Source organism: Kogia breviceps, chromosome 6, assembly GCF_026419965.1.
Source record: "Kogia breviceps isolate mKogBre1 chromosome 6, mKogBre1 haplotype 1, whole genome shotgun sequence".
NCBI lineage: Eukaryota > Metazoa > Chordata > Mammalia > Artiodactyla > Physeteridae > Kogia > Kogia breviceps.
This window is the reverse complement of record NC_081315.1, coordinates 128,489,101-128,561,189: the sequence shown is the minus strand read 5'-3', so window position 1 is coordinate 128,561,189 and position 72,089 is coordinate 128,489,101. Positions and strand designations below refer to the sequence as shown.

At 35.9% G+C, this 72,089-nt stretch overlaps 1 protein-coding gene across 1 annotated transcript; it reads right to left on the bottom strand.

The window, feature by feature from the left end:
• Positions 1-21,341: 21,341 nt before the first annotated feature.
• ADAD1 (adenosine deaminase domain containing 1) lies at positions 21,342-63,158 on the bottom strand. The gene is made up of 11 exons (XM_059066140.2): positions 62,987-63,158; positions 62,053-62,241; positions 59,728-59,895; positions 57,500-57,535; positions 54,526-54,651; positions 47,634-47,757; positions 45,360-45,530; positions 43,930-44,159; positions 35,754-35,991; positions 31,311-31,443; positions 21,342-21,455 (listed from the first exon to the last, which is right to left on the bottom strand). The coding sequence occupies exons 1-11, from the start codon at positions 63,156-63,158 to the stop codon at positions 21,342-21,344; spliced, it is 1,701 nt and encodes a 566-aa protein (XP_058922123.2).
• Between the last annotated feature and the right edge of the window lie 8,931 nt (positions 63,159-72,089).

Here is a 72,089-nt window from a genome sequence, read left to right as displayed (position 1 = left end):
TTGATTCTAATATTTAAATTTTTAAAAAAGATATAAAAGTAATCATTTTAATAAACATATTTCCACTACTTGTTAAAAAAACCCAACTATACACTGCTGTTTATAAAAAAAAACTTTAAAAGACAAAAAAGGTTAAATGTATAAGGATGAAAAGAAATTACAATGTAAACACTAATCAAAAACAAACAAAAAAATCCCCTAAAATACAGAGGTAGCTTTATTAATTTTAAAACGGGGACATTAAAGCAAGAGTTATAATCAGAGATAAAGAAGGGAATTTCATAATGATAAAAGAGTTCATTCCACAAGAAGATGTAACAGTTCTAAATTTGATTCATCTAATAATTCCATAGCTTCAAAGATATATAGAAGACTTCTGCTTCCAGCCTTGACAGTATAACTGGTACCAGACTAACCCTTCTCTTATAAATAACCATTAAAGTGGGGCATTAAAGAACAAGCAGCAGAAAATGTGACACCTAAGGAACTGGCCATAAAAAAAGGTAAGCCCTACACAGAGCAGAGCAACCTCACAGAGCTAAAGAATCAGAGTTTCAAGGTTACTGAAGTAAATGAAATTTGTGGCACAACATACTGGAAATAAGACAGAGGTACAGAGAAGGAGCTACAGAAATATGTAGAGAAAATTCACTCACTCATTCATTCATTCATTCTTTTGCTGAATACTAAGCTGTGCCTATTTTAGGGGTGAGAGTCCACAAGACTAGACAAAGAGCTACTAAACAGGAAAGAAATGTACACTGAAAAACTGTTACCTAAACAATCACTGAAACTTACATAGGATTAGAAGCAGCTCAAATTCCAACAACCCAGAGTCCAGAAACCTTGTTGAAAAGCTTAGAAGCCCTAGAAAGTGCCTCAGAAGTTGGACTAATCTAGCCCTAGTGTAAAGGCTACTTCTAAACTTGTCCTAATAAAGATTAAAAGCAAGCCTTGAAAGACTCAAGATTATCCACAAATAAATTAATTCCATTCTAGAACAAAATTCAACACTGTCTAAAATAAGCCAACAAAACACAAACTCAACAATGAAGCATCAATAATGTCCAGCACAAACCAAAACTGACCAGGCATGTGAAAAAGTAGGAAAAGGTGACCTATAACCAAGAGAAAAAATAGCTCAATAGAAACAGAAAAAACATGACAGAAGCAATGCAATTTGCTATTATAAATATGTTTAAGACTTAAATGACAAGCTGAACACAATGGGGGGACATATAGGGAATACAACAGAGAAATGGAAACTATAAAATTGAAAACTAAAACTGTTAAAAAACACTATAAAAATGAACCCAAGTCCTAGAACAGAAATTCTATTAACTGAAAAATATATGAAATTAAAAATTCACCAGATGGGCTTAACAAGAGATTAGGCACTGAAGAAGATCAACGAACTTAAACATACTATCCTAGAGAAACTACTAAACTAGAGAATAAAGAAAAAAGTAAACAAACTCAATTTTTGTTGGAGAATATCAAGTGGTTTAACATATATGTAAACAGGAATATGAGAAAAAGAGGGCAGAAAAAAATTTCAAAGAAATAGTGAGCTAAAATATTGGAAATTGAATCTATAATTTAAAACATTCCTATGGGGGAGACCTTCAAGATGGCAGAGGATTTGAGGACATCACCTTCCTCCCCATAAATACATCAGAAATACATCTACATGTGGAACAACTCCTACAGAACACCTACTGAACGCTGGCAGAAGACCTCAGACTTCCCAGACGTCAAGAAACTCCCCACCTACCTGGGTACGGCAAAAGAAAAAAAAAAACAGAGACAAAAGAATAGGGAGGGGACCTGCACCTCTGGGAGGGAGCTGTGAAGGAGGAAAAGTTTCCACACATTAGGAAGCCCCTTCACTGGTGGGGACAGGGGTGGCAGGGGAGAAGCTTCGGAGCCACTGAGGAGAGCACAGCAACAGGTGGAGAGATTCCCGCACAGAGTATCGGTGCTGACCAGCACTCACCAGCCCGAGAGGCTTGTCTGCTCACCCGTCGGGACAGGCGGGGGCTGGGAGCTGAGGCTCCGGCTTCGGAGGTCAGACCCCAGGGAGAGGGCTGGGGTTGGCTGTGTGAACACAGCCTAAAGGGGGCAAGTGTGCCACAGCTGGCCAGGAGGGAGTCTGGGAAAAAGTCTGGACCTGCCTAAGAGGCAAGGAACCATTGTTTCAGGGTGCGCGAGGAGAGGGGATTCGGAGCACCGCCTAAACAAGCTCCAGAGACAGGCATGAGCCTTGGCTATCAGTGCAGACACCAGAGACGGGCATGAAATGCTAAGGCTGCTGCTGCAGCCACCAAGAGGCCTGTGTGCAAGGATAGGTCACTATCCATACCTCCCCTCTTGGGAGTCTGCACAGCCCGCCACTGCCAGGGTCCCGTGATCCAGGGACAACTTCGCCTGGAGAACACACGGCGTGCCTCAGGCTGTTGCCACTTCACATTGGCCTCTGACGCCGCAGGCTCGCCCTACATCTGTACCCCTCCCTCCCCCCCGCCTGAGCGAGCCAGAGCCCCTGAATCAGCTGCTCCTTTAACCCCGTCCTGTCTGAGCAAAGAACAGATGCCCCCAGGCGACCTACACGCAGAGGCGGGGCCAAATCCAAAGCTGAACCCCAGGAGCTGTGCGAACAAAGAAGAGAAAGGGAAATCTCTCCCAGCAGCCTCAGGAGCAGCGAATTAAATCTCCGCAATCAACTTGATGTACCCTGCATCTCTGGAATACCTGAATAGACAATGAATCATCCGAAAATTGAGGCGGTGGACTTTGGGAGCAATTATATATATATATATATATATATATATATATTTTCTTTTTCTCTTTTTCTGAGTGTGTACATGTATGCTTTTTTTTTTTTTTTTTTTTTTTTTTGTGGTACGGGGGCCTCTCACTGTTGTGGCCTCTTCCATTGCAGAACACAGGCTCTGGATGCGCAGGCTCAGCGGTCATGGCTCACGGGCCCAGCCGCTCCGTGGCATGTGGGATCTTCCCAGACCGGGGCACGAATCCGTGTCCCCTGCATTGGCAGGCAGATTCTCAACCATTGTGCCACCAGGGAAGCCCATGTATGCTTCTTTGTGTGATTTTGTCTGTATAGCTTTGCTTTTACCATTTGTCCTAGGGTACTGTCTGCTTTTTTTTTTTTTTTTGTAGTGTTTGTTATCATTGGTGGATTTGTTTTTTGGTTTGGTTGCTCTCTTCTTTCTTTCCTTTTTAAAAAAAATTTCAATAATTATTTTTTACTATATATTTTAATAACTTTATTTTATTTTTCTTTCTTTTTTTTCTCTCTTTTCTTCTGAGCCATGTGGCTGACAGGGTCTTGGTGCTCCGGCCAGGTGTCAGGCCTGTGCCTCTGAGGTGGGAGAGCTGAGTTCTGGACACTGGTCCACCAGAGATCTCCTGGATCCATGTATTATTAAACACTGAAAGCTCTCCCAGAGATCTCCATCTCAAAGCTAAGACCCAGATCCACTCAACGACCAGCAAGCTACAGTGCTGGACACCCTATGCCAAACAAATGGCAAGACAGGCTGCCTAAAATCATAATAAGGTCACAGACTCCCCAAAACACACCACTGGAGGCAGCATTGCCCACCAGAAAAACAAGATCCAGCCTCATCCGCCAGAACACAGGCACTAGTCCCCTCCACCAGGAAGCCTACACAAGCCACTGAACCAACCTTAGCCACTGGGGGCAGACACCAAAAAAGGGAACTAGGAACCTGCAGCCTGCGAAAAGGAGACCCCAAACACAGTAAGTTAAGCAAAATGAGAAGACAGAGAAACACAGCAGATGAAGGAGCAAGGTAAAAATCCACCAAACCAAACAAATGAAGAGGAAACAGGCAGTCTACCTGAAAAAGAATTCAGAGTACTGATAGTAAAGATGATCCAAACTCTTGGAAATAGAATGGAGAAAATACAAGAAACATTTAACAAGGACCTAGAAGAACTAAAGAGCAAACAATGAGGAACAACACAATAAATGAAATTTAAAATTCTCTAGAAGGAATCAATAGCAGAATAACTGAGGCAGAAGAACGAATAAGTGACCTGGAAGACAAAATAGTGGATATAACTACTGCAGAGCAGAATAAAGAAAAAAGAATGAAAAGAATTGAGGACAGTCTCAGAGACCACTGGGTCAACATTAAACACACCAACATTCGAATTAGAGGGCTTCCAGAAGAGAAGAGAAAAAGAAAGGGACTGAGAAAATATTTGAAGAGATTATAGTTGAAAACTTCCCTAATATGGGAAAGGAAATAGTTAATCAAGTCCAGGAAGCACAGACAATTCCATACAGGATAAATCCAAGAAGAAATATGCCAAGACACATATTATATCAAACTATCAAAAATTAAATACAAAGAAAAAATATTAAAAGCAGCAAGGGAAAAATAACACACAAGGGAATCCCCATAAGGTTAACAGCTGACCATTCAGCAGAAGCTCTGCAAGCCAGAAGGGAGACGCAGGACATTATTTAAAGTGATGAAAGGGAAGAAACTACAACCAAGATTACTCTACCCAGCAAGGATCTCATTCAGGTTCAACAGAGAAATTAAAACCTTTACAGACAAGCAAAAGCTAAGAGAATTCAGCACCACCAAACCAGCTTTACAACAAAGGCTAAAGGAACTTCTCTAGGCAGGAAACACAAGAGAAGGAAAAGACCTACAATAACCAACCCAAAACAATTAAAAAAATGGTAATAGGAACACACATATCGATAATTACCTTAAAGGTAAATGGATTAAATGCTCTAACCAAAAGACACAGAGTGGCTGAACGGATAAAAAAATAAGACCCATAGATATGCTGTCTACAAGAGACCCACTTCAGACCTAGGGACACATAGGGACTGAAAGTGAGGGGACAGAAAAAGATATTCCATGCAAATGGATATCAAAAGAAAGCTGAAGTAGCAATTCTCATATCAGACAAAATAGACTTTAAAACAAAGACTGTTACAAGAGACAAAGAAGGACACTACATAATGATCAAGAAATCAATCTAAGAAGATATAACAATTTTAAATATTTATGCACCCAACATAGGAGCACCTCAATACATAAGACAAATACTAACAGCCATAAAAGGGGAAATTGACAGTAACACAAACATATTAGGGGACTTTAACACCCCACTTTCACCAATGGACAGATCATTCAAAATGAAAATAAATAAGAAAACACAAGCTTTAAATGACACACTAAACAAGATGGACTTAACTGACATTTATAGGACATTCCATCCAAAAACAACAGAATACACTTTCTTCTCAAGTGCTCATGGAACATTCTCCAAGATAGATCATATCTTGGGTCACAAATCAAGCCTTGGTAAATTTAATAAAATTGAAATCGTATCAAGTATCTTTTCTGACTACAACGCTATGAGACTAGATATCAATTATAGGAAAACATCTGTAAAAATACAAATACATGGAGGCTAAACAATACGCTACTTAATAACCAAGAGATCACTGAAGAAATCAAAGAGGAAATCAGAAAATACCTGGAAACAAATGACAATGAAAACATGAAAACCCCAAACCTACGGGAAGCAGCAAAAGCACTTCTAAGAGGGAAGTTTAGAGCAATACAATCCTACCTCAAGAAACAGGAAACATCTCAAATAAACAACCTAACCTTACACCTAAAGCAATTAGAGAAACAAGAACAAAAGAACCCCAAAGTTAGCAGAAGGAAAGAAATCATAAAGATCAGATAAGAAATAAATGAAAAAGAAATGAAGGAAACAATAGCAAAGATCAATAAAACTAAAAGCTGGTTCTTTTTGAAGATAAACAAAATTGGGAAACCATTAGCCAGACTCATCAAGAAAAAAAAGGGAGAAGACTCAAATCAATAGAATTAGAAATGAAAAAGGAGAAGTAACAACTAACACTGAGCAAATAGAAAGTATCATGAGAGATTACCAGAAGCAACTCTATGCCAATAAAATGGACAACCTGGAAGAAATGGACAAATTCTTAGATATGCACAACCTTCTGAGATTGAATCAGGAGGAAATAGAATAGATAAACAGACCAGTCACAAGCACTGAAATTGAAACTGTGATTAAAAATCTTCCAACAAACAAAAGCCCAGGAGCAGATGGCTTCACAGGGAAATTCTATCAAACATTTAGAGAAGAGCTCACACCTATCCTTCTCAAACTCTTCCAAACTACAGCAGAGGGAAGAATACTCCCAAACGCATTCTACGAGGCCACCATCACCGTTACTAAAACCAGACAAAGATGTCACAAAGAAAGAAAACTACAGGCCAGTATCACTGATGAATATAGATGCAAAAATCCTCAACAAAATACTAGCAAACAGAATCCAACAGCACATTAAAAGGATCATACACCATGATCAAGTGGGGTTTATCCCGGGAATGCAAGGATTCTTCAGTATATGCAAATCAATCAATGTGATACACCATATTAACAAACTGAAGGATAAAAAACATATGATCATCTCAATGGATGCAGAAAAAGCTTTCAATAAAATTAAACATCCATTTATGATAGAAACCCTCCAGAAAACAGGCATAGAGGGAACTTACCTCAACATAATAAAGGCCATATATGACAAAACCCACTGCCAATATTGTTCTCAATGGTGAAAAACTGAAACCATTTCCTCTAAGATCAGAAACAAGACAAGGTTGCCCACTCTCACTACTATTATTCAACATAGTTTTGGAGGTTTTAGCCACAGCATTCAGAGAATAAAAAGAAATAAAAGAATCCAAATCGGAAGAGAAGAAGTAAAGCTGTCACTGTTTGCAGATGACATGATACTATACATAGAGAATCCTAAAGATGCTACCAGATAACTACTAGAGCTAATCAATGAATCTCGTAAAGTAGCAGGATACAAAATGAATGCACAGAAATCTCTTTCATTCCTATACATTAATGATGAAAAATCTGAAACAGAAATTAAGGAAACATTCCCATTTACCACTGCAACAAAAAGAATAAAATACCTAGGAATAAACCTACCTAAGTAGACAAAAGACCTGTATGCAGAAAACTATAAGACACTGATGAAAGAAATTAAAGATGATACCAACAGATGGAGAGATATACCATGTTCTTGGATTGGAAGAATCAATATTGTGAAAAAGACTGTACTACCCAAAGCAATCTACAGATTCAATGCACTCCCTATCAAATTACCAATGGCATTTTTTACGGAACTAGAACAAATCGTCTTAAAATTTGTATGGAGACACAAAAGACCCCGAATAGCCAAAGCCGTCTTGAGGGAAAAAAACGGAGCTGGAGGAATCAGACTCCCTGACTTCAGACTATACTACAAAGCTACAGTCATCAAGACAACATGGTACTGGCACAGAAACAGAATAGATCAATGGAACAAGATAGAAATCCCAGAGATAAACACACACACATATGGTCACCTTATCTTTGGTAAAGGAGGCAAGAATATACAGTGGAGAAAAGACAGCCTATTCAATAAGTGTTGCTGGGAACACTGTACAGCTACATGTAAAAGAATGAAATTAAAATCACCATACACAAAAATAAACTCAAAATGGATTAAAGACTTAAATGTAAGGCCAGAAACCATAAAACTCTTAGAGGAAAACATAGGCAGAACACTCTATGACATAAGTCACAGCAAGATCCTTTTTGACCCACCTCCTAGTGAAATGGAAATAAAAACAAAAATAAACAAATGGGACCTAATGAAACTTAAAAGCTTTTGCACAGCAAAGGAAAGCATAAACAAGACCAAAAGACAACCCTCAGAATGGGATAAAATCTTTTCCAATGAATCAACTGACAAAGGTCTAATTTCCAAAATTTACAAGCAGCTCATGCAGCTCAATATCAAAAAAGCAAACAACCCAATCCAAAAATGGGCAGAAGACCTAAACAGACATTTCTCCAAAGAAGATATACAGATTGCCAACAAACACATGAACGGATGATCAACATCACTAATCATTAGAGAAATGCAAATAAAAACTACAATGAGGTACGACCTCCCACCAGTCAGAATGGCCATCATCAAAATATCTACAAGCAATAAATGCTGGAGAGGGTGTGGAGAAAAGGGAACTCTCTTGCACTGTTGGTGGGAATGTAAATTGGTACACCACTATGGAGAACAGCATGGAGGTTTCTTAAAAAAGTAAAAATAGAACTACCATATGAGCAAACAATCCCACCTCTGGGCATATACCCTGAGAAAACCATATTCAAAAAGAGTCATGTACCACAATGTTCACTGCAGCTCTATTTACAATAACCAGGACATGGAAACAACCTAAGTGTCCATCGACCGATGAATAGATAAAAAATATGTGGCACATATATACAATGGGATATTACTCAGCCATAAAAAGAAACGAAATTGAGTTATCTGTAGTGAGGTGGATGGACCTAGAGTGTTTTATACAGAGTGAAGTAAGTCAGAAAGAGAAAAACAAATACTGTATGCTAACATATATATGGAATCTAAAAAAAAAAAAGGTTATGAAGAACCTAGGAGCAGGACAGGAATAATGACGCAGATATAGAGAATGGACTTGAGGATACGGGGACGGGGAAGGGCAAGCTGGGACGAAGTGAGAGAGTGGCATGAACTAATATATACGCTATCAGTGGCATGGACTAATATACACGCTATCTATGTAAAATATTAGCTAGTGGGAAGCAGCCACATAGCACAGGGAGTTCAGCTCGATGCTTTGTGACCACATAGAGGTGTAGGATAGGGAGGGTGGGAGGGAGAAGCAAGAGGGAGGAGATATGGGGATATATGTATATGTATAACTGATTCACTTTGTTATAAAGCAGAAACTAACACACCATTGTAAAGCAATTATACTTCAACAAGGATGTTTAAAAAAAATTCCTATAAAGATGGTCCAAAATAATGGAAAATGAATCTATAATTTAAAACATTCCCATAAAGGAAACTCCAGGCCTAAATTGCCTTTTTGTTATAGTCTTCCAAATATTAAAAAAAGAAATACTAGCAATCTTACACAAGCAATTTGAAAGAGTAGAAAAAGGGACACTTCAAAAATCACTCTTGTTAGGCCAGCATAACGTTGACACCAAACTAACATTATAAGAAAGAGGAAATATAGGCCAATAACTCTGATAAACATAAATGCAAAAAACAGAACTTCAGCAAATAAAAACCAATGTTATATATGAAAGGTAATATATGTGACCAAATTGGATTTATTCCAGGAATGTAAAATGGGCTTGATGTTTTTTAAAAATGTAATTAATTCATCATATACAGAGAAAAAACCAAATTGATACAGACTACATGAATCAACTCAATTGGTATATAACAATCAATTAAACTTAAGAATTAACGGTGCTCAGAAAACTAAGAATAGAAAGGAATTTCTTTAATCTGAGTATCTTTGGCACAAAACCACAGCCAATATGTTAATGATGAAATGTGGGACACCTTTCTCCTAAGTTTGGGACTAAGACAAGGGTGTTCATTACCATTTTCTAGTCATTGGTATAGTGGAGGTTCTAACAAATGTAATAAGACATGGAAAAGAAGTAAAAGATTAGAAAGGAAGAAGTAAAATTACTTTTCACAGATGTGATTGTACAAATAGAATGTCCAAAAGGATCCACAACTACAAGCTATTAGAATTAATGGGTGAACATAGTAAGATTAAACACAAGATTAATATACAAAAATGTCAAGTGTGTTTTATATGCCAGAATCAAACAGAGAATATTTTATAACAATACCATTTGCAATAGCACCAAAATACATCAAATAACTGGGAATAAATGTCATGAAATATATATACCTCTTTCTTGAAAAGAAACATTACTGAGAGAAATTAAGACCTAGATAAATGAAAGGATTTACCATGTTCGTGAATTTAAGACTCAGTATAAGATGTTAATTCTCCCTAATTTGATCTACAGAGTTAACTCAATCTATTCAAAATTCCGGAAGATTTTAAACGTATATATGTTTGTGGTGGAGGGGTGGTATGAAACCAAAAAAGTGAAGCTTAAATTTATACAGAAATACAAAGAATATAAACTAGCCAAGACATCCCTGAAGAAAAATAAAGTTGCAGGGCTCCTATTGCCAACTATCAAGACTAGTAAAAAGCTCATAATAAATAAGCATGGTTGACATAGGACAGAGCAGAGGAAAAGAAAAAGTCTCACATATATAAGGTTACATCAAATGTACAACTTAATTCAGTGGGAAAAGAACAGTCTTTTCAATAAATGCTTCCAGGTTAACTAGATAGATTAAAAAAAAAATCCTTGAGCATTATGTCTGAATAAAGGGAATATAAGTGTTGATAGAATGAGGAGAAACTGATACCTCTGTGCACTGCTTGTGGGAATGCAGACTGAGACAGCCATACTGGAAAACATGGTAGTTCCTCAAAAAATTAAACAGAGAATTACCATATGATCTAACAATTCCACTTCTAGGTATATGTCCGAAAGAGTTGAAAGCAGGGACTCAAACGTACTTGTACTCTCATGTTCAGAGCAGCATGAATTACAATAGCCCAAAGGTAGAAATAAGCCAAATATCTATCAACACGTGAGAGGATAAACAACAACATCAAAAAATGCAGTATACCAATGGAATAATATTCGGCCTAAAAAGGTAACTCTGATATATGCTACAGCTTGAATGAACTTGAAAACACTATGCTAAGTGAAATAAACTGGACAAAACAGTACAAATATTTATGATTCCACTTATATGAGGTACCTAGAATAGGCAAAATCATACAGACAGAAAATAGATGCGTGCTTACCTGGGGGTTGGGGGAAGGAGGGAATGGGGAGTTACTCTTTAATGGGTATAGAGTTTCTGTTTAGAATGACACAAAAGTTCTGGAATAGATAATGGTGATGGCTGCAAAACACTGTGAATGTACTTAATACCACTGAATTGTACACTGAAAATTGGTTAAAACAGCAAATTTTGTTATATATTTTACCACAATAAAAAATGCATTAATGTTCTCTGAATTTATAATAGCCAAAATTGGAAACAACCCAAATGGGTTCACCTTAATGGGTGAAGGGATAAACAAACAGTGGTAATATATAAAATGAAATATTATTCAGCAATAAAAAAAGAACTATTGATACCCACAACAACCTGGACTGATCTCAAGGTCACTCTAATGAGTGAAAAAAGCCATTTTCCAAATATTATACTATATGATTTCATTAATATAACATTTCAAAATAAAAAATTATATACAGAGAGAGAACAGACTGCCAGATGTTGGAGGAGAAGGTCTGACTATAAAGCCTGAGGGAGTTCCTTTGTGGTGGTAGTTATATTAATGTATACATATGAAAATATTTCATAAAACTGGAGTTTTATATGGAGTACATATAAAAACTGGAGAAATCTGAGTAAGTTCTGTGGTCTAGTTAATTATATTGTGCTTATGTGTCTGGTTTTCATAATGTTCTATAATTATGTAAATGTACCACTGAAGGAAGGTGGGTGATGGGTACAAAGGACCTCTCTGTACTGTTTCTGCAACTTCTTATGAGTGTATAATTATTTCGAAAACGGTTTCTAAAATTCTGAGAGAAAATAATTCCTTTTAAGTGTTTTTAGTTAAAAAAAAAGAACAATACAGTAAACTTGGTGTTGTATACCTTCTTAAATCAGAAAGTCCTTGGCTTTTAAAAGTAGAAGTCATTTTAGTAAGTGAAGTTATACAGGAAGTGTAGTCATTAAAATTCCAGCAGTAAATGATCAAATAAGATAATTCATCTATAACAACATACATCTAAGGGACTCAGAGATGCCCCCAATTTCTGAAGTAGTACATTTAGTTGTCTCCAGATATGTCTACACATATCTGCATCTTTCATTCTTGGGAAAAAATATAAAAACTTAGTAAGTTTTCAATAAGTAAATATTTATTAACTAATTACTTAAAGTCACTGCCCAGGAGGCTATAAGGAATAAATGAACAAATTTACAATTTAGTAACAGTGATAAGAAGTAAAAATAAATGTGTGAAGAGAGGGATGGATATATGGGAGTTCAGAGATAGGAAGGATATTTAAAACTAGGAGGTTTCAGAGCAAATTTAATGGGAAAGTTACATTGGAGCTGCCCTTAAAATAGGAAGAATTTGGACATTCAAGACAGCAATGTAGGAAGTTCCTGAACTCACCTCCTCCCTTGGACACACCTAATCTACAGCTATATATGGAATAATTTCCTCTGGAAACAAAACTAAAAACCAGCAAAACTAGTTTGCCCCTTCACATTGGGCAAATTAGAGGGATATCACATCAAAGTGGATAGGAAAGGTTAAGACACAGTCTCACCATAAATCCCATCTACTGTGAGGTGACCCACAACCAGGAGGGAACTCAAAACCTGGAGCTTCTCACTAAGCAGCAGAGGGCTCATAATACTGCACACTGGACACTCCAACTTTTAAGGCCAGCACCTGAGAAACAGTCCTCCAAACACCTGGCTTTGAAGACCAATGAGGCTTGCACCCATGAGACTTGGAAAGCTGTGGCAAACTGAGGGCTTGTATACAGACTCACCTGACCCAGGGCCCGATGTAGAAGCAGTCCTTTGAAAAGTACCCAGAGTTTATGTAAAGGAGATTCATTTCCTAATTTTAAAGCCCTGGTCTGAGGGGCAGGGGCCTGTTGGTATACTCTCCAGGAACAGAGGCTGGTGGGCACCATCTTCCTGCTTTCATTCTGCTTTGCTAAAGCCAGAGGGCACCATCTTCCCACTCACACTCTCTGTCGTGCTTCAGAACACCAGTATCTCCTGGAGGGGAGATTCTACCCACACCTGCTGCCCTGGCTTTTTTTTTTTTTTTTTTTTTTTTTAAACATCTTTATTGGAGTATAATTGCTTTACAATGGTGTGTTAGTTTCTGCTTTACAACAAAGTGAATCAGTTATACATATACATATGTTCCCATATCTCTTCCCTCTTGCGTCTCCCTCCCTCCCACCCTCCCTATCCCACCCCTCTAGGTGGTCACAAAGCACCGAGCTGATCTTCCTGTACTATGCGACTGCTTCCCACTAGCTATTTTACATTTGGTAGTATATATGAGTCGTATATATTAGTCCATGCCACTCTCTCACTTTGCTCACCCTGGTTTTTTTTATATCTGGTGACCCAGTTTTTGTGGCTGCCACCCAGGGGATACCCCGTGATCACCTGTCTCTAGAGATCAGGGGCCTGTATTCCTGTGTCTTACAGGACTGTAACAATCAGAGAGAGTTCTTGGAAGTCTACCACTCTCAGGGCACTGCACACGTAGCAGACTGAAACACACCCCCGGTCTTTCTGAGAAAGAGGCCTATTTCCTTGTCCATGAGCTTTAGTCTGAGGGTCAGGCTTCTGGTTTGACACACTTATAGGGACCTACAGAGGTGCTCTCAGAGAAAGCCAGTGGATGCAATCTTTGTGCTCTCCCTCTACCTCACTTCAGCTCACTGGTATCTTATAGAAAGGAGCTTATAGCCTTTTCTGACATTCTGGTTTTGTAACTGCTGCCCTGGACTGCCTGGCTCTGGCGGCCAGGGGGCTTGCATTCTTGGGTACCACGGGACTGTAACACTGGAGAGACAGTTCTTGGCAGCCTCCCCCTCAGGGCACTACACAGATAGTAGACTGAAATACACGCCCAGACTTTCTGTGAAAGAGGGACTTGCTAGTCGTGGACCTTTGGTCTTAGGGGCAGGCTTCAAGTTTGGCACACGTCTAGAGGATACGAAGGTGCTCTCAGGGAACACAGGCCGGGAAAAATCATCTTTGCACTCTCCCTCTGCCTTGCCACCGTTCAACGGTACCTCCCAGAATGGAGCTTATACACTTGTCTGAAGCCCTGATTTTTGTGAATGCTGCCCAGGGGATACCTCCAGATTGTCTGGCTCAGGGGGACCAGTGGGGCTTAGCCTTGTGGTCCCATAGGACTATGTATATTTGCATACTTGAACAGCTGCTGCCTGAGGGTCTGGCTTCCAATCAACCTAGATTCTAGATGCTGAATTCTTCCTCTTTGGGACACTAACTGGTCTTGGCACACCCTCAACTACTGGGAGCTATTAAAAATAAAAAAAAACGCTACTTGGACGATCAAGATCAAAACTCTTAACAAACATAACATATTAATATATGTAGAACAATTTAAACTACAACTCTCAAAATAATTCACTTAAAGATTTTAAATGGTAATACCACTCTTCTAGGAGTAGTATACTTTTTTAACCTCTACCATCATGTAACAATAAAAACTATAGCTTCTAAAAAATAATCCAGATTTAAAATATCACAAAGAAAGGGAATTCAGGCTCAGCAGACTTTTTAACAACAGGAACATGTATGTTATTTCCAGGAACAAATACTGTTTTGGTAGTCAGGATGCTCCTTTGATACTACTAAAACTATTACACTAAACAAAAATACTTGTGCCATCTATTATAACATAAGAAGTGACAGAGTAGAAAGTTGTTATTTTAAATCAACTTAATTTATACTTTGGTACCAGGATCAAAAGATTTCTAAAGAGGAAATTCGCATGCTTCCTGTTTACTTAACAATATTCTTTCTCCTTTCTCACATCAAAGAAAAGTTATCTTTATCTAGGAACCATCAATTTCAGCTCATTCTCAAAGAAAATAAACTTGCATTTCAAAGTCACAGTGATCTTTCATTAACTGTTATTATGAAGCTTGACAACACTCATATCCACTCCGCAACAATATTTTTAAAGTATCTGTACCTATTTCATGTATATATTATCCTAAAATTATTTTTCACAAGTTTCATCAAAGGCTTCCTTAAAATAATGCTCAGTCATGTCACCACCTCATGTGCAAAATGAAATATTATTATCTAAAAATACCTCCCAACTAAAAAATTTTAAGTTCCTGTAACAGATATAATTAAATAGCTATTCTACCTCAATAGGCAATGACTAAATACATGATCAACACCACCACATTTTTTATTAAAAAGTTTAGAATACTGCTTTCTAACCTTTTTCATACCATGGCACAGATAAGAAACTGGCATTACTGGACATGGGGGCAAATAACAGGTTGCCTAAGGACACAGTTGACTGTCCAGGCTTCAGCTGTCTCCGGGCCTGGGCTCAACTCCTTTCACAAGCACACCCAAATCACAACTCTTTACTCAACAATCATCAATGAAAAAGACTTGAACCTACCAGAAAAGATCTTCTACAACTTAAGACGTAAAGAAGGAATCACAACAAGATGGGTAGGAGGGGCAGATTCACGATATAGTCAGGTCACATGCCTGGCTGGGCAACCACTATGGCAGAGGTTCTCCCACATGAGTGAGAGGTCCAAGCCCCACGTCAAACACCCCAACCCAGAAGTCCTGCACCAGGAAGATGAGCCCCCGAAGTATCTGGCTTTGAAAGACAGTGGGACTTAATTTCGGGAGTCCCAGAGGACTGAGGGAAACAGAGATCTCACTTAAAGAGCACACACAAAATCTCACACTCCAGGACCCAGGACAAAAGCAGTAATTTGATAGGAGCCTGGGTGAGACATACCTGCTGCTCTTGGAGAGTCTCCTGAAGATACAGGAGGCAAGTATGGCTCACCCTGGGGACACAGATGCTAGCAGCAGCCATGCTTAGGAGCTCCTTCTACCAAGTGACACTGGTGCTGGCGCGTGCCACTGTGGAAACATCCCTCTAGCTTATTAGCCACAGGACCCAGCCCTGCCCTGGCCCAACAGCTGGTAGGTGCCAGTGCTGGAATGCTCTAGGCCAAGCAGTTAACTGGGCAGGGACACACCCTACCCATCAGCATATAGGCTGTCTTAAGACCCACTGAGCCAACAGCTGCCTCTGGCCACAGCCCTGCACACCAGAGGGCCCAGGACCCAGCTCCACCTACCAGTGGGCAAGCACCAGCCCCAGAATCCCCTGGGCCCTGGCCATGCCCCCAGGAAGTCTGCTCCAGCCTCTGGATTAGCCTCACCTACCAGGGGGTAAACACCAGATGCAAGAAAACCACAATCCTACAGCCTGTGGACCCAGCTCGCCATCAGCAGGCCAGACCCTGTCCTGGGACCAGCTGGGCAACAGCCTTACCCACTAGTAGGCCAGCACAAGCTTCAGGACACCACAGACCCCTTACCAAACTGTGTCAGGAACCAGTCTCCCCCACCAGCCATCTGACACCAGCACTGGGACCCCTAGGCCCTGCAACCAGACTCCAGGTCCTGGCTCTGCCTGCCAGTAGTCCGGCTCTAACCCGAGGACCTGGTTTCACCCACTAGTGGGCAGGCAACAGCCTCAGAGTCTTCTGGACCCTGCCTCTGCCCACCAGTAAGGCAGCACTAGTCCTGAGGTTCCCTGAGGCTCTGCAGTCAGCCACCTCCTTGTGACCCAGCCCTACCGACCAGCAGCCGGCAGCCTGTGCACAAGGCAAGACCTGGCAACCAACTGGATTGGGGACCAACAAAGCCTAAAAGACTGCCCACATAGTCAGGCCCTTCACAACGGAAGGACCCTGTAGCCCTCATAAAGGGAACCCCTAGAGATATAGTTTGGATGACTAGAAGGGAATGTGTTGCTGGGATACATAGGATGCCTCATACAAAGGGAACTTCTCCAAAGTCAGGAAACATAACTAATCTACCAGATATATAAAAATACAAATAGCAACTTAGGCAAACTGAGGTGACAGAGGACCATGTCCCAGATGAAGGAACAAGATAAAACCCCAGAAGAACTAAGTGAAGTGGAGTTAGGCAACCTACCCGAAAAAGAGTTGAGGGTAGGGATCGTAAAGATGATCAAACAACTTGGGAGAAGAATGGATGCATAGAGCAAGAAGTTCGAAGTTTTAAAAAAAGAGTTAGAAAATATAAAGAACCACCAAAAAGAGAAGAAAAATACAATAACTGAAATGAAAAATACATCAGAAGACTAAATGATACAGAGGAATGGATCAGTGAGCTAGAAGACATAGTTAAAAATCATTGATACTGAACAGAAAAAAGAAAAAAGACTGAAAATAAGGACAGCTTAAGAGACCTCTGGGACAACATCAAGCACACTAATATTTGCATTATAGGGGATCCCAAAAGAAGAAGAGAGGGAACAAAGCTGAGAATATACTGAAAGACATAATAGCTAAAAACTTCCCTAATCGGGGAAAGGAAACAGACATCCAGGTCCATAAAGCACAGAGAATCTCACACAGGATTAACCCAAAGAGGAAGACACCAAGACACACTGTAATTAAAATGGCAAAAATTAAAGATAAAGAGAGAATATTAAAAGCAGCAAGGGAAAAGCAACAAATAACATATACGGGAACTCCGATAAGGCTATCAGTTGACTTTTTAGTGGAAACTCTGAAAGCTGGAAGGGAGTGGCACAATATATTTAAAGTGATAAAAGGAAAGAACCTACAACCAAGAATACTCTACCTGGCAAGGCTCTCACTCAGATATGATGGGCAGATCAAAAGTCTTACAAATAAGAAAAAGGTAAAAGAATTCAGTACCACCAAACCAGCTTTACAAAAATTGTTAAAGGAACTTCTTTAAGTGAAAAAGAAAAGGTCACAACTGGAAACAGGAACATTATGAAAAAGCTCATCAGTTAAGGCAAACATAACAGTAAACCTAAGAAATGATCCACACAAAAAGCTAGTAGACAGGTTAAAAGAAGTAGTAAAATCATCTATATCCACAATAAGCAGTTAATGGATACACAAAACAATTAGATTTAAAACATGATATAAAAGGCAGTAATCGCGATGGGAGGTGAGAATAAATGCAAAGTTATTAATATGCATTTGAAATTAAGAGTCCAGCAACTTAACTTTGTTATAAAGCAGAAACTAACACACCATTGTAAAGCAATTATACCCCAATAAAGATGTTAAAGAGTCCAGCAACTTAAAACCATCATGTATATATATAGATTGCTATATAAAAATTGCATGATAATCACAAACCAAAAATCTGTAATAGATACACATGCAAGAAAGGAAAAAGGAATTCAAATATAACACTAACGACAGTCATCAAATCATGAGAGAGCAAAAGAAATAACAGCAATAACCAATAACAGCAGCAAAATGAGACTGTGGGAAACTTTGCAAACAAAGAACCCAGTTTTTTCAAGAACTAAATTAAAAGAAAAAAATGAGAGGGCATCTATAGATTAAGAGATACTTAACAAAAAATCGAATTTCAATTCGTTCATGTAATTTTGATCTTGATTCCAACAATATATACAACATTTATGAGATGAGAGAATTACTATTAATTCTTATGGTATACTAATTGAATTGTGGTTATACACACACAGGGGTGTGTGTGTGTGTGTGTGTGTGTGTGTGTGTGTGTGTGTGTGTGTGTGTGTGTATTAAAGAGTCCTCATGTTTTACAGATACATATCAAAGTATTTCCAGATGAAATAACATGTCTGATATTTGCTCTAACATAATCTACTTTGGGGAGGTATAGTGAAACAAAATTGTTTTAATAATTATGCCATGATTTAATAATACAATTGTGATGGGTACTACTCTCTCTACTTCTGTATGTCTGAAAATTTCCATAATAAGTAAACAAAGAAAATGTTGTGAAATGCTGTTTTACTGTATGTCACTTCCCTACACAAAATCCTTCAAGGACTCCCTTCTGCCTACCAAACTGAGAACATCTGCTAGACTCATTTCTCAAATCTTCCATCCAGTGTTCTATATTGGCCTCAAACACTGTAACACTTCCCCTCTAATCTTTGCTTCATAATTTCCAAGTGGAATGCATTCTCTCTCTCATTTCAACCTTCTAAATTTTACCCATCTTTCAGTGCTTGCTTCAGGTAACATAACAGAATCTTGGAGTAAATGAGGACTTTAAACTAGTTTCATGGGTTTTTGAACAACTTTAGAAGTAGAGGTTTAGAAGTCTAAATTTAGAAGTTTGCTTTTCCCAACAGAACTTTAAAAATAAATGGAACTTTGAAGAAAATGTTTTTCCTGTATTTAAAAATAGCTAACCCCTAATCCTTCTACATAAAAGTATTTCATAATTATCTACCTTTCTTATAAAAATCTTTGAAAAATATCTGCCACAAATAACGTATTTATCATGCTTACAAATACTGTGTTCAGCATGCTTATAAATTAAACATTACATATGATTTATATTAAAAAGTTTGCTTTTCTTAAAGCAAAATATTTTGTACAATCCCAATACATTATATCTAGAAGAGATAATAAGCATTTCCACTTTTGATGAAGGGTAGCCTGAAGTCCTTTCTATTAAGCTTCCAACCCTGAACAAAGAATAACAACCACAAGTACCAATTTCATCCTTGGCAAAGATAAAAAATTGAGCTAAAAGAAATTAAATAATTTACAATTGTCAAGAGTCATAACAGCCAATGTTGGGTTTCACATATATATCCTGCCCCTTCTGCTAAATGACCGCCTTCTACTAAATGCCATCTCCTTTACCCTTTATATAGCTTATCCCTCTCTAGAATATAATCTTTCTCTAAATCACAACACCATATGTACGTTAAGTAGACATAATACATACACAGAGACACTCAGTGACCACTTGAATAATAAGTGGCACTTACTAGATTCTGTCTATAAAACAGCTGGGTATATTTGTTTTATCTTACCCTTAAAATTAAAAATTTCTTGAGGAAATAAACTGTCTAACATACGACCTTTCACTAGTTAGGTAAAATTTTCAGAGGCAAATATTAACCACTTGGTGCTTTTCCTTATTTTGTGTCAGTCAAAAGCAAAATACCCACAAATGTGAAGAGCCAAGAGAAGATGAAAGGTGTTGTATTTTTAGAGGCAACTTACTATCAAAGAGAGGTAAAGTAATAGAAATAAAGGCTGGAAATTAGCTGTAGATGGAATCAACCCAGATAAGAGACTAAAATGATTTTAGAAGGAAATACCAATTTAGAGATATAAGCACTAGATATCATCTAATTGATGGAAATGAAACATTAATAATAGTATATTTTTGTTGATCCACATGAAACTGCCCATATTTGACCATTTTCGACCTACCTCCCCCCCATAAAAATGGCAATTTCACATGGTACAACCTACTGATAAGTATAAAATCTAGTCTACTGAAAGACATGTAAGTATGTCTTTCCAGAATGACTTCAATGTTCATCAACTAAACTCTACCATATTTTTAGAATAGACAAAAAACAAATCCAAAAACCAAAAACACAAAAACTCTACATTAACCTTATCAGAGATTATAATAGTTCATATGGGTTGGAGTTGGAGTAAAACTTACTAATTTAATAAAGATCCAAGCTAAGAGGAACAAAGTCTGAGAGCCAATGCTTAATTCATCTGTGATTTAAACTAAGGAAGAGATTGAGGAGGCTGAAGTATGGAACAAACTCCCAACTTCAATAAAGATATATATCCTAACCCAAGAGTAACTAAACTTTCTCTTTCATCTAACTGTAGAAACAAATACAAATATAAAGCTAAATAATCTTTTATTGATCTATTATTAGAAATCCCTACTAATCTAAATTATAATGAATAACATTTGGGTAAATCTTACAGAATACCTGAAAATAGGCAATCTTAAAGCATTTACGATAATCCTCTATTAATCAGAATAACTAATGTATCAAAAGTTATTCCCTAACATGGTTAACATTTTTCTGCATTTACATGTTCAGTTTGCATTCAAGAGCTTCTCTGACATGAGAAATGATGTTTTAGTTACTGTTTCTTACTATGGTTATTGGCAAATATTAGACATTCAAATGTCTGTTGATTTAATCAACAAATGAGTAGGAATTATTATTTATATTCTTGAATTCCAATTTTTAATTAAGAAAAAACTTGAGCGAGATATCAGGACACAATGCCGAATATCTTTGCTGAACAAATAACTTTAAAGCAAAAACTTAAAAGAAAGTGAATATTCTTTTAAATTACAAAAGGGTAATGGCTTTATAATGTCTATAAAAATAAATACAAAATAGCTATATAATCAAGCAGGTAATTATTTTTTCAAAAACTAAAAAACATTTAAAACCCTAATGTTTCAATGTAAATTGACATGAATATTTACAAAATTTCAACAATCTCTGAACACTGCTGTTGCATGACTCTGATTTTAAAAGCTGAAAACCACCAACATTAAAAAAAAAATTTTAGTAGTCAAAACACACACACACACACACACACAAAAAAAAGACTTTTAACATGACAATGGATTGCTTAATTCACATACTAAATTGCTCTATACAGGGAGATTTCACAATCCAGAAGCCATAGCCATGCTGCTGTAGGTAGGATTTCAACAAAGTTTTAGCTTCTTGATAGGATCCAGACATATGCTACAGAAAGAAAAAAATACTGAATTATAGAATATAGGCAGAATTAGGCTTATGAAAAGTAAGTAGCCCTAATCTTCTTTCTTAGTTTGACACTTTAAAAATTAAGAAAAATCTTTTTGATTCCCATTTTTCTCAGTATTGCTATTGAAACTAAACATTTTCCTTCCCAACACTCCTAAAAGACAATTTTTCTTCTTTAATTTTTAATTAGAAGAGTAATCATACTCATTACAGAAAACTTGAAAAATAGAGGAAACAGAAGTAAATAAAAATCACCTGTAATCCCCAAACTATAGATAACCATCATTAATATTTTGGTTTATCTCCTTTCATTTTAAAAAAATGAACATACTTTAAAAAAAACAGTATACTTAGGTAATATATGTATACCATAAATTCACCCACTAGTAAGTATTCAGTTTGATTTTTTTTACTAAATTTATATACGTGTGCAACCATCACTGTCCAGTTGTAAAACAATTCCATCACCTGCAAAAAGTTCCATTGTGCTCTATATTTCCAGTCCCAGTCCTAGGCAATCACGAATCTACTTTCCATCTCTAGTTTTGCTTTTTCAAGAAATTTCATTAAAAGTGATTAACACAGCTTGTACTCTTTTGTGTCAGATTTCCTTCTGTTAGCATACCATTTTCAGATTCATTCATGTTGTTTGATGTTATCAGTTTGTTCCTCTTTATTGTTGATTAGTATTACATCATAGGGATATATCACATTGTTTATGCATTCACCAGCTGATGAACATCTAAACTGTTTCCAGGTTTGGCTACTATAAATAATGATGCTGTAAACATTTATGAAGAGGCTTGTGTGGATGTAAGTTTTTGTTTCTCCCGGATAGATACCAATGGAAGTGCTGGATCACATGGTAAGTATATGTTTGTCTCCATAACAAACTGCCATAGTGTCTTCCAAAGTGCTTTATACCATTTTATCATTCCCGTCAGCGGTGCAACAGGTTTCTAGTTTCTCCGTAAAAACACCCGGTGTAGTCAGTCTTTTGGATTTTAGTAGGTGTGCAGTGGTATCACATTGTGGTTTGATTCTGCATCTGCCTAATGAGTAATCAGGCTGAGTATCTTTTATATGTGTATTAGCCATTTGTATATATTATTTGCCACTTTGAAAAACTGGGTTGTTTGCCCACTTAATAATGAATTTTAAGAGTTCTTTATCTGTTCTAGATCTAAGACCTTTGTCAAGTGTATGATTTGCAAGTATTTTCTTCCATTCTGTGGCCTGTATCTTCATTTTCTTAATCCAAGTTTTAAATTCTGGAATCCATCAATTTTTTCTTTTATGGATTGTGCTTTTGGTGTCATATCTAAGAAAAATTTGCCTAACCCAGGAAGACAAATGTTTCCTCACATTTTCTTCGGAAGTTTTTATAGTTTTTAACCTCTTTTAGTTCTATGATCTATTTTGAAGTTTTTGTATGACTGATGTAAGTCTAAGTTAATTTTTTGGCTTGCCCAGATACCCAACTGTTCCAGCACCATTTGTTGAAAAGATTGTTCTTTCTCCCATCAAATTACTTTGTACCTTTGTACAAAATCAATTGATCGTAAGTGTGTGGGTGTATTTCTGGTCTCCTGTTCCATTGATCTATATGTCTATCATTACATCAATACATTGTCTTGATTACTCTGGCTTTATGGTAAGTTGTTGAAACTAGGTAGGGTAACTCTACCAATTTTGTTCTTAAAAATTGTTTTGGTTCTTCTATGTCCTTTGGATTTTACGTAACAATTCTAGAATCAGCTTGTCAATTTCTACGCAAAAGCTTACTGGGATTTTGATAGAACTTGCACTGAATCCATAGATTATTTAGGAGAGAAGTGACATTCTAAAAATACTGTGTTTTCCAATCTATGAATTGGTACATCTCTCCACTTACTTAGGTCTTTTTAAATTTCTCTCAGCAATGTTTCATCATTTTTGGTGTACAGGTCTTACCTTCTTTTATTAAATTTATTCCTAACTTTATTTTTATGCTCCTGTGGATGAAATTTTTTTCTCAAGTTTAATTCTGGAGTGTTCAGTCCTGGTATATAAATATACAATTTATTTTTCTATATTGTTCTTACACTGTGTGCTAAATTCACATATGATATAGTTGTTTTTGGTAGATTCCACAGGATATTTTACATACAAGATCATTTAGAAATAAGGACAGTTTTTCTACTTCCTTTCCAGTCTGGATGCCTTTTATTCCTTTTTCTTGCCTTGCTGCTCTGCCTAGGACGTATAGATCATGCTGACTAGAAGGGGTGAGAGCAATCTTTGGGGGAAGGGGAAACAGTATTCAGCTTTTCAGCATTGTCACATAAACTGTAGTTTTTCATTGATGCCCTTTATCTGGATGAGGAAGTTCACTTCTATTTCTTATTTGTTCAGTGTTTTTATTGTGAATAGGTGTTGGATTTTTGTCAAATGCATTGTGTACATCTACTGAGATAAGTATGTGGGTTTTGAACTTGAATATATTCACATAATACATCAAATGATTTTCTGATGTTAAATCACCCTTGCATCCTGGAATAAACCTTCTTGGTCATGGTGTATAATCCTTTTTATATGTTGCTGGATTTGGTTTGTAAATATCTTATGAAGAATTTTTGCATTTATGTTCCTAAGAAATACTGATTTGTAGTTTTCACTTCCTGTGATGTTTCTGTCCACTTTTGGTATCAGGGTTATTATACTGGCCTCATAAAATGAGTTGGGAAGCATTCTCTCCTCCTTTATTTTATTAAACAGTTTTTGTAGGATTTATGTTAATTTTTGCTGTTATGTTTGGTAGAATTCACCAGCGAGGCCATAACTGCACTTGTGCTTTTCTTTAAGTAAAGAATTTTAACTAATAATTCAATTTTTTTTTACTTTAGTTCAATTCAGATGTTCTGTTTAGTCAAGTTTTATAATTTGTCTTTCTAGGAATGCATCTATGTCATCTAACTTGTCTAATTTGTTGACAAAAGGTTGTTTATAGTATTTCCTTATAATTATTTTAGCTCTTTGGGGTCTTCAGTGACGACTCTTCTTTCATCAACATTTTGATCACTTGCGTTGTCTCTTATTTCTCAGTTACTTCTTAGTTCTTTAGTCTAGCTAAAGTATTATGAATTTTTTTGTTCATTTTTTTCAATGAACCAACTTGATTTCATTGATTTTTCTATTGATTTTCCTGTCTTTTATCTTATTAATTTCTAACCCATCCTATATTATTTCTTCTCTCATTTTTAAAAAAATTTGCTCTTCTAACTTCTTGAGGTGGAAGGTTAAATAACTGATTTTGTGGTTCTCTTCCTTTCTAATATAAGCATTTAAAGCTATGCATTTCTAAGCACTTCTTTGATTATATTCTCTAAATTTTAATATGTTGTATTTTCATTTTCATTCAGTTTGAGATATTTCTTAATTTCCCTTGTAATTTCTTCTTTGACTTGTGGATTAGAAGTTGTTTAACTTCCAAATGTATAATTATTTCTAGATTTCATTCTGTTGCTGGTTTTTAATTTAATTCCATAGTAGTTAGAACATACTTTGTATGATTTTAATCCTTTTAAACTTATTGAGACTTGCTTTATGGCCTATAGTGGAGAATGCCCCATGTGTATTTGAAAAGAATGTATATTCTGCTGCTGTGTATAGTGTTTAGTCTGTTTGGTTTGTAATGTTATTCAAGCCTTCTATATTCTTACTGATTTTGTCTAATTGAACTATAAATTACTGAGAGAGGAACATTAAAACCTCCAACTATAATTGTAGAATTGTCCATTTCACCTTTAAATGCTGTCATTTTTTGCTTATGTATTTTGGGATTATGCTGTTATACCCATATACTTGTATAATTGTTGTATGTTTCTAATGTATTAACCTTTTACCACTGTAACACGTTACTCTTTGTCTCTAGTATTACTGCTCATCTTGATGTGTACTTGTTTGATATTAATATAAACACTCCAGCTCTCTTACTGCTCTTGTTTGCCTGGTATGTCTTTATTTTCATCCTTTTACTTTCAACCTATTTGTGTCTTTGAATTTAATGTGTCTCTTACAGACAGTATACAGTTGGATCTTGCTTTTTAGCCCAATCTGAAAAATCTCCATCTTTTATTCTGGAGCATTTAGAATATTCAAATTTAATGTAATTATTGACATAGTGGATTTATGTCTGCCATTTCACCTTATTTTCCAAGTCCTGTGTCCTTTATTTCTCTGCTTCTTTATTACCTTCTAGTCCTTTTAAAAATGCATTTTTAGTATGCCATTTTAATTCCTCTGTTGATGTTTTAGCTGTAGTTTTCCAGCTATTCTCTTCATGGCTACTTTAGGAACTACAATATGACTCTTTCTCTTACCATAGTCTGCTTCAGATTCATACTGACTTAATCCTGCTAATATATAGCAACTTTGTTCCGATATTGATCCATTTCTTCCTCTGTCCTTTATTATTGCCATTTATACTCTACTTACATACATTATAAAACTCAATAATACAGTGCTAAAATAATTGTAAACAACTTTGGTTTTTTAAAGAAAATGAGAGAAAAAATACACATATCTTTTATATCTACCTACAATAATTACTGTTTATAGTATTCTTTATTCCCTCCTGTAGACTTGTTATCATCTGGTATAATTTCTTCCAAGCCTCAAGTACTTCCTTTGGAATTCCTTCTAGAGAAGTTCTGCTAACAACAAATTTTTCTTAATTTTTGTCTACCTGGCAATGTTTTTATTTTGCTTTTGTTTTTAAAGGAATCCTGACCCATTAGCAGTCACTCCTCATTCTCTCCTCCCCACAGCCCCTGGAAATCAGTAATCTACTTTCTGTTTCTATGAATTTGCCTATTATAGACATTTCATATAAATGGAATCATACATGTAGCCTTTTGTGGCTGGATTCTTTCACTTAACATTTTCAAGGTTGACCCACACTGTAGAATGTATCAGTACTTCAGAGTTCCTTTTATGGATGAATGGTAATCCATAGTATGGACATGTCACATTTTGTTTATCCGTTCATCAGTGGATGAACATTTGGATTGTTTCTACCTTGTCTGTATTATGAATACTGTTACAGACATTTATGTATAAGTTTTGGTGTGGATAAGTGTTTTCAATTCTTTTATGCACATACCTAGGAGTGAAATTCCTGGGTTACATGATAGCTCATATTTAACTTTTTGAGGAACTGTTAAATTGTTTTCCAAAGTAGATGTACCATTTTATAGTCCTATCAGCAATGCATGATAGTTCCAATTTTTTAAAAATTCTTGACAACACTTGTTAATGTCATTCTTTATTATAGCTATATCCTAATGTGTATGAAGTAGTACATCACTGTGGTCTTCATTTGCATTTTCCTAATGACTATGTTGAACATCATATTGGCCATTTTAAAATTTTCTTTGTAGAAATGTCTGTTCAAATCCTTTGCTCATTCAAAAAATTTGGTCATCTGTCTTTTTATTATTGAGTTGCAAAAGTTTTTGAAATGCAAAAGTTTTCCTTTTAATGAAGTTTAAAATACTATTTTTTTTCTCTTCTGGATTGTGTTTTTGTTATCAGATCTAAAAAGCCTCTTTTCTTACTTAGGAATACAAATATTTTCTCCTATGTTTTTCTCTGAGTTTTATAGTTTTAGCTCTTACGTAGGTCTATCCATTTTGAGTTCATTTTTGTATATGGTATGAGGTAGAAGGTCCAAGTTCATTCTTTTCCATGGGGATATCCAGCTGTCCTAGGACTACTTACTGAAAAGACTATTTTTTCCCACTGAATGATCTTGGCACTCTTGTTAAAAATCAATTGACCATAATTGCCAGAGTTTATTTCTGGACTGTGAATTATATTCCATTGATCTATATGTTTATACTAATACCAGTATTATACTATCTTGATTATTATGGCTTTGTAGTATGCTTTGAAATCAAGAAGTGTGAATCCTCCAACTTTGTTCTTTTTCAAGATTGCTTTAGCTCTTCTGGGTTTGCTTCCATTACTGCTAATGAGAAATCAGTCTTAAATGTATTGGTCTATGGTTGATGACTATTTTCTCTCTTGCTGCTTTCAAGATTTTCTCTTTGTCTTGGTCTTAAGCAGTTTGACTATGATGTATCTAGGTGTGAATCTTTATTTTTTTCTTTCTTGGGGTTTCTTGGGCTTCTTGGATCTGTTAATATTCTTCCTCAAATATGGTCTCTTTTTTTAGTAATTTCTTCAAGTGTTTTTCCTGATCCCTTTTCTCTCTCCTTTTCTTCTAGGATTCCTAGCATTGGGTTGGCCAAAAGGTTCATTTGGTTTTTTCCATAAGATGGCTCTAGTATCACTTAGTTGTCTTCAACTTCATTCAAAACAATTTTGTTAGATTGTATGTGACAGCTGTCATATCATTGTGCATTTAAAAAAAGACATCAAAATTGGTGAATTTTTGTGTAGCCATTTTAATACTGAAGATGGAAGAAAAAAAGCAACATTTTCAGCATATTATGCTTTATTGTTTCAAGAAAGGTAAAACGCAGCCAAAATGCACAAAAAGATTTGTGCAGTGTATGGAGGTGCTGTGACTGATCAAACGTGTCAAAAGTGGTTTTTGAAGTGTGGTGCTGGAGATTTCTCGCTGGAGGATGCTCCACGGTCGGGTAGTCCAGCTGAAGTTGACAGCGATCAAATCAAGACATTAACTGAGAACAATCAATGTTATACCATGCGGGAGATAGCCGACATACCCAAGATATCCAAATCAAGCGTTGGAAATCATCTGCACCAGCTTGGTTATGTTAATCACTTTGGTATTTGGGTTTCACATAAATTAAGCGAAAAAAACCTTAACTGTATTTCCACATGCAATTCTCTACTTAAATATAATGAAAATGTTCCGTTTTTGAAACAAACTGTGACAGGCGGTGAAAAGTGGGTGCTGTACAATAATGTGGAACGGAAGAGATCATGGGGCAAGTGAAATGAACCACCACCAACCACACCAAACGCTCGTCTTCATCCAAAGAAGTTGATGTTGTGTGTATATGCTGGGATTGGAAGGGAGTCCTCCATTATGAGCTCCTTTCAGAAAACCAAACGATTAATTCCAACAAGTACTGCTCCCAATTAGACCAACTGAAAGCGGCACTAGATGAAAAGCATCCAGAATTAGGCAAGAGAAAATGCATAATCTTCCATCAGGATAACGCAAGACAGCATGCTTCTTTGATGACCAGGCAAAAGCTGTTACATCTTGGCTGGGAAGTTCTGATTCATCTGCTGTATTTACCAGACATTGTACCCTTGGATTTCCATTTAGTTGGCTCTTTACAAAATTCTCTTAATGGAAAAAATTTCAATTCCCTGGAAGACTGTAAAAGGTACACAGAGCAGTTCTTTACTCGAAAAGAAAAAGTTTGGGGAAGATGGAATTATGAAGTTGTCTGAAAAATGGCACAAGGTAGTGGAACAAAAGGGTAAATACGTTGTTCAGTAAAGTTCTTGGTGAAAATGAAAAATGTGTCTTTTATTTTTACTTAAAAAACGGGGGCAACCCAACATAAGTTGGTACACTTAATACTGTTCCACAAATCTTTGAAGTTCTGTTCATTTTTCTTTAACCTGTTTCATTCTGTCCTTTAAAATAATTTCTTTTGATCTATTTTCAAAGTCCACTGATATTTTTTCTGCAATCTCAAATGTACTGTTGAACCCATCTAGAGAATTATTCATTTCAGTTATATTGTTTTAATCCTAGAATATTCATTTGGGGTTTTTCTTTTTGTAGTTTCTATTTCTCTACCGAGACTACCTATTTACTGAAACATTGTTATATTTTCCTTTAATTACTTGAACATATTTATAATAGCTGCTTTGAAACCTTTGCTATATTCAATATTGGGATCCACTCAGAACCAGTTTCTATTGAATGTTACTTTTCCTGAGTATAGGTTTTACTTTCCTGTTTTTTACATATCCCATAATTTTTGGTTGAAGCAGACGTTTTAGATAATATATTGTAGCAACTCTGGATTCTGTTTTAATTTTTTTAAGTTTGCTGCAATTGTGAGATCTGTTTTCCCCATGGTGTGTACTGTCTCTTTCCAGTTTTGTTATGTTTTAGCCTGGCTTCCTAGTGGTTACCCTGTATCTGCAAAGCTTAGTGATAAACAAATAGCTTAGTGATAAGGAAAAGATTTCAGCAGACATTATGCTCAAACAGCTTAAACCTAAAAGGCTTCCACCTTTTTCTGATCAATTCATTTGGGGGAGGGGTGGGTGGTACAGTGTATTTAATGTTGCAGGCAGTTCTACTTCACACTTTCACTCTTTACTGGGTTCTCTTGAGTCTCCATTGCACACGAGTGTAATTTCTCAGTCAGCCAAGGATATATAGAGAATTTCTCTCAACCCTTCCATGGCTCTTTCACTTCCAAGATCTACCTGTTAAGTTACTAACTGGTATACCACTTGCCCCAAGGACTGCAACCTTGGGCCAGCGAAGTTACTGATTTTCTCAATTTTTTTCCTCTACCAGGTTTGGCACATTTAGTTGAAAAAGTCACAAATTTTCACCCTCTGCCACAAATCAAGTTCATTCCCTCTAGCAGAAAATCTACTACTTTTGGTGGCATTCTCAATCTGATAAAACAACAGTTCTTGCCGTTCAAACTAGCAGAGAGGAAGGAGAGAGAACAGGAACAGCTTTGGGCAAAGGTGCCACAAATTCCTGCTGTTCTTACCCAAAGTTCTAAAAGTTTTACAAGAATACACACTTTTCAGTGTGTTTTCTGCCTTTAGTTAATTTCCAGAGTTGTGAAAAGGGGTTTTTTCCCCTGATAATTTTGTCCAGTTTTATATTTTTTACAGAGATGACTTGCAACCTCTTTATGCCAAATCCAGAAATTGTCTAGGTAAGTTTTTATGCTTAAAAATGTATATACAAACAAACCTATAGTTAATATTAATTGCTTTACAGGATGGAATTATACAGTTTGAGTATTAAGATATTGGTGAAATTAAGAGACTTTCACATAATACTATATTATTACTGAAACTGAAATTAGGTTATCAAAAACAATTTGTATTTAATAATTTGATAAGATGGTTATATCATACTATGAAATGGCTCAGGTCATAGTATGTTGAATGAAAAAATCAGATTAATACACATATATAAGCTTAATATTTTAAAATATATGCATACACAAAAATATAAACACGTGACAAGAAACTGAAATAACATGCTTACATTACAAGATTAGGAGTATTATACTTGAGTAGTAGGTGGATTCACAAGTAATATTTCCCTTCTGTACTTAAAAAGAAAATTCCAAATTCTCTACTCAAACATGAACTATGTCCGTAATACTAAAAAAAATATATATTTTTAAAGATAGAAAAAGGCTATCTACATCACTTAAGCCCAAATCACAAACTCAAACTAAAGGTGTTTCACAATTTTAAGATAGGCAAATTAATTTATATGAATATACTAATATATCATTTTAGAATAAATACTATAGTTAACATAGCTAATATCATATACATAAGAAATTTTATAACCATTTTGTTCCTCAGGGTGCGACAGTAGGTTTTGATCAATACTGTCAAAGTAGGTACACACCACCATACTGAGGTAGCTACTTTCCGGGGCAACACTTATTTACATATCCAATTTCCAGCATGTTCACTTAAAAATTAATTTTACCACTACATGGCAATCTCTTATTTTCAGGAACTATTTACCCAACTTTTGCTATGTATCATCATCATTATAAAATTACCACATTATTATTGTCTGAAATTTTTATTTCAGTGATTAGCTTCATTCCTTTAAAGACTTACCTTAGCTGCATGATATGTACTAGCTTCAAGTAAATCTTCTTTTTTAGCTTCTTTGGCAAGCAGGTTAAATCGACTTAACATTGCAGCCTTACAAAGCCGACTTGCCATTGACACACCACTTTTAAATGGGGAACTGAAGTAGAAAAGAATGAAACATTCACTAATCATTATTCAGTATTTATGTTGGCACTTGTAGGAATTAAACAACACAGAATCTACAAATATTTATCTCAATTATGTGCAGTGCATATACTGAAATTTTTTTACATAAAATTATTCTGAATAACTTTCTGAAGCTAATTTCTTTTATGAAATTGTAGTTTAAATTATCAGAGTATTGCATTAAAAATTAAAGCAGAAGATGGATATTTGGAAAATTTCTTTTGTTTGAAGTAAAATTAATCTATGGTGATCCAAATTAAAACAGTGGTTCTACCAAGGATTGACTAGAAGAGGGCAAAAAAGTATTTTCTGAAATGAAAAAAATGTCCTGTATTCTGACTGGAGTAATGGTTACACAGGCATATATATATATATACTCATGAAATTGTACAGTACATTTCACTTTGTAAATTTTGACTCTCTAAAAAAGTAAAATATACACACTCACCTCACCACCCTCCATATATATTTATGTATGTATGCACATATAGATATGTATTTTTCTGTTTCTAATAGAAGTGGGTCCACAGATCATGAGCTTTCTTGCTATTGTAACTCTTTCCCTTCATTATATCTTCTCATTAGTTGTTCTCTGATAGATTACAAAAATTGCCAAAATCCTTTATTCCTCCCTGTCTCCATGCTCTTTACAATGTAACTTTTCAGATTCTCCCATCACTAACTATGGTTGACTGCTCCTCCCCATGAATTTGGGCTGGCCTTGTGACTTGTTTTGGTGAATAAAATAGACTATGTGCCAGTTCCAAGCCTGGGTCTCAAGAGGCTTTGTGTCCTCATACTCTTGGGACCCCTTGCTCTGCCATGTGAGCCTCCTAAAACTGGTCTACTAGAAGGTGAGAGAACACATGGACCAGAGCCCAGCTGTCCCTCTAAGATCAGCCAAGATGCCCTACAGCTGACCAAGAGTGGACCCCAGACACATGGGAGAGCCCGATCAAATCTAGCTCAGTTGATCTAAGGACTTGAACATCAATAAATGGTTGTTGTTTTAAGCCATTAAGTTTTGAGATGGTTTATATGCATTAATAGTTAACATATATGCCTATTAATGAAATGTACTAATCTCTATATATTAATTTTCCACCATCACACCTTTTTTTGGTGGTGGTTTTTTAGATGATTCTCTTGGGCTTTCCAGGCATAAAATGATGCCATATGCAAAGAGTCGTAATTTTACTTCCTCCTTTCCAATATTTTATCTGCTGCAATATTTTATTGCAGCAATAACAGTAAACAATCATGTCTTGTTTCAGATGTTAGTAGAAATGACTCTGCGATTTCATCATTAATCATGATGGCACTTTTGGACTAATAAAGGTATATTTTACCCTTAACAAAAATATCTATTCCTTTTTTATTGAGTATCTTTATCTAGAATAGTTGTAGAGCTGTATTACATGTCTTCTTAGAATTTATAAAAATGAATATATGGTTTTTCCCTAGATCAATTAATATGACAAATTATATTAATACAACTTTCTTATTTGGTATTATTTTTATTATGTTATTCTCACATTTCTAGAAAAAAATGCCACTTGGTATTATTGTATAAAATATATTATTTTGAGGTTCTGTTTCCTAATATTTAATTTAGCAATTTTGCTTGGATATTAAAGTGAGCTTGGTCTGTAACTTTTGTGATGGGGGGGCAGCAATCTTCTATTAGGTTTAAGTATCAATGATACACTTGCTTCATAAAAGTATTTGAATGTTTTCTATCTTTTTAGATAGCACTGGAAGTTTCTGCTATTTAAAGGTTTATAAAATTAATCCAAACCACCTCAGAATGGTGCTTTCTTTGAAAAAGAGGTAGGGCACCTTCTTGGTAACTTTCTCAAGAAAATAATGTTAGATTTTTTTCCCTCTTCTGTACCAATTTTAGAAAATTTTTTTCCTAGAAATATATGCATTGCGCCCAGATTTTCAAATATATTTGCATGGTAGGGCAAAGAAGTTTCTTATGACTTCTTTTAATTTTCTCTGTAATTACTCCTTTATCATTAGTATATATGAGATTAGCTACTGATTTGTTTTCACAGAATCAGTTTTTTTATTTCTAACTTCTTCAGTTCTCTAGCTCTTTTTTTTTTTTTTTTTTTTGCTGTATGCGGGCCTCTCACTGCTGTGGCCTCTCCCGTTGCAGAGCACAGGCTCCGGACGCGCAGGCTCAGCGGCCATGGCTCACGGGCTTAGTTGCTCCGCGGCACGTGGGATCTTCCCGGACCAGGGCACGAACCCGTGACCCCTGCATCGGCAGGCGGATTCTCAACCACTGCGCCACCAGGGAAGCCCAGTTCTCTAGCTCTTAAATTTACATTTCTAGTTTTATGAACTTCTTCATTGTTTATTTTCATTATTTGTTGCTATAAGCATCTAAAGAATTGGCTTTTCCATTCACTTTGCTTTAGCTATATATCCTACAAGTTCTGAAATGCAATGCACTAAATATCCTTGTTTTCTAAATATTCTAATATTTTTTCTAAATATTCTAAATATTCTGTATTCTAAATATTCTGTGGTTTCATTTTATATTTCCTCTTTGAGCCAAAAGTGGAAAACTTCTTTTTCCCAATGAAAGTGGTTTCTAAATATTCTGATTTTGTTATTTACAGTTTGATCGCATCACAATCAGAGAACACTGTATACATCACTTTTATACATCACCTTTTCTTAGAATTTCAGATTTTCTTTGTGGCCTAACATATGGTCAATTTTTGTTAATGTTCTGCAGGTTCTTGAAAAGCAGGTATATTTTATATTTTATGGTGCAGAGTTTTAAAAAAATTAATCAAATCTACCTTATTGTTATTTAAGACTGTTATATTCTTGCTTATTGTTTACTCGATCTACTATGAACTGAAAGAGGTGAATTATTGCCTCAACTAATAGTGTATTTCTATTTATCCTTTTATTTTCTGTAATTTCTGCTTTACGAAGGTTGATATATGTTATTTGTTGCAGTTACTCAGAACCATTCTTCTTCGTGGAATATATTGCTAAAGTGTTCTTTGCCTTATGTAATGCTTTGGGGATGAATAATCAGATCATATCTGCTTTCTTTGCAATCACCTGGCAAGCACTTAGCCATAATAAATGAGTTAAGCTCATTTTACATTAATTTCATCTTTGTTATACTATTATTTCATGTTTTCAGTAAACAGTTTTTATATTATTATTTTTTGGCTTTGCCATGTGGCACATGGGGTATATGAGTTCCCTGAGCAGGGATCAAACCCATGCCCCCCACATCGGAAGCATGGAGACTTAACCACTGGAGCACCAGGGAAGTCCCTCAGTAAACAGTTTTTTAATGTCTTCCACAGAAGACCTGTTTTATTTGTATATGTGTAGTCTGTTATTAACAGAAATACACTTCTTTATGCTGACTCAATGCATACGTAGCATAATTCATCCTAGTTGAAATAATCAATAGTATGCTTGACTGAGTTCATACCAAGAAACATTTGTATGTGATATTAATTTAAATCTGTCTTTCACAAAGAAAGCAAATTTAGGCACTTAAACTTTTAACATTATTCATTACCACATTATAAACGTATTTTCACACTAAAAGGAGGATTTTAGTTTTGATAATCAATGTCAGGAATATTACAAAGAAATGTCTAAAAGGCATAATGTATTATGGCTAAGAACAAAGGCTTTGGAAATAAAATGCCCATCAGAATCCTAGTTGTGTCACTTAATAGTTGGGTGACTTTAAGCACGATATTTAAACTAGCTTGAATCTCAGTTTCTTTACCTGTAAAAAAAACAATATCACCTAACCCACAGGGTTTTTATAAGAAAGCAGTATAACATAGTACAATAGTTCTCACACTCAAGTGTACATAAATAATATTTGGGAAAGTTGTCAAAAATACAGATTCCAGAGCCCTAAATCCAGACATTCAGATTCAGTAGGAAAAACTGAATTTTTAAAACAAATACATTATATAATTCTAATGCTAATGATCACTAGAGAAACAAAGGATCTGGAGACAGATTTTTGAATGCTGGCTATACCACTTACTATGTAATTTTGGTAAATTCTATAACTTCTCCAGGCCTGCGTTCTCATCAGGAAAAAAAAAGATTTTTAATTAGTACAATGCCTGCAACATAGTCACACTTGATAACTATTATCATTATTAATCACAATTCAAAAAATTGTATTCAAAAAACAAGATAGTTTTTAAAAATCGTATTAAAATGCACTGTTTTGCTTAATATGTGATTTTTGAAGAAATTAGTGATGCTAACCTTTCGGTGATCTTCCCACTTAGGCCATCCACAATCTCCAAAGAAATGTCCCCTTGTGCCCAATTCAGACTCAGGAATTTATATTCCAAGTTTGTTTGAAATGGATATGCAGAAGGTACTAAACTAATATGAGGTCTGTTGACCAAGTAAAACATTGGAAGTTTTGAAGTGAGTGCATCATCAACACGTTGCTTTACAGCAATTTCTAAGCCTCTAGTATCACTGCAATTCCCATCACCTAGAAAGCAAAGTAAATACTCAGAAGTTTAATATGAAAAGACTATACCAAAAAAAACGATATAAATAAAAGTTTAATTGTAAATAGTTCACTTCTTTATCCTGTATCTTGCAACCTTCTCTTTCCTACTTCTACTCTTAGTAGCTACTTCTATACTCTTTACCAGATAAGACAAGGTAATAACAGTAAGAATTTCCATTCAAAAAAGAATCGTCTACAGAAAATAATGAATTGACATTCCGCTGAATAAAAGCAAAAAGCCAGACCTGACCAGAAACAAATCAGTACTTTTACAGGGTTCTGCCAGAGAGAACTGGCTCATTCTGTCTTGATTTCTAAGATTACAGCATGAAACCAGCACATAATGTAGCAGATACATGTAGCTGAGAAACAGTTGGTTAAAGTATGTTATTTTTCCACATCTGAGAGCCACAGATTCCAACTGTTCGTAACACATGGTTTAGTTTCACAACATGAAGTAATTTAAAGAATGACCAATTCTGATTGTAACTGTGGCCAATGCCAAAAGCTTTGAGTTCTCAGTTAAAATTACTGTTGAAGAAGAGAGCCCCAAAAGATGATTAGTATAAAAAAAATGGGCTGCATCAAACTTAAAATAGAAGTTAGGGAACAGTCATTCCTATTTAAAAATTAATAATTCCAAAGCAGATATCTTTCCTCCTTGGAGGGTTTGAAGTTCTCACAACAAGAGAATCTTTACATACCACTAGACATATTTCACAGATAAAGTTTTGTTTTCACATCACTGGAACTGTTGAGATGGCTACTGGGCTTACACTCACTATGATTATTTGGGAACTAGAAAATGATGTAAAAAGAACATGAGTTGCTTCTGACACTCTTTTTCTAAGCACTCCTCTCAATGTTCCAAATCAAGAGATACTGACTAATGCAGGCGAGTTAAGTTAAAGATATACTTAGGCACAGGAAAAAAGTGAAGAAGAAATAAGGTCTGTGGAATAGTATTGTATCTATACAACAGAAAACATGGATTAAAAAAATGGTACATATTACACACTGTACTACAGACTGTGTCCCCACAAAATTCTTATACTGAAACCTGCTCCCCAATGTGATGGTATTTGGAGGTGAGGCCTTTGCAAGGTGATTAAGTTATGAGGGGGTCAGAGCTCTCATGAGTAGAATTGGTGCCCTTATGATAAAAGAGCCCCTAACCCCTCCCACCATAGGAGGACATACTGAGAAGACGGTCATCTATGAAGCAGAAAGCAGGTCCTCAGCAGACAATGTATCTCTCAGCCCTTTGATCTTGGACTTCCCAGCCCCCAGAACCGTGAGAAATGAATGTTTATTGTTTAATCGACCCAGTCTATGGTATTTTATTGTTTTTTTTGTAGCAGCCCAAACAGATTAAGACATACTGTAATAAGATAACGACATTGGTTGTGCCTAAAACAGCAAGATAACATTTGGAAAAAGAAAAATAAAAACCTATCAGTAACCCCACGTTAAGATTCCTAAACATCAAATTGTTTCACCTAGATGTTTTAACGTGGTGGTATAAAATTTAATAGAAAAATAATCAAGTATATTAATATTTTATTAGAAATTTTACTTTCTCCATTTATATATGTATGCTTTAATTATTAGCTATATCTGAGGTATGATTTTGATTATATCTTGAGGCTAAATCTTGTTCCTGGGAAAATATATCTCTAAAATTATATCACATAATTTCAATTTGATTCATCTAAAATGATTTGAAATAATAACATAAAACTCAAAGATTAAAGGCAAAGGTTAAATCTTAGCAAAGACTAGAGCAAACCTGACCTGAGAACTTTTCTGCACGAAAAGGTCTCAGATGGGATTGATATATGTACACTAAATATGTATAAAATGGATAACTAATAAGAACCTGCTGTATAAAAAAATAAATAAAATTAAATTAAAAAAAAAAAAAAAAAGAAAAGTTCTCAGGACCTTAGTCTATCATAAGTTAATATAAGTGAACAGAAACAGCTGCTGAAACAGGTAAGGAAGGCATACTTCAATTTATTGCACTTTGCTTTATTGCACTTTGCAGATATTATGATTTTTAAAAATTGAAGGTTTCTGGCAACCCTGTGCTGTCAGATGATGTTTAGCCTTTTTCAGCAATAAAGTACTTTTAAATTAAGGTAAGTACGTTGCTTTTTTTTAGACATAACGCTCTTGCACACTTAACAGACTACAGTGTAGTGTAAACATAACTTTTATGTGCACTGGGAAACCAAAAACTTCGTGTGACTCACTTTATTGTGATATTCACTTTACTATAGTGGTCTGGAACTGAACCCACAGTATCTTTGAGGTGTGCCCATACAAAATGAAGCTGCATTAATAAAAATACAGTGTCTAAGTCAAAGAATTCAGCATTATTATAGAACAATGCACTGCTCATATCATATCTGAAACATATTTAGTCTGAGGCATAACATTTTAATACCACCACCCACAAATTACAGAACATCCGGAGAAAACAAATCATGCTCCTGTGAAACACAAATGATGTCTAGATAGGAGAAGACATGAAGGCAGAAGCATCTTATCTTTGTATTCTTAATTCTCATTCTATATTTTATGTGAATGGTGCCCCTGAGAGTGTGTAACAGTGCACAGCACCTAGCATATAGTAGGTGGCTCAATAAACACCTGATGAAAAAGGAACATAAAAGATTAGATTATCAGAGAGCAGTAATCATCAATTCTGGATACACATTAGAATCAGTAAGGATGGGGATATTAATACCAATGCCATTCCCATATTATTTTAAAAGCTATCCAGGTGAACCTGAAGTGCAACAAGAGTAAAGAATAATAGTTAAAATTTATTTTTCAAGTGTTTCAGGAGGCAGACTTAGTATTAAGAAGAAAAATAAAAGCACTTTAAAAAATAAAACATGCTGACTCAAAGCATTTATCCATGAAACATTTACTGACCTCCTGGTACAAACCAGACCAAGATGAGTGTCGCAAAGCACCTGCCTTTCAAGAATGTCAAGTTTAACAGACACAACAGTGAGATTCTAGTCACTGGCTAGGCTCAGACAAAGCTGTCAAAGCTCAATTTAATACAAAAGGCAGAAGCTTGAGAAGTTATGAAAACTGAGTATGAGTCCAGGCTCTGCCAGTAGGCAAACTGAATGATTTTGGGCACGTATTTTATTAACATTCTAAACCTCCTATTACTGACCTGAAAACAAAAAAAAGAAAGAAATGAATAACAGAATCTCTAAGGTTATCACATGCTTCTTAAAAGTTCATGAACTATGTTGAAAATAGATTCCTTTACTAAGAGGGAATCAATTTAGTATTCCCTATAATGGAATTGTACAATACAAATCGGCGTACTGAAAAGGACTCCTGAATGGAGATACCTCTGGATAAACATTCTTGAGGTATTTATTCAGATAACTTTATCTTAACAGGATAACAAATCTGCAAATACACCTTAAAAGGCTTGAAAACTACTATAAATCCAGCTCTTTTAATAACTAAGCAAAATGAATTTTTTTCCAGATTACTCTGGATTATTTTCTATACAAATAATAGTACCGTTTTACAGTGCAAGCTTAAGACTTTTTTCTTAAAAAAGAACGACTATCACCATAAAATGACAAAATGAATTATCTGAGAACATCTACAGTATAAAATTAGTTTCTGAAAACTTTTTGAAAAGTTAAATGAAGTCTTATAATAATCTCTCCATTTTTAATTGATCTATTAAAATAACTTAGGTTTTTAAACATTAAAATAAAGAATTGCAAAAGATTTCATAAGACTTAAGAGAAAGGGGGACAAGGTCATTATCATCAAATAATTAGATTTAATCTGTATTGTCATTTAGTTCAGAATTAAAGGGTATCGAATTTCAATTCTAAAGAGTAATTTTAAAAAACAATTGGAGGGCTTCCCTGGTGGCGCAGTGGTTGAGAGCCTGCCTGCCGATGCAGGGGACACGGGTTCGTGCCTCGGTCCGGGAAGATCTCACACGCCGCGGAGCGGTTGGGCCCGTGAGCCATGGCTGCTGAGCCTGTGCGTCCGGAGCCTGTGCTCCGCAACAGGAGAGGCCACAACAGTGAGAGGCCCGCGTACCGCAAAAAAATAAATAAATAAATAAATAAATAAAAATTTAAAAAAATTAAAAAATAAAAAACAATTGGAGCTATCAATTAATGGAATAGACTGTCTTTAAATCTTATACTCCACATTATCGGATCCTTTTAAGGTAGGGTTAGATGATTCTTTATCAGAAAGGGCATAAAAAGACTTTGTGAAGACATACAGATGGCCAAGAGGCACATGAAAAGATGTTCAACATCGCTAATTATTAGAGAAATGCAAATCAAAACTACAATGAGATATCACCTCACACCAGTCAAAATGGCTATCATAAAAAAATCCACAAACAATAAATGCTGGAGAGGGTGTGGAGAGAAGGGAACCCTCCTCCACTGTTGGTGGGAATGTAAATTGGTACAGCCACTATGGAGAATAGTATGGAGGTTCCTTAAAAAACTAAAAATAAGGACTTCCCTAGTGGTCCAGTGGCTAAGATTCTGCGCTCCCAATGCAGGGGGCCCAGGTTTGATCCCTAGTCAGGGAACTAGATCCTGCATACTGCTACTAAGACCCAACGCAGCTAAATAAATATTTTTAAAAAACAAAACTAAACTAAACTAAAAATAGAGCTACCATATGATCCGCAATCCTACTCCTGGGTATATAGCTGGAGAAGAACATGGTCGGAAAGGATACATGCACCCCAATGTTCACTGCAGCACTGTTTACAATAGCCAAGACATGGAAGCAACCTAAATGTCCATCAACAGAGGAATGGAAAAAGAAGATGTGGTACATACATACAATGGAATATTACTCAGCCATTAAAAAGAATGAAATAATGCCATCAGCAACATGGACAGACCCAGAGATTATCATACTGAGTGAAGTAAGTTTGACAGAGAAAGAGAAATATCACATTATATCACTTATATGTGGAATCTGAAAAGGAATGATACAAATGAACTTATTTACAAAACAGAAACAGACTCTCAGACTTAGAGGACAAACTTATGATTACCAGGGGGGAAGGGTGGGGGAAAGGGATAGTTAGGGAGTTTGGGATTGACATGTACACACTGCTATATTTAAAATGGATAACCAACAAGGACCTACTGTACAGCAAAGGGGACTCTGCTTAATATTATGTAACAACCTAAACGGGAAAACGTGTAACTGAATCACTTCACTGTACAACGGAAACTATCACAACATTGTTAATCAACTATACTCCAATGTGAAATAAAAAGTAAGAGTTTGTATAATAAGTGAGCTGTACTACACGACTAGTTCAATAAACTCTTAAGATTCTTTTAGCTGTGCATATCACACTTTTAAGTATACAGACACTTTGAGTATTTCTCAAAGTGAGCTATTCAAATCATCTATATCAGAATCACTTGGTGGTGCTCTTTCAAAACATATATTCCTGGGGCTATCCCCCAGACATACAGTAGAGATCTTAAGAGGCTGAGAAATCTGCATTTTTAACAAACATTAAAATCTGTTTAGGTTATGCCAGACAGAACACCAATTAATTAACTTTAGATATGTTCCATAAAGATGCAAAGAAAGAGATCAGAAGCAATTTTAATAAGTTTTATAGTATTTTTATTGCTACCTGGTATTCCTATTGCTACTTGCAAGATGACAGGCAAAATGATGAGATCTAATTTTTAAGCCCCTGTCCAAACCACTAAATACTAAATAATTCTAAAAGAATCTAAGATTCTATCCTTTTAAGAAACTAAATATAGTATGGAGTTATGTCATACAAAAGACAAACTGTAAAATATCTTTCTTCACAAAAGTCAAAGAAAGCCTTGCATGCCAAACTTGTGACTCTAGAGAATGCATAGACATTTATTAGACATTTTGTAGACATTTATCAAGAACAAAAATTGCCTTTCCTAAAGATTGAGAAAAGTTTGAAATGTCTGAGAGAGTATCTGAACTGACTAAAAGAAAACATCATAGGGCTTCCCTGGTGGCGCAGTGGTCTGCCGATGCAGGGAACATGGGTTTGTGCCCCGGTCCAGGAAGATCTCACATGCCGTGGAGCGGCTAGGCCCGTGAGCCATGGCCGCTGAGCCTGCGCGTCCGGAGCCTGTGCTCCGCAACGGGAAAGGCCACAACAGTGAGAGGCCTGCGTACAACAAAAAAAAAAAAAAAGAAAAGAAAAGATCATAAAGCATAATTTTGGTATCCAAATTAAATCTAAGAAATAAATCATCTACAAGAATAAATATTTGAAAAAAGTTAGAAATAACCACTTTTTAGGGTGTGAGCACACAGGCACTCTCAAATATTGCTAGTGAGGATATGATTTGGAGAGTAACTTGGTAATAGTTTTCGAAATTGCAAATGCATACCTCTTTGACCTGCAACTCTACTTCTAGGAATTCATTTTATATAGATATATTTTACATGTGTCAATAACAAATGTAATAAGGTCATGATTCATGATAGCATTTGGTAGCAGCCAAAGATTAAAAACAATCTAAAGTTCCATCAATCCACAACTGGTTAAATAAATTATAATACGTTTGTACAAAGAAATACCATACAGAGAGTTATGAATTATAATAATGAAAAATTCTTCATAAACTCATATGGAAAAATTTCCAAGACACTTTGTTAAATGAAAAGAGCAAGGTGCAGAAAAGTATGAATTGTAGGATCCCACTGGTGTAAAATACAAAAAAAGTATGCATATACTTTTACAAGCATAAACTATCTTTGGAAAGAAAAACAAACTAGTAACAGTGGATGCCACAGAGGTAAAATGGGTTCCAAGGACACTAGGATAGAAGGAAGACTTCACAGAATACCCTTTTGAATCTTTTGAATTGTGAACCAAGTAATAGGTTTCCTAAACAAAGAAAATAAGCTTAATATTAGAAAAATAAATAATTACTATTTCCTTTTTATCATTTATTAAAGCCAAACCAAACAAAAATGTCAAGAAAATAAAATATTTTGTGTATGCATGGAACTGAAAAAATACTGTCTATAGGAGAAATTCCTAAAGAAATGGGTATAAAATATATAGAACAACAACAACAACAAAAAACAAGAATAAAAGAAACAGCACTTTCTAAAAGTAAAACTACTTCTCATGTGAGGAGCCAAAGCTTGCATATGGGCCATCATTACTAAAAATTAGCAGTAAACAAAGAACAGCCAAGTAATGGTAGTTAATTTAAATTGTTTCCCAAGGGTAACTGAAGCTTTGAAACTCTTAGGGCTTTATGAAAACTATAGAATTGAGTGCCCAAAATGTCTGTCAATGGGATAATATCTGGAAAACCATTCAAATATAAATACAGCATTCTATAATAGCCCCTACCAAAGAAAGAAATAAATTACTAGTTCACATTATTTGTGTTCTAGTTACTTCCCAATCACTTCACAAATCAAAAGGATCCAAATCATAACCAAATGTATTAAAAAAGCGTAAAAGTAAGAAAGAACCAAAATGGGCATTTAATATTTTTTATTTCAGGAATAACTAAATATAAGCTTTTAAATTTGATAAGTTTAAAGAAGCATCGTCTTCCAAAAGAAAGGAAAAAATTGAATACCGTACAAACAAAAGTATACATTCAAGATAGAATACATGTAATTGCCTTACATAAAATACTGATTCTTATTAGCCTCCGGATAAGATGGCAAAAGTCATATTAAATGTGATGACCAGTTATCATGAAATGAAAACCTCAACGAAATAGTGGATCTGAATTTTACATTAAGTAAAGCTTCATGCAGGCAAATTCTGATTTTACACTGGTAAATAAAATATAGTGAAATGACTCAGTAAAAGAGGAAAAGAGGTACTGTACTCCGACTCACCAACAAGTATATTGCTGATATAAACTGGCTGTATAAACTGACTCAGCAATGCTCCCTGTACACCAAGCACTCCCCATCTCATCAGTTTGTCGCTTGAGGACATGCTGCTTATTCTGTTAACAACATCTGCAGGGCAGTAGAGAGTCAGATGAATTTTGCCTTCAACAGCCACATGGAGACTCAGTTCTTCATTGGCTTCAAATGCAGACACAAAATGTGGATTAAGATGCCTAGAGAAAGAAAAGAAAGTTTCTTCCTTTAAAAGCCAAAGCCCCGAGCTGATCTCCCTGTGCTATGCGGCCACCTGGAGGGGTGGGATAGGAAAGGTGGGAGGGAGGGAGATGCAAGAGGGAAGAGATATGGGAACGTATGTATATGTATAACTGATTCACTTTGTTGTAAAGTAGAAACTAACACACCATTGTAAAGCAATTATACTCCAATAAAGATGTTAAAAAAAACCCACAAAACCCAAAGCAGACAAAGTAAAATCTGTATGTACCTAAGAACTGTTCTCAAACATATTTAACTTGCCAGTGTACATTTAATTCCAGTAACACAAATAGATGCAAACCCAAAGCAAGGTAGAATGGAGTGACTTTGTTCCACAAAATTAAAACCAAACAGAAATTAACCATATTTAGAGCTTCCAGCAAGGATAAATTTCATATTACTGCCATTCTTTATGTCCCTTAAAATCAATGAAAACCTAATTTTTGTCCCTGCCGTAGTTTGTGAGATATTTCCTTTCACCATATGAAAATTTTTAAACACTACAAAATTAGAGAATGAAAAAAAGAAAACTGACAATTTACATCCAAGATACACCTCCAACAAAATATGTTAAAACAATAAAATCTAAAATTGTTTTTCTTGAGGTTTCTCTCAAGAGAAACACTCACCCTTGTTTTCAAAGGTGTTACTGGAAGGCTTTTAAACAAACTATAAACCGCAGTTATCTCTAGATGGTTGGACTTGAAGTGAATTTTACTTTCTTTTTGTGCTTGCCTGTGTTGTTCAAACTTCATGCTAACTGATGCTACCCCTTCATCAAGATAATGAAGTTCTGGCCACAGACTGACCAGAAGAATAGACTGCATTCCTTAACTCCTGTGTTAGTATGTGAAGAGTGTATAAATCCACACTTCCTAAAGTTTATGAAGTATTACAACTAGAAATGAATAGAAAATTTTCAACAGCATCAAAAAGAAAGCAGTGAAGTACATGGAATATTTACGTAGTAGTAACGGATCAGACTGAGTGGAGTGGAAGGAGAAAGAATTTGTGGTCTCTTGCAGCCTAAACAACACCTCAAGGCTGGAGAGAGAATATGGATAGATATGAATTTACTTGTTCTTTTGCTGTATGGATTCAGAATGCATGATATGGCCATCCTAGATTCTTTCAAAAACAGCTTCCATAATACTTACAATTGTGACTTAATCTGGGCTGATCCTTTAGGCAACTGATTCATATAGAGATAAATGTTGATATTCTGCTTGAGAGTGAGTAGGTTAGAAGCTGGTTCTGTACAAAATATTGATTTTTCCATCATAGCAGGATTTTTGCTGTAGAAGAGCAGAAGTTGTCTATAAAAGTACCTAAAATTAATGATAGAACTTCGTTAAGTAAGCAAATTTAAAAATGAAGTATCTTAAACGAACATTATATTCATGTTATGAACAATGTCCCTATATGTCAAAAGTTTGGGTATTGATAGGAACTTGTAAAATAATCTTAGCCTTACTTAATGAAGAATTAAGTCCCTTGATAAGTCTTCAGTTAGAGCCCAGTCTGCACGGTGACCTGCCTTAAGCATCATCCTCGACTACCACTCCACTCTCATTTCACATTAAAGTACTCAACTAACATTTTCTGCAAAAGACCCATTTCTCTACTGATTCCTCCCTTCTTTCTTTTCTTTTTTTTTTTTAAACATCTTTATTGGAGTATAATTACTTTACAATGGTGTGTTAGTTTCTGCCTTACAACAAAGTGAATCAGTTAGACAGCTCTGCTCCCAGCCTCCTAGGTGAAGTATCCATTTTCTGCTTTACTTCTATTTTCCCTTCCATGCCAAAACAGGCAGACAAACAACAACTGTGGTTCCCGCTGCTTAGTGGTTCTGAAGACAAAAACACAAGAGCGTAGGAATAACATAACAAAGCCTGTAAGTTAAATTAAGAAGTGAAATATGGGCTTCCCTGGTGGCGCAGTGGTTGAGAGTCTGCCTGACGATGCAGGGGACACGGGTTCGTGCCCCGGTCCGGGAAGATCCCACATGCCGCGGAGCGGCTGGGCCCGTGAGCCATGGCCGCTGAGCCTGCGCGTCCGGAGCCTGCGCTCCACAAGGGGAGAGGCCGCAGCAGTGAGAGGCCCGTGTACCACAAAAAAAAAAAAAAAAAAAAAAAAAAGAAGTGAAATAGATTTCCTGAAAGACAACTACTAATCACATCAGAGGACAAATACTATTTTGCTTATTTAAAAAACCATGATTTTAATCCTATCATCAGAAATATATAATAAAATACTAAGCACCAGTATAAATGACAGTGCCAAGCATGACAAGAAATAAACACAAGAGGTAGTTTTAAAGGGGTCAAATAATTCACTAAGCACCAAGGGGGATGGGAGGACAATGAGTTGCATTACCTTCATGGACTTCCCAAAAGCTTTCAAGATTATAGGATTCTTTCCTTATTATTAGAGATATATACTTAAGTTTTTCAGATAAAACAATATGTCTAAATTTGTTTTAAAATACTCCAGCAAAAAAACACCACCAACAAAAAGTGAGGGTGCATAAATTAAATAAGAACACCAGAATCCTAATAAATGGATATGCTAATAATTGGATATGATCATTGGGTATTGGTATCAGAATGCTGACAACTGAATGATGGAATTAATTATCTGATTCTCACTTTTGTTTGAAAAATTCGATTAGAAATGTTTTATAAAAAGTAAACTTAATGACTTAAGAGAACAAAAGCTGGTAAATACTGCAGGAGGTAATGCTCATTTACCACTTTTCATGTTTTTACAGAGAAGGAATTCCAAAGAGTAACCATCTTGGTTTATTTCTCTACTATCTGCTACTTATGCCTCTTATAAGGAGCAGAGTGACTGATAAGTTTGGAAAAAGAAACTAGGCATCCTCACTTCAGCCCCTTTCTCTCTTTCTCTCTGAGATCTGCCAGCCTAAAAAATACTTTATCGACACTCTGCTATATGGTAAACTTTGTACAGACCTCATGAGTGGAAACTCATTGATTTCTGCCTTTGGATAAGTATGGCTAATTCAGGGGTCAAATATTACCAAGCCTACTTGGTCCAGATCTAAAGTTATACTCTCCAATTACTTTTATCAGTAATAAGGACAGTATTTTTATGTTAAAAAGTTGTATGACTCTTAAAACTGAGTTCATAAGGTCTTGATAATAGAAGCCACTAAAATTCATAGGCTAGACACTGAAATTACTATAAGGTTTCCAAAAGTGACATGAAAATATCAGATGACTTGGATAAGTAAGAGACTGCCATACCCTTGGCTCAATGATGAGTAAAATTCCATTTGTAAATAAAGACATATATATGTGATTGCTTTAGGCTAAGAGCATTAATATTTGATGGCATTAAATATATTTGTTAAATATTAACAGATATATTTATATATATTTAATTAAACATATTTGTTACCTTACCTAAGGAGAGATCTCCTTGCTGTAACAACAGCATGAGTATCGTGCAACACTCTTCCATTTGGCTTAATGCACTGACTATAATTGTATTCACCTGTGCCTATAGCTACAACTTCGCGCTGTCCAGCTGAAAGAAAATGTTAAAAGTAGCAGGTTATTTTTACCTTCCTCTTCCCTATGTTTAACCTCCACCTCTTTTTTACCATTTTTTTCCCATTTATATTGAACAAACTTTTATTTGCGCATCTAGTAAATGCGTGGTGTAAAAAGAGAGTAGGTTAAATGAATTAATTACACCGGTAGTTCAATGAAAAAGTCTACTTTACCATCTTAAAGTTAGTAAAATATATTGACCAAAAAGTTGGAAAAATAATTCCACAATTTCAAATAAGAGTTTGAGAGTCTTCTAAGAAGCAAAATTTTAAAAATACTTCAATAATATGACAATTTAAAAGGCAGATGTTTTATATTATACTTTGTCTACATTTCTACTACAATCAATAGAATAATTTTTTGCTGTATCCAATTTGAGATTTCTTTGAGACTCTATGCTCAGAAGATAGTTTTTTCCTTTCACCTCCTAACTATGTGGCCTTTCTATATCCTAGTCGCTAGATCATTTTTCTTTTTTCTCTAAATATTCTTCTCTGAGTACCTATCTCATGCTATATTTTACCTGTCTTGATGATTTCAGAAAATCTCTATTCTTAGTCTTTCAAAGTTCAGTTCCACATTTGCAACTACCTAAGAAAGGACTTCCATTAATTCCACAAAAATTTGGTCCTACCAAATACTAGGCAGTGAAATAGATGCTAGGAATAAAACGATGAGCAAGACAGGCCCTCATGAAGCTTCTAATAGGAGAGAAGAAAAAAAGACTAAAACCACAAATTGTAATAAAAGCTTTGAAGGAAGCAGATACACGGCTAATTTAAAGAATATTAGGAGGAAAGATTACCTCGTGAAGACCAGTTGCAGAATCTCTCCTTATGAAACTGAAATTTAAGTTTCATTATGAGTGAGGAGCATAAGGAGTGGGGAAAAGGATATTCCAGTAAGGTCCAAGAAGCTGAATTAGGGGGTCTGTTACAGTAGTTCAGGTCAGAGATAGTGACTTAAGACTCAAATGATGGAGGTTAAATGAAAAAAAAAAAAAAAAAAGGATCAGTCCTGAGATAGAGTTTAAGGATATAATAAACAGGATTTGAAGATAAATTGTAAGATGTTAGGGGAAGGGATAAATAATGGATGAATTAGATTTTTAGCAGCTGGATGGATGCCATTTACTGAGATAAAGGAAACTGGAGGAGTAGGATTAGATGAGAAAAGTAAAAATGTTCTATTATCTCTAATGTATTGGGCTGGCCAAAAAGTTCTAGTATGGGCATGGGGGATGGGGTGATATAAGGGAATTGTATAGTGTCAGTGTAATTTCTGGAATGGTGATGTATGTTCTGAGTTATAATGGGCAGTAGTGTAGCCAAGAGCTCAGCTTCTTTCTCTGTAACTCAAACTGCAATGTTTCAGGGAGATACTAGAGTTTGATAATGTAGGAAAAAGAGGGAATAACCAAAAGAAGAAATTCATCAAGATGTAAGAGGAAATGGCAGGAAAGCCTACCCTGTCCTCCACTGGGCTCACAGCCACCACACAGGGTCTGGTCTTATAGCCAACTGGGTCAGGGGCCAGGCGTGCCTATCCACATGCCCAGAGTAATAGGCCCCACCACAACAGAAGGGCACACACATTCCAAATAGAGGGCACTCCTAAAGTATACAGCCCTGGTGACCAGAGAAGAATGTGTTGCTGGGCCCCATAGGATGTCTCCTACAAAAGGCTACTTCTCCAAGAGGGGGAAATGTAACTGAACTACCTAACACATAGAAATAAACACATAGAGAATTGGGCAATACGAAGAGACACAGAATTATGTTCCAAATGAAGGAATAAGACATAACCTCACGAAAAGAACTAAATGAAGTGGAGATAAGCAATCTACTTGATTAAAGAGTCCAAGATAATGATCATAAAGATGGTCACTGAAGACAGGAGAAGAATGGATGAACAAAGAGGTAAAAAATATAAAGAACCACCAAACAGAGCTGAGGAATACAATAACTAAAATAAAAAATACACTAAAAAAATCAACAGTAGATTAGCTAGTACAGAGGAATGAATCAGCGATCTGGAAGACCAAGTGGTGGAAATCACCTAAGCTAAAGAGAAAAAAAAAGAATTTAAAAAGTGAGGATAGTTTAAGACACCTCTGAAACAATACCAAGCATACTAACATGTGCATTATAGGGGTCCCAGAAGGAGAAAAGAGACAGAAAGGGGCAGAGAACTTATTTGAAGAAATAGTAGCTAAAAACTTCTCTAACCTGGGGAAGATAATAGAAATCCAGGTCCAGGAGTCACACAGTCTCAAAAAGGTGAACTGAAAGAGGTTCAAACCAAGACACATTATAATTAAAAAGGCAAATATTAAAGATAAAGGAAGAGAATAGCAGAAAGAGAAAGGCAACTACTTACATACAAGGGAACTCCTATAAGACTTTAAGCTGACTTTTCAGCAGAAACTTTGCAGGCCAGAAGGGAGTGGCACAATATATTCAAAGCAATGAAAGGAAAAAAACCTATAATGAAAGGAAAAAACCTACAGTAGAGAATACTCTCCCTGATCTGGTTATCATTTAGATTTGAAGGAAAGACAAAGATTTTACATATAAGCAAAAACCAGAAGAGTTCAGCACCACAAAATCAGCTTAACAAGAAATGTTAAAGGGACTACTCTAAAGAGAATAGATCACAATTAGAAATATGAAAATTACAAAAGGAAAAATTTCACCGGTAAAGGCAAACATACAGTAAAGTTGATAGATCAGCCACTTATAAAATTAGTAGGAAGGTTAAAAAACAAAAGCAGTAAAATCATCAATAGCCACAACAAGTAGTTAAGGGATACACATGCCAAAAAGATGTAAAATACATTAACCTTTGGGGGGGAGTAAAAATATAGGGTGATTAGAATGCATCTGAACTTGAGAGATCATCAACTTAAAATACTCACCTATATTATATATACACACATATATATATATATAGTTATACATGTACCTCATGGTAGACATAAACCAAAAACCTATAATACAGATGCACACACAAAAGAGGGAAAGAAATCCAAACACAACCACTAAAGACAGTCATCAAATCACAAGGGAAGAGAGCAAAAGAAGGGACAAAAAGAACTACAAAAATAACCTGAAAACAAGTTAACAAAATGGTAATAAGTATATATCTATCAATAATTACTTTAAATGTAAGTGAACTAAAAGCTCCAATCAAAAGACATAAAGTGGCTGAACAAGAAAACAAGATCCACATATATACTGCCTACAAGAGACTCACTTCAGATCTAAAGACACACACAGATTGAAAGTGAAGGGGACAAAGGTATTCCATGCAAACAGAATGAAAAGAAAGCTGGAGTAGCAATACTTATTATCAGACAAAACAGACTTTAAAACAAAGACAGCAAAAAGATAAAAGAGAACACTACACAATGATAAAGGGATTAATCCTAAAAGTATATATAACAATTGTAAATGTAAAGCACTCAACATAGGAGCACCCTAATACATAAAGCAAATATTAATAAACGTAACAGGAGAAATTGACAATAATGCAGTAATAGTAGGGGACTACACCCCACTTACATCAATGGCCAGACCATCCAGACACAAAATCAATTAGAAAATGCCTGTTTTGGATGACACATCAGACCAGATGGAATTAAACATATATGGAACATTTCATCCAAAATAGCAAAATACACATTCTTCTCAAGTGCACATGGAACATTCTCCAGGACAGATCACGTGCTATGCCACAAAATAAGTCTCAATAAATTTAAGAATACTGAAATCATATAAGGCATCTTTTCCAACCACAATGCTATGAAAGTGGAAATCAATCACAAGAAACAAAAGCACAAAAAAACACACAAATAGGTGGAGTCTAAACAACATATTACTAAACAATCAATGGATCACTGAAGAAATCAAAAAGGAAATAAAAACATACCTGGACACAAATGAAACTGCAAGCACAATGACCCAAAACCTATGGGACGTAGCAAAAGCAGATGTAAGAAGGAAATTAAAACAAATCTACTTCAGGGCTACCCTGGTGGTGCAGTGGTTGAGAATCCACCTGCCAATGCAGGGGACACTGGTTTGAGCCCTGGTCTGGGAAGATCCCACATGCCATAGAGCAGCTAAGCCTGTGTGCCATAACTACTGAGCCTGAACTCTAGAGCCCATGAGCCAGAACCACTGAGCCCACGTGCCACAACTTCTGACGCATGCATACCTAAAGCCCAGGCTCTGCAACAAGAGAAGCCACTGCAATGAGAAGCCTGCACACCACAATGAAGAGTAGCCCCCACTCGATGCAACTAGAGAGGGCTGGCGTGCAGCAACAAAGACCCAATGCAGCAATCAATCAATCAATCAAAAAAATAAAACTATAAAACTTCTAAAAAATTAGAAAGAAACAAGTCTACTTCAGGAAACAAGAAAAATCTCAAATCAATCATCTAACCTTACACCTAAAAGAACAAGAAAAATAGATATAACCAAAACCTAAAGTTACAAGAAAAGAAATCATAAGATCAGAGCAGAAATAAATGAAATAGAGACTTAAAAAAAAAAATAGAAAAGATCAATGAAACTAAGAGATGGTTCTCTGAAAAGAAACAAAATTGATAAACCTTTAGCCAGATACATCAAGAAAAAGAGAGAAGGCCCACATAAATAAAATTGGAAATGAAAAAAGGGAAGTTCAACTGACACCACAAAAATACCAAGAATCGTAATTCAGATTACTCTGAACAATTATATGCCAATAAAATGAACAACCTATAAGAAAGAGATAAATTCCTAGAAACATACAATCTCCCAAGACTGAACCAGGAAGAAACAGAAAATTTGAACAGACCAATTACTAGTAATGAAATTGAATCAGTAACTTTAAAACTCCCAACATACAAAAGTCCAGGACCAGATGGCTTCACGGGTGACTTCCACCAAACATTTAGAGAAGAGTTAATACCTATTCTGCTCAAACTATTCCAAAAAATTGAAGTGGAGGGGTCACTTCCAAACTCATTCTATAAGGCCAGCATTACCCTGATACCAAAACCAGACAAAGATACCACAGAAAAAGAAAATTACAGACAAATATGCCTAAACACAGATGCAAAAAAATCTTCAGCAAAATATTAGCAAATCAAATTCAACAATACATTAAAAGAAGGATCATACACCATAATCAAGTGGGATTTATTCCGGGGATACTAGGATGGTTTAATATCCACAAATCAATCAATGTGACACACCACATTAACAAACTGAAAATTAAAAAGCATATGATCATCTCAATAGATGCAGAAAAAGCTTTCAGCAAAATTCAACATCCATTTATGATTTAAAAAAAAAAACCTCTCAACAAAGTGGGTAGCAACAGACCATACCTCAACATAATAAAGGCCATATATGACAAACCCACAGCCAACATCATACTCAATGGTGAAAAGCTGAAAGCATTTCTTCTTCTATCAGAGGAATAAGATAAGGATACCCACCCTCATTACTTTTATTCAACATAGTATTGGCAACCCTAGCCACAGTAAACTGACAAGAAAAAGAAATAAAAGGAAAACAAATTGGATCAGAAGTAAAACTGTCACTGTTTGCAGATGACATACTATACATAGAAATCCTTAAAGACTCCACCAAAAAACTATTACAACTAATAAATGAATTCAGTAAAGCTGCATGATACAAAATTAATATATAGAAATCTGTTCCATTTCTATACGCTAATAATGAACTATCAAAAAGACAAATTTAAAAAGCAATCCCATTTAAAATTGCATCAGAAAGAATAAAATACATAGGATAAATCTAACCAAGGAGGTAAAAGACATACTTAGAAAACTGTAAGATGTTAATGGAAGAACTGAAGTTGAAAACAAATAAATGGAAAGATATACCATGCTCAAGAACTGGAAGAAGTAATATTCTTAAAATGACCATACTACCCAAGGCAATATACAGACTCAATGCAATCCCTATCAAAATATCAACAGCATTTTTCACAGAACTGGAACAAATAATTGTATAATTTGTATGGAAACATACAAACACCCAAATAGCCAAAGCGATCTTGAGAGAGAATGAGAAAGCATGGAGGTATCATGCTCCATGATTTCAAACTAAAGGTGACCCTTGAACAATCATATATATCTTCTCCCCATCTAGGTCACAAAAAATCCTTAAGAATAAGAACCAAATATCAAAATGATTTTGTATCATCTATAATATCTTATTCAGAGATGAATATAAAATTCAAACATGTTTAATTAATGATCAATCTGGGACATTACAGGATAAATAAAAGATAAAATATAATTGGAATCACATTATAATATTGACAGGAAAAAACAGATTCATGATTTTTCACTTTAATCTTTTATTATTTGAAAGTGAAGAAAATATGTTAATTTTTATAGAGTCCTTCTCAATATTTGTTATAATGGGGTTAGATTTCAAGCTAGTAGTGACTCCAACACAGTTACTGATTAAAATATTAGGTTATTTTACCATTCTGAAGTTCTCTATTGGTTCCTGTTCAGTATACTTTATCTCTACCTTTGAGAATCTTTGTGTTTAATGACCTACACCTACTAGAAAAGGCCACTTCAAATCAGTGCAGCACCACTGTCAACAGGGGCAAAGATAGTTAATTAAAATATTACTATAGCGTAGTTCAGATCATTAAGTTACTTAATAGTTTTTGTACAAATGAACACAGCCCAAGTACCTGCACTTACCTCTTTCAATTATAAAAGCAGCTAATGAGTTGCTACATTTCAGATACTCTGAATGATCACAAATTAGTTGATAAAATGTTTCTTTAACAATCTGTGAAATCTTTGCGAACTGAGTATGTCTCCCTTCTAGAAAAAAAATCAAATGCAATATGAATTTGAAGAACACTGTGCTTTCTCCTAGAGGTCTCTATTATTCCTCTTATAACCTTTCAATTGAATGAGTTAATTTACAGAGATATGTAAGCAAATTTATAATTTATGTCATGATTGAGATTTTAAAGTATTCCATTCTAAAAGAACACAAGTTATTGAGCTTTTTGGATAGATTCTTGTAAAAAGATGTACAAGTACTACATATTAGAGGATTACTAATTTATAATTGATAAAACATTCAAAAGTCATACAGGACACAAGGCAATTCTCTGTTGTATGGGACTGTCCCACATTGTCTGACAAGCAACATCTCAATGAATGCCAGCAGTCTTCCCCAATCACTGTGACAATCAAAATATACTACTAAGTATTTGCCCCACTGACAACCACTGCAAAGCACTAAACACTTAGACTCTTGATATAGTTCCATGTTTGCACTAAAAAAAAAAGTCCCAAACTTTGAAAGGAGGTAGTCTGAAATAATCAGGATTACCATAGAACAGTTATAACCAAGAATAGACATCAAAAGTCACCCACGGACCTTTTAAAAAAATTAAAGACTTGAGGTTCTGAGATAGGGCCCTGGCCATCTGTTGCTTTGTGTATGTATGCTTGTATATCCCCAGGGAAGAATCATTATTCTAGAGAATGAGAGGTTGCAGAATCACTTAACATAGTATTTCTCAAAGTTCAGTTGTTTACTAAACACTGATAGTTCCTGTTGGTTGCATGATAGTTGCTAAGTAGTCTATCAAGTGGTTTGCAGTCCATTATATCCTCAGAGGAAAAAAGTAAATGAAACAATTTTACTCTCATACCTTGCATATATATGAATTGTATAACTCTATTTTTCACAGAAATTCTTGTCACCTGCTTAATAATTATATTAAAAGGCACATAAATGATAAAAATTTCACGTTAGTAGTCTCAGCTAATACAACTCATTTCAGTTAGGCCACTTACAAGTTTTTACTTATATTTGTCAAACTTGAATTTTTGTTTGTTAATACTGTTAATGCTCTCTTAGCAAAAACATGTAAAGTCACATCAAAAAGAGTTAAAGAACATCATAAACACAATCAGAAGAATGAACTACTTGCTATATTCTTTTATCTAACCACAAAGCATACAATGAGAAGGTGAAATTATTATAATTATATGCTAGCATATATTTCATTTAAATTAGAAAAACCATCGAAACCATCGTGTAGTGTAAAAATTAGCTTTTGGTGTTTATGCAGTAAAAATATGACTTAGAAATACTCAACAACTTGGCTCAGCTTATTACCAAAAGCTTATGATACAGGAGAAGCATATTCATTTGATGATATTATAAAGTAAAACATTTTTTTCCCCACTGAAACAGCAATATAAGAGATGCACATTCAGAACTCTCCCTCTCCAAATGTAACCACTATTACCAGTATGGATATTTTGATAAACAAAATATATATCTAAAATACACTACTTTAAAAAATAAAAACTGGGGCATGCTAAAATCCACTTTGCATTTACAGTAAGTTCTCTACATACGAACCTTCAAGTTGTGAACTTTCAAAGATGCAAAGGTGCGTTCACATGTCCAATCACGTAAGTTAGTTCACATGTCTGTCATTACACTGTCACGTGTGCATCCTCTACAAGTGGTTGTGCTTCTGTGTACTTTACTGTACAGTGCTGTATACAGTAGTACAGCATATTTATTTCAAGGCTAGGATGTCTGGAAGCAAGTGTAAAAGCAGCGGTGATGTAGCTGATACTACTGTACTTTTCAAGGTACTGTACTGTAAGATTAAAAATGTTTTATTTTTTGTGTTTGTTTTTTATGTATTATTTGTGTGAAAAGTATTATAAACCTATTACAGTACAGTATCATATAGCTGATTGTGTTATTTGGGTACCTAGGCTAACTTTGTTGGACTTATGAACAAACTGGACTTACAAACATGCTCTCGGAACGGAACTTGTTTGTATGTAAAGGACTGAATGTACTTGGTCTTGGGCATCATTCAGAGGTAGTGCTACCCTCCTTCTTCTTAATGGTTCCATAGAATGAATGCACTGTAATTTATTTAATCATGTCCTATACAGTTAGCAATTATTTTGTGCCATGATATAGAATAGACAAATACACTGCAATTATTGACAGATCAAGAACTATGTGTGTGGCAAGAGAATATTTTGCTGCATATTAAAAACGTTGCACCTGAATATCATAAAGAATGTTTGGAAGTTAACAACATACTGATATAGCTCTTGATCTTAACTGGTGTTGAAGGAAATAACGAATGTTGTGAATATAATCAAATCTTAGTTACTAAATGTATCTCTTACTAGTATGCATATGAAGGAATAAGGAGCAAGTGTAATACTATTTTTCCTATACATGTGCGCTGGTTGCTGAGGAAATAAAATGTTCTCACAAACTACTGGAAGTGAAGGATGACATAAAAACATGACATACATGATGCTAATTAACACCATTTCTTTGATTTCCAGTTGCTAATTTCAAATGATCTTTAGTATCATAAGTAACCTGAACCTATCTTCAGAGCCAAAATATCACTATATTAAGTGAAGCTACACTCCAGTAAAAATATGGCAAAGTAGACAGGCTGTGAAATGGTGATACCCTCCATAACTAGCCCAACAGGACCTGTTCAGAAGATTTTTACATATCTCAAATCTTTTTTTTCTTCAGAAGTGATAACATCCAACTCCCATGTTTACCTATAAGCCTGATAATGATGTCTGTTCTCCATTTCCTGACTGAAAGAAAACTGTTAAGTTTTAACTTTTTAACTCCTTAACCTGAGCCTACCAAACCTGACTCCACTCACGTATTTCTTTAAACATACTGTTAACCACATACTCTTTGTTCCGCATAGACTGATCTGTTTTCTCAGGGTAACAGTAGTCTATATTATTTGCCAACCCGGGATTCTTTCTAACTATTCATTAAAAATGTCCACAGAGGCTGAAAAGAAAGACTAGAGTCCCTTCTCATATTAAGAAATCATTGCTGTTGGACTGATCACTCACTGTCCTTTTGTTCATCAATTCCTATGACTGTTAGGGTAAATGACTATATTTGACTGACTATATTTAACTATTGGTACACTTTGCCTTTTGAAGGTGCCTATTTTCCCTGTTCTGGTCATTTTACTCCAAACAAGCACACAAATGTAGCTTTTTTCTGTCTCACAAAGACAATGGAAAACCAAACCTGAAAAGGCATAAATCCTAATCCTCAGACCTGGAAAAGACAATGAAAGAAATGCTGTTCTTCACTTTATTTGTACAAATACTCTAAACTCTGAAGTGTTACTACTATGTAGGCAATGTAGAAATTAAGGATAATTTCCTGCCTTTCAGGGGATTCACAATCTAAAGGGAAAAGTATACAATAATCCACATAATGTTGAATATAGTGTTAAAATAATAGTAGTTACTATTTAGTGAGCACCTACTGTGTTCCAGGCACTGATCAAGTTTTTTTTACATGCATAAATTAATCCTCACAATAACCCTATGAGGTAATTATTGTTGTAGCTATTTTACAGACAGAGAAATTAAGGTGTACAGAGAAGTAACTGGTCCTAGGTCACATAACTAGTAATTTCAATTGCAGTTATAGTTTTCTTTGGGCTTGAGTGCCAAATAACTAACATTAAAAGAAAGTGAATAGATTACTTGAAATGAATACTAGATTCCTAGTATTTACCACAGTCCCTGGAAGTTATCACAGTCCTTGTATTTACCATAGCACATCCTCAAAACATAAGATTTATTGATTCGAATGCATGTGACGGTTGGAAAGAAATGGGGAAAATATTGCTGGGGACATACCTAGGTGGGCTGATAGCTTATAAAATAATCACATATAAAGAATTTCCATTGATAAACTGCTAGCATGGATAAGACACCAAAATTATCATACCCAGCCCTAAAAAAATAATTAATAAATCTAAAAAATAGTTAACAGAAATATGAAAATTAACAAAATACTTTCCTAAGTACTTATTTAATCCAAACTATGACAAACTATCAGTATTTTGAAAACAATGAGAAAGACTACACATCAAAACTTAATAATGGTTTTAATTAAACAACAGAAAAATTAAAATATATGGAATAAGAACTTAAAGAACAAAATGACCTTAAGGAAAGTATTACAAAAGAAATATTAAAATTAATAGGTTATAAACAAACAAAAAAAGCCCAGTCATAAGGTGATTTGAATTTAACTAGAATTTATTGTCACTGTTTAAATCAAATTTAAATGTTTTTCTTTACTAAAGTTGCCTCATTTATAGCTAAACCAAAATGTAATCTAACATGAATGAGTATTGCCAAAAACTGGTTACTGTACTAAAATATATATTCCTCAAATTGATTAATATTTAATAAGAACCACCGTCATTTGATTATGTTACTGTTCACCAGGCACTGGTTATAAGCTTTGCATCCATTATTTACTGAATCCTAATGACAGCCATAGTAGGTATCTATCCTTGTCTCCATTTTTCAAATGATGAAACTTAGCCTTAGAGGCACAACTTGTCTTGTTCAGGGTCAATACTCAATCCTGAGCAATCTAATTCTGGACTTTACACTCTCAACTTATTTGCTATGCCACCTTAGGCCCTTATTTTCTCAAGTAACCCTACCATTACCGAATTTAACATAGGCAAATGTCACAAGAATTGCATTAAAAACCTCTACATATTAAGTGTACAGTGTTAAGTTCATAATAAGAATCCAATAAATTACAGAGAAAGCTAAGTTTCAGGACTCAAACCCATGTACAATCTGACAAGTTATCAGACAGTTCAGCAACATGCTTACATCTTTGGTGTTGAAATATACAAGAGCATTTTAACTACTATTAAATAAGTCAGCAATCAGCAACAGAAGAAAATTATTCAAATCCTGCTACTTCTATCTTGTAGTTGCCAAGTAACTCTTCATTAACATAAATCTTTCAGGTGACTCTTTCTGGAAAATGATATACTTTATAAACACAACTTTATAATCAAGAATATTTACCTGATGTTTCTGAAATTCTTGGTTCAGTTTCATCCAATTGTAGAAGCTCATCAAGAGCTAATTTTGCTGCATTGGATCTAGACTCCTTTTTATTTTGTCCCAGCCCAGTGTTGTATTGAATACCATCCACCACAGCACAAAAAGCAAAATATGGTCCCATAACATTACCTTGAAAAATAACTCAGAATGAATGCTGTAATACTTCACAGTATGATCTTGCAAAAGATGTCTGTTACATAGGAAAACATCTCAGTACAACTGTAGAAAACTATCTCAGCCTACCAGTTACTCTGCAGAGCCAATACAGGTTAAAAGTAAAGCGGAGTGGGCCCCTGAACTAGTTCTGAGGAATCCTTCAAGCAGCCAGTTTGGCTCCAGATTCAGCATGAACAATAGGGCCAGCTTAGAGTACATGTCACACACAGAATGACAGTGCCTTGTATAAGGCCTGGCAATTGTAAGCATCCCAATATCTATCTAATGACCAATGAGAGGGAAGATGTGGAGACTCTGGCAACGTGTCTCTTCTTTCGAACTTCAATACCAATGAAGTTGAACAACTCCTATCCTCCGAGTGCCCTGATACTCTTATAAGCTCCGGAACAGAAGGAATCCCTTTGAAGATATCTTATGTTTCTATCAGGGAGTCACAATAAGCAATCTAACCCATCATAGCCTTACGGTGTGTGTGGTGGATTTACAAGGAAAACCAAACTGTAAATAATAATAAGAAAAGATATGCTAAAGAACTGAACTGTCCAGTCATCCAAAATTATTGGAAAAATTACCTTTACACAGTTACATCTACCTAGTTTTCATATTTGCCTGATGAAAAATGAAATGGAACCATCTTCTAAATTTACAAGCCAAAGATTTTTCTGGTTCAAGTTTTACTTGGTATTCACACTATAGGAGGCCTTTAAGAAACTTAAGTCTCCACTCTGGTTACAAATGGCTACATACAGTGTCACTCCACATAAGCCTCATTATTATTGTATTATCTTGTCTTCTTACATATTCCATTAACTGCTGGGTTTTTCTTTAAGATGTACATCAAGATTTTAGAAGCAACTGCAGACTGCATCAGGGTAAACTGTTTTCATCCTAACATCTATGACCTCAGTTTCCCAAATAACTTCCTTCATGATCACCTGGGTTCCAATCCAAATTTAGTAAACCTAAGACTATTTTATATTTTTAACAAGTGGCCCAGATGATTCTTATTTGAGATATTACGTGTCAAATTTGTTAATAAGTACTCTGTGTCAGAGTGCTGAGACTTTAAGCTTCATCCTGTTTCTACCACAGGTTCTCAAACTTGATCATCATCTAAATCCGTCCTAAAGAGCTTGTTAAAAAATACTGACACTCTGGTTTTGCTACCAAATCTACTGAATTAGATTATTCAGCTAGTACTATGCACATAAAATGAACACTATTAACAATCACTGGATAGTGTTTTTGCTTGGTTCAACAAAGAGGTGACCTGATAAGTTTTTTCATACTGTGACCAATAGTTTACATTTTCCAAGGGCAGTTTGAGAAGAAAGGCAGAAAGCTAATTACACAGAAATTCAGTCCATAGTATTGATCACATGAAGTTATCCAACCTATAGTGATAGAACCTAGGAAAACTTCACTTCATTATTAAGACCCTATTTTTGTCACCTGTTAATTTTCCTAATCACTAGTCATAAGCTTAAGAAATCAGAAACTTCTTTCCATCTTTTACTAATCTGTACTCCTGTAGCTTTCCACAGGCCCAATGTGCTAACAGATTCTTCTGGCAGGGGACAGTTTAAGAGAGAATGGAGAAATTTAGTCACAGACAAGTCTGCAGACAGAGAATCAATCAGGTAACTGTTACTTTCCCTTATACTTTATAAAAATAGGTTCTGAAATATAAATTTCAGAAGCCAAATTTGACTATAATTTTCATTAGGCATTGTCATCACAGAGTACTCATTCATCAGAGTCCAAATATTCATCATCCCTACAAAAGTATATTTATGCTATAAGAAGTACTTACTTACACTTGAAAATAATCTACAAGGCTGATGAGATTTCCGTTAAACTAGCCATACACAAAAAGTTAAAATTCAGTGATTTTAGAACTTTTGTATGAGTAAATTTAGAGGCTCAAAAGGCTAAAGAAGTATGAACATAAAAATGTCTGAAGTACTCTTGTCAAGACATACTAGCAATTATCTAACCCTGACATTAGGCAAATAAACAAGATAATCAAATTTTGTACCACTTATACACTGTTTTCAATAGGAAAATATTTTCTAGTACTGGAACAACCAGATACAACTTCACACTTGCCTGTTGTTACTGTTTCCTTAAAGTCAAGCTGAACCCGCTGCATTTGCGCAAACTGGTGCAAGGCTGATACAGGATTTATTTCTCCATGTTTGTATTTCATTATAAATTCCTGAGGTATTTTTTTCGGAGGAATGAGAGGATTTGGAATAGATGAAAGACTTTTGGAGAGCAATGCTTCTGGAAAATTACCTAAAAATAAATGTTTACGCTTGTCAACTTGGTTAAATTAAAAATAAGACAAGCAAAAGCACCAAACCCTCTCCTAAAATGGAAGGTGTTCCAGACACATTTAGTCACGTGTTTTTCATTAACAATGAGTTTCTACTACTAAAGAAGTGTAACCTGTTACTGTATATATCTTGCAGAGTACTATTTTGCGAAGTGCTATCATTGTTATATAATTAAGTGATATCAAAGAATCCTAGAATTTCAGTGATGTCAAGGTCTTCAGAGGCTCTCTAAGCCAGTTTTACCCATGTCACTAAGGCCTAAAATGTATTAAGACAGATTTGGGACTAGAACCTAGTTTCTGCTTCCCATTCACTATTTCATATTACCTTTCACGTTGAATTCAATCCAATTTTTAGTGTGTCTGTCCCTGCTTTACACTTAACACTCTGCTAAGGGATATGTGGAATAGAAACCAGTATAAATCCAGTCCTCTCTCCTGAAGGGGATGACACAGCCTCACCTCAAAAAGGCAAGACACACTGGAAGTGGTTGTACACCCAAGCGGCAAAGAACAATTAAGTCAGGAGCCAGGGGAAGGATTTCTACTGTGCTGGGAGTCAAATCTAAGTTTCAGTTGGGACATGGCCACAGGTAAATGGATATATATCCAGGAAACATTTAAACTGGGGGCTCAACAAAACTAACTGGCCATCTCAGAATCTTAAAGAACGTAGGCGTATTACAAATGTAAAAGAGTTTGTACCCGTCACTTGCGTAACCTTGGATGCCATGTTCGACAGGCTGTAACTTTCCGAGGAAAATCCTGTGGGTGTGGTTACCCTCTGGGCTGATGGCTGAACTGGCAAGTTCTTTTTCAGCATCTGGGCAAAGCTGGGGACCCTAGAACTCTGAAACCAGTCATCGTGGCCAGACATTTTCTCACCTACAAATTGTAAGGAAGTTGGCAGAAGACAAAAAAAAAAGTACTAAGTAAACTAAAAATACTCTGAAATAAAAACCAACCACATTCCCATAAGCGGCCTTTCCACACACATGACAAGCACTAAACCTCTAACGGATGTCATGACTGCTCTGTGGCTACAGTTTTACGGGTGACAGAACTGTCTCTCCTAAATCCCTCCCCAAAGCACTACTACAACGAGGAAAGAAGGGACGAGGTGGTCCGTGGTGAAAAGCCCTTCCTCGGGTGTCAGGGAAAACAACAACAACGACAAAAAGAATACATTTGAGACCCGCAGCGACCCGCCTGTTGGCGGCCTCCCGAGTCCCAGCCCAACTCCCACCCACCAAAATTGTCCTTCTTGCCCTGCTGGCCAGACCCCGCCAGTGGGCAGCTCTGACCGAGCCGCAGGCCGGGTGTTCGCCGGCCGGCCGCTGCCGACGCCATGGCTTCTTCCTCCCTGCCTCAATCTCTCACTTCAGACCGCTCGGCCGGACACCCACTCAGCCAGGGATGCGCCTTTCAAAAGGCGGCCTCGAGGCGTCCCTGCAGGCCCGAGACCGACGCTCCCGCGTCCTCCTTCATCCAATCAGCGCTCCCGAGCCCTGTCTCATCCAATCACCAACCACCTCCTAGGCCCGCGCTCCCGCCCCCGGCGCCTGCGCCTGCGCCTGCCCGCCGCGCTCCACGGCTTGCGTCGCCAGGCGTTGGGACGCCGCGGAACGTCGAGCAAGTTTAAGGCTGCGGGATGTGTGCCCAGCTCTTCGAGGTTGGGTATCCAGGCCCCTTGGCCGCCTTGACTGCTGGAGCACACAGGTAACATCAAGCAGTTCGGCCCCTTCGCTCTCCTGCCCGACGCCCTCTACGCACACTTGCCCCCTACCCACTCCATCCTGACAGAGCACTGGAATGGGGTCTCCTTATCTAGGGTCCTTGGAGGCAGTCCTAGGGCTACCTGTGTGTGTGGGTAGTTTCAAGGAAACCCTTCGCTTTGTCCCCACTTACACTCTGAGAAGGTCCCTGTGGACAGGGTTTGGCCTCACGGTGTCCTTATTGTTTACAGGAAGAAAACCACCAGCTCTTGCAGAAGCTTCACATGGGGTCAATCCAGGAACAGTCCTGAAAACAGGTATGGCAAACCCAGTGTGCCTGTCCTCAGTTCTTTGCTCTCGTGAAAATTGAAGGAGGCTCTGATGGAGGTGTTGCTGAGAGAATGTTGAAAATATTTTAACTAGTATTTTACCAAACAAGTTTTGGCATGTAACTCATGGAATTGAGTGAGATTGTTATAACAAAATTTAAATGCCCCTGTACTTCTTCACGTGGGAAAGGCTTCTCAAGGGTTAAATCACTTTAAAAAAAAAATAGAAAAAATAACAGAATTGATGGTGTGCCACCTCATTATAGCAAGAAGTAATATCCATCCACAAATACACGGGTTAATTGGGAGAAAAAAAACAGCATCATTTCCTCTCATTAAGTAGTGCATTTTCAATAAAAGCAGCATATTCTTTAGTGGTTATCAAAATGTGTTGATTATGATGTTTTGATCAAGTGCTCGTTGATAACTAATGATAACTCAGTCTAGGTTTTTTTCCTTTAATATTTAGAAACTTTTGCTTACAGGAGATTAAAAAGTTCAAATATTGCCGAGAAGTGTGGTAAGGATGCTGAATAAAACTTCTAAGTACAAAAATATATAATTACATTAGGATCAATTTGAGTAGTGACACGGAATGGAAATAGAAGCTAAAGAAGTAAAAGGAATGGTTAGAAAATTTCTCTTAAAGATAAAGCTTGGGTTTCCCTGGTGGCGCAGCGGTTGAGAGTCTGCCTGCCGATGCAGGGGACGCGGGTTCGTGCCCCGGTCCAGGAAGATCCCACGTGCCGCGGAGCGGCTGGGCCCGTGAGCCATGGCTGCTGAGCCTGCGCGTCGGGAGCCTGTGCTCCGCAACGGGAGAGGCCACAGCAGTGAGAGGCCTGCGTACCGCAAAAAAAAAAAAAAAAAAAAAAAAAGATAAAGCTTATGTATATAATGTTTTATTTTGAAATAATTTTAGATTTACAGAACACTTGTAAAGATAGAGTTCCTCTATATTCTTCCATCCAGTTTCCCCTAGTGTTAACATCTTACATAGCATAGTACATTTATCAAAACTAAGCAATTCACATTGGTACAAAACTACTAACTGTACTATATACTTTATTCGGATTTCACCAGATTTTTAATTAACGTCCAGATTCAACCCAGGATACCCCATTGCACTTAGCAGTCATGTCTCTTTTGTCTTCTGTGGTTTATGGTGGTTTCTCAGTCTTTCCTTGTTTTTTATTACTTTGATCCTTTTGAAGAGTACCAGTTGGATATTTTGTAGAATGGCCCTCCAGTTACATTTGCCTGATGTTTTCTCATGCTTAAACAAGAGTTAAGGATATTTGGTAAGACTACTGTGGAGGTGAAGTGCACATCTTGTGGCATATTAAGGAGTACGTGATATCAGCAACTCTTAGTGGTGATGTTAACCTTGACGACTTCGTTAAGGTTGTGTCTGTCAGGTTTCTCCACTCTGAAGTTACTATTTTCCCTTTTTCTGTAGTCTGTTAGAAGGAAGTTCAGCATACACACGAGGGGAAGGAAATAGAGATACACCTCCTGGAGAGAGGAGTATCATAGTTGGTAGACATATGTTAAAACCACCATGTTAATAAATATTTTGAGGGAGATAATTTGAGGCTATGCAAATATCCTGTTTAATCCTGGAGTTTGACTAATTTTCATTTTTCCTGAAGCATTTATTACTGTGGTATTCTTATTTTTTTATATAAATTTTCTCAATTAAATTTCTTTTTTATTAAAATATAATTGACACATAACATTATATTAGTTTCAGGTGTAAAACATATGATTTAGGGCTTCCCTGGTGACACAGTGGTTAAGAAACTGCCTGCCAATGCAGGGGACGTGGGTTCAAGCCCTGGTCTGGGAAGATCCCACATGCCACGGAGCAACTAAGCCCGTGTGCCACAACTACTGAGCCTGCTCTCTAGAGCCCGCGTGCCAGAACTCCTGAGCCTGCGAACCACAACTACTGAAACCTGTGCACCTAGAACCTGTGCTCTGCAACAAGAGAAGCCACCACAATGAGAAGCCTGTGCACTACAAAGAAGGCCCAACACAGCCAAAAATAAATAAATTTATTTTTAAAAAATGATTTAGTGTATGTATATATTGCAGGTTGATCACCGCAACAAGTGTAGTTAACATCACCACATACAATTATAAATATTTTGTTTGTGATAAGAACTTTTAAGATCTACTATCTTAGCAAATATTGTGTATAACATCCCCAGGACTTATAACTGGAAGTTTGTACCTTTGACATCCCCACCCCTTGCCTCTGGCAACCACCCATCTGTACTCTGAATCTATGACTTCATTTTTTAAAAATTCGATATGTAAGTGAGATCATACAGTATCTGTATTTCTCTGTCTTATTTCCCTTAGCATAATGCCCTCAAGTTCGATCTATGTTGTTGCAAATGACAAGATTTCCTTCTTTCTATGGGTGATTAATATTCAGTTGTGTGTATATATACATATATGTGTGTGTATGTGTATGTACATATATATATATATGTAATCTTTATCCACTTCACCATTAATGGACAGTTAGATTGTTTCATGTCTTGGCTATTGTAAATAATGCTGCAGTGAACATGGGAGTGCAGATATCTTTTCCGGTTACTTTTTTCATTTACTTAAGATAAATACCCAGTGGTGGAAATGCTGGATTATATGGTAGTTCTATGTTTAATTTTTTGTGGAACCTCTATACTCTTTTCCATTACCAGTGGAGGAATTTACATTCCCACTAACAGTGTATGGGAGTTCCCTTTTTCTCCACATCCTCACCTGGTATTTCTTTCTTTTCTTTTTTTTTTTTTTTTTTTTAATTGGGGTATTGTTGTCTTACAGTGTTGTGTTCATTTCTACTGTACAGTAAGTGAAGTTCCCTGTGCTATACAGCAGGTTCTCGTTAGTTATCTATTTTATATATATTAGAGTATATATGTTAATCCCAATCTCCCAATTCATCCATCCCCCCTTGGTGTCCATACGTTTGTTCTCTACATCTATTCACCTGTTATTTCTTGTCTTTTAAATAATAGCTGTTATCAGATGTGAAGTAGTATCTCATTGTGGTTTTGATTTGCATTTCCTTGATGATTAGTGATGTTGAACATTTTTTCATGTACCCGTTGGCCATCTGTATACATTCTTTGGGGAAAATGTGTATTCAAATCTTCTTCCCGTTTTAAAAATCAGATTGTATGGGGTTTTGATATTGAATTTTATGATCTCTTTGTATATTTTGATATTAAACCCTTATCAGATATACAATTTGCAATTTTTTCCCCTTTCCATAGGTTGCTTTTTCATTTTGTTAATGGTTTCCTTTCCTGTGCAGAAACTTTTTTAGTTGAATATAGTCTCACTTGTTTATTTTTGCTTTTGTTGCCTTTGCTTTTGGTGTCAAATTAAAAAAATCATTGCCAAGACCAAAGTCAAGGAGCTTACCACCTATGTTTTCTACTAGGAGTTTTATGGTTTCCAGTCTTATGTTCAAGTCTATAATCCTTTTTGAGTTTATTTTTGTGTATGGTGTGAGATAGTGGTCTAGCTTTATTTTTTTGCATGTGGCTGTCCAGTTTTACTGGAGAGACTAACCATTGTATATTCTTGGCTTTTTTATCATAAATTAATTGACCATATATGCGTGGGTTTATTTGTGGGCTCTCTGCTCTACTCTGTTGATCTGTGTGTCTGTTTTGTGCCAGTACCATACTGTTTCGACTACTGTAGTTTATTGTGTAGTTTGAAATCAAGAAGCATGATGCCTCTGGCTTTTTTCCTTCTCAAGATTGCTTTGGGTATTTGGGATCTTTTGTTGTTCCATACAAATTTTAGTATTGTTTGTTCTATTTCTTTGAAAAAATGCCATTGGAAATTTGAGAGGGATTGCATTGAATCTGTAGATTGCTTTGGATAGTATGGACATATAAACAATATTAATTTTTCCAATCCATGAGAATGGAATGTTTTTCCATTTATTTGTGTCATCTTCAGTTTCTTTCATCAGCGTCTTATAGTTTTCAGTGTACAAGTTTTTCAGCTTCTTGGATAATTTCTTCCTAGGTATTTTATTCTTTTTTGATACAATTGTAAATGGGACTGTTTTCTTAATTTCCCTTTCTGATAGTTCTTTTTAAAAAAATTTATTTATTTTATTTTTATTTTTGGCTGTGTTTGTCTTTGTTGCTGCGCACAGGCTTTTCTCTAGTTGCGGCGAGTGGGGGCTACTCTTTGTTGCAGTGCACGGGCTTCTCATTATGGTAGCTTCTCGTTGTGAAGCATGGGCTCTAGGCATGCGGGCTTCAGTAGTTGCAGCACGCAGGCTCAGTAGTTGTGGCTCGAGGGCTCTAGAGTGCAGGCTCAGTAGTTGTGATGCATGGGCTTAGTTGCTCTGTGGTATGTGGGATCTTCCCAGACCAGGGCTTGAACCCGTGTTCCCTGCATTAGCAGGCAGATTCTTAACAACTGTGCCACCAGGGAAGCCCCTGATAGTTCTTTATTAGTGTATATAAATGCACCAGATTTTTGTATGCTGATTTTGTATACTGCAACTTTACTGAATTTGTAAATTAAGTCTAAGTCTTTAGGGTTTTCTATTTGTAAAATGTCATTTGCAAATAGAGATAGTTTTAATTCTTTCATTCCAATTTGGATGCCTTTCATTTATTTTTCTTGCCTCTAGCTAGGACTTCCATCCAATATTATGTTGAATAAAAGTGGTAAGAGTGGGCATCCTTGTCTTGTTCTCCATCTTAGAGGAAAACCTTTGAGCTTTTCACCATTGAGTATCATGTTACCTGTGGGCTTGTCATAAATGGCTTTTATTATCTTTTTTTTTTATCTTGAGGTATGTTCCCTCTATACCCAATTTGTTGAGAGTTTTTATCATAAATGGATGTTAAATTCTGCATATATTGAGACAATTATATTTATTCTTCTTTTTGTTAACTTGATATATCACGTTGATTGATTTGCAGATGTTGAACCATCCTTGCATCCCTGTAATAAATCCCACCTGATCATGGTGCATGATCCTTCTTTTAATGTATTGTTGAATTCAGTTTGCTAATATTTTGTAGACAGTTTTTACTTCTGTACTGATCAGGAATATTGACCTATTATTTTCTGTTCTTGTGCTGTCCTTGTCCGGTTTTGGTGTCAGGATAGTGCTGGCCCCATAATGAGTTTTGGGATATTCCTTCCTCTTGCATTTTTGGGAAGAGCTTGAGAAGGGTTGGTATTAATTCTTTTTAAATGTTTGGTAGAATTCCCCAGTGAATCTGTCTGGTCCTGGACTTTTGTCTGTTGGGAGGTTTTTCATTATTGATTCAGTCTCCTTACTAGTAATTGGTCTGTTCATATTTTCTACTTCTTCCTGATTCAGTCTTGGTAGGTTATGTGTTTCCAGGAATTTATTTCTCCTAGGTTGTTCAATTGTTGGTGTATAATTGTTCATAGTAGTATCTTAGGATCATTTGTATTTCTGTAGTATCCGTTGTAATGTCTCTTCTTTCATTTATGATTTTATTTATTTGAGTCTTCTCCTTTTTTCTTGTTGACTCTAGCTAAAGGTTTTTTGATTTTGTTTATCTTTTCAGATAGCCAGCTCTTAGTTTCACTGATCCTTTCTATTGTCTTTTTTTCCTCTTCCAGTTTTATTGAGATATAATTGACATCCAGACTGTATGAGTTTAAGATGTACAGCATAATTATTTGACTTATATGTCATGAAGTGATTATCACTATAGGTTTAGTGAACATCCATCATCTCATATAGATATAAAATTAAAGAAAGATAAAAAATGTTTTCCTGTGATGAGAACTCAGAATTGACTCTCTAAACAACTTTCATGCATAACATACAGCAGTGTTAATTATATTTATCATGTTATACTTTACATCCCTAGTACTTATTTATCTTATAACTGGAGGTTTCTACCTTTCGACTGCCTTCGTCCAGTTCCTCCTCCTCCTAATCCCTACTTCTGGTAACTATGAGTCTGGTCTCCTTTTCTATGAGTTTATTTGTTTTTGAAGTATAATTGACTAACAACATTGTGTTAGTTCCTATTACAGAACAGTGATTTGATCTTTCTACACAGTTCAAAATAATCACCACAATAAATCTAGTTACGATCTGTTACCATAAAAAGATACTACAGAGTTACAGACTGTATTCCCCACACTATACATTTCATACCTGTGACTCATTTATTTTACAACTGGAAGTTTGTACCTCTTAATCTCCTTCATTTATTTCTTTCCACCCCCTCCAGCCCCCCTCCCATCTGGCAACCATCTGTTTGTTCTCTGTATCTGTAACTAGGTTAAGCTGCATTCCACAGGCCTGCAAGCCTTGTAATTGCCTAGCCTCAAGACTGAAGAAAGAGCCCATAGACAGCAATAGCGATATCGGTGGTTTATTGGATAGGGGATCTTACACATCTGAAGCAAGGAGTTCCTGGAGCAGCACTGCACCATGCATAGCAGACAGCAGGCAGGTCACAGCAGCTGTTATCCCTACTAGGGGAAGAGGGAGGTTACTAATTGTAGGTGGAATTGACATCAGGTTGGCTTATTGGTTACCAGGGAAACCAGCAAAGGGACACGTCCCTCATAACCCCTTTGATAAACTAGGAGGGCAGAGCCTTTCTGATGTAAAGATTAGAACAATCACTATCTGACGCTGGGGGCAACCATGTAGGCAGTTATTGATTAAGCTCTGTGAATGAGAGAGAAGTTTAGTCATTTGAGTAGCATGTAGATAAAGCATGTACTGGTTGAGCAAGGGATGTACAGAGAGCAAGAGAATTTCCATCTTGAGTGGCCTGATGGTATATTCTGTTTCTGTTTTGTTATGTTTATTCATTTGTTTTTTTAAAATATTTTACATATAAGTGAAATAATACAGTATTTTCTTTCTCTATGTGACTTATTTCACCTAGCATAATACCTTCTTGGTACATTCATGTTGTCACATATGGCAAGTTTTCATTCTTTTGTTCTGGCTGAGTAACACATCTTTTTTTTTTTTTTTTTTTTGCGGTACGCGGGCCTCTCACTGCTGTGGCCTCTCCCGTTGTGGAGCACAGACTCTGGACACACAGGCTCAGCGGCCATGGCTCACGGGCCCAGCTGCTCCACAGCATGTGGGATCCTCCCGGACAGGGGCATGAACCCATGTCCCCTGCATCAGCAGGCAGACTCTCAATCACTGCGCCACCAGGGAAGCCCTGTACCACATCTTTGTCCATTCATCTTTGGTGGGTACTTAGGTGGCTTCCATATCTTAGCTATTGTAAATAATGCCGTTATAAACATGTATTTTTTCTAATTAATATTTTTGTTTTCTATTTTTAATTTTTTAAGTAATCTCCATACTGTTTTCATAGTGAATGCACCAATTTACATTCCCACCAACAGTGTATGAAGGTTCCCTTTTCCACATCTTTGCCAGTATTTGTTATTTGTTGTCTTTTTCACTATAGTCATTCTGACAAGTGTAAGGTGGTATCTCATTGCGGTTTTGATTTGCATTTCTTTGATCATTAGTGATGTTGAGCAGCTTTTCAATTGCCTTTTGGCCATCTGTATGTCTTCTTTGGAAAAATGTCTGTTCAGATCCTCTGTCCATTTTTAATAGGGTTGTTTTATTGATCTTGCATTGTATGAGTTCTTTTATATTTTGGATCTTAACCCCTTATCAAATGTGTCATTTGCAGATATCTTTCTGCCATTCAGTAGGTGGCCTTTCATTCTGTTGATAGTTTC

Coding starts and splice junctions, on each gene's coding strand:
- ADAD1 (XM_059066140.2), bottom strand. CDS start 63,158: ATGTCTGGCCACGATGACTGGTTTCAGAGTTCTAGGGTCCCCAGCTTT. Junction 47,758..54,525: donor TGCTTTTATAATTGAAAGAG/GTAAGTGCAGGT, acceptor ATTTTCTTTCAG/CTGGACAGCGCGAAGTTGTA. Junction 21,456..31,310: donor GTACATATCATGCAGCTAAG/GTAAGTCTTTAA, acceptor TTCTTTCTGTAG/CATATGTCTGGATCCTATCA.